At 35.7% G+C, this 72,089-nt stretch overlaps 1 protein-coding gene across 1 annotated transcript; it reads left to right on the forward strand.

Moving 5' to 3' along the window:
• The first annotated feature begins 38,737 nt into the window (after window positions 1-38,737).
• LOC140165123 (uncharacterized) lies at window positions 38,738-58,456 on the forward strand. The gene is made up of 5 exons (XM_072188556.1): window positions 38,738-38,833; window positions 46,686-47,013; window positions 49,293-49,490; window positions 53,419-54,932; window positions 57,394-58,456. Exons 2-4 carry the CDS (start codon window positions 46,738-46,740, stop codon window positions 54,673-54,675), a joined length of 1,731 nt encoding a protein of 576 aa, XP_072044657.1. The 5' UTR covers window positions 38,738-38,833; window positions 46,686-46,737; the 3' UTR covers window positions 54,676-54,932; window positions 57,394-58,456.
• The last annotated feature ends 13,633 nt before the right edge of the window (window positions 58,457-72,089 follow it).

Below are 72,089 nucleotides of genomic sequence, written 5' to 3' on the forward strand. Positions count from 1 at the left end.
ATTTGAAATTATACCTGACGGCTTTCCACATCTGCGTCATCCATACGTATTACCGGATATTCTAGACGTTAACGTAGTGGTTGCAAGATGAAGGGTTTTAAACAAATTCTGTAAATGTTATTCGCGAAAAGCTTTTAGCGATTTGTGTTGTTACTTCGAGTTACACATTAGTTGTTGTCGTTGTATAATTTAACGTAAATTTGTGTGGTAAGCTCGTGTAATCGACAAGATAGAGATTAAGACAAGGTGGAAATATCCACAAACAACAACTTAACGAAACAGGTTATTGGGCAAGGTTGCTGAATTTGAAGCGTCTCGACCATTCGTTAAGTAACAAATCAACACTCTGACCCTTATGTAGATAATTAATTTCAATGTAGTTTGGACGTGCACAAGAACTACGTATGTATGGCGGATAGGTTCAAAAGATGCCTAAGATAGTAAGATGTAATCTTGGACGTCTAAGAATTTCGTGATAGATTTAAATCAACGAATCACAGGGCCAGAAATCCCAAACGGCCAATCGTCTTAGGCGTATTCAATTATTAACAAATGAAATCTTAGACGCCTTAGATTTTTGGCTAAAAGGCTTAGGAAACCTTGAATGCAAATCGTTGGTTAAGAACCAGAAAGCCTTAACTCAAATGCAATTTAGAGAAAAACGAGTTTTAATATTTTGCGAACTAAATCTATTTATAACTAACAATGCAAGTGTCTAATTTATTCAAATTTGATCCTTTACGTGGAAGTTGTATACTTTTCACTGTAATAAATGTCCATTATAGTAAGAATAATGAAATTTAAGTTATTCTTAAGTAATCTGAGTTACGGCTTCTAACTTTCAATGTTGTCAATGGTGAATGGAATATGTTATTATTATCTTTATAATTCAAGCCAATGACCATTCAATTATCTATTATAGTTCTGTAACTACACTAAAAGGTACTTTAAGACGGATTAGTGTCAATTGTGTCCAGTACTTCAACATAATTATTAACCTCAAGTGGCATAAAGGATAAACTGTGTCATCTTTGGAATGTATATAGCAATATATAATTGAATACATGAATTCAAAACCCACCCAAGTCCTTGGGAAGTGATTTTGAGAAAAACACATGTGTATCATTTTAATTCCTTCAGTTAGATTTACCTGGTCAATATGGTAAGTTTTACGTGCAAATGAGCTGGTTAAACTGTATTAGGTATGACGATTAGCATTTCAGGGACTTCGTGGGGGTTCATTTTAAATGCTGGACGTGGGTGGTTTTTTGAATCATATTCAAAGACAACAATGTTGGAATTAGATTACCACTGGTAAGATAATACAAAATAAAGCACACAGGTATGTATAATGTTGATAAGCATACTGCCATGTAATATAAACCACACACTTTCTTTGATTGAACCCATTTTTCAAAAGTCACTCTCCAGCAATGAATGTGTACTTTTATACATACTGGATTTCAATCATTGTGTTTCAAGACTAAAATCCTGGACTTGGGTGGTTCTTTCATACATGCTATTTTTCACGTGCTCAATAGACACAGAGGATGAATTTGAGTTGTTCTTTCATACATATGACAGGCCTATGTATAGCAACAATTTCCCATGCTTAACTCAATTTGGCCAAAGTATGGACTTGGGTGGGTTTTGTATTCATATATTCAATTGCAGGCTAGGAAGACGTATCTCAGTGTTTGACCAAATTGAGTTCGGGCTATAAAGCCTCAACTCAGATTTGAGGCGATTAATTATCAGGTCCCGGGTACCAGTCGCAACGTTGTCTCCTCCAAATTGCCGAAACTTTAATGTTATGATGAAAACGATTAGATCGAAATGATGTCGAGAACAGCCCTTCAATTATTCTAGTAAGTGAATTATTCTAGTAAGTTGCATGTAAACTCTCAGACTTAATTTGACATAAATATCCACTGTGTTCTGCGGGCATGTGACTTCTACCTGAAATACCCCCTCATTAGCTTGCCAATCTATGATGCTGACTATAATTTAGAGAGACAAGAATACACGAAGTAATAAAAGCGGTCGTGGTTTACTTGAATGTCTATTATGAACTAGTAATTAAAGGACAACACATATAATAGAATGACTAAAAAGAAAAGGAAGAAATAATGAACACAGTAGAAATCCGCATATAGAATATCTATTTACTTTAATGGAAAAATGGTTCATACGTAAGTGCAATTCTTTAGAGTGCACCTGGTACCTCAATGGATGCAAAATGAACATGACATCGCCATAAAAACATGACATCACAGACAATTATGAGTGGTAGCATATCTGGAGTAAGTGGATAGAATGGATCGTGAAAGAGACATTGTGGGTAAAAGATGTATTGTTCAAAGAATGTGTATTACGAACTGCTTATTGAAAGACAACACCGACAACGGGAACAGATAATAAAATGGCTAAAAAAGAAAGGAATAATTAAAGAAAGCAGCAGAAATAACGCAAAGAAAAATAATTATTTAGTTTTATGGACAAATATGTCATTTTCTGCAATTCTTTAGAGTGTACCTGGTACCTCAATGGATGTAAAATGAACATGACATCGCCATAAAAACATGACATCACAGACAATTATGAGTGGTAGCATATCTGGAGTAAATGGATAGAATGGATCATGAAAGAGACATTGTGGGTAAAAGATGTATTATTCAAAGAATGTGTATTACGAACTGCTTATTGAAAGACAACACCGACAACGGGAACAGATAATAAAATGGCTAAAAAAGAAAGGAATAATTAAAGAAAGCAGCAGAAATAACGCAAAGAAAAATAATTATTTAGTTTTATGGACAAATATGTCATTTTCGGCAATTCTTTAGAGTGCACCTGGTACCTCGATGGATGTAAAATGAACATGACATCGCCATAAAAACATGACATCACAGACAATTACGAGTGGTAGCATATCTGGAGTAAATAGATAGAATAGATCATGAAAGAGACATAGTGACAAGCATTGCGTAGGTCTAAAGTGACATTTTGTAATTAAATTCCGCTGCAGTGATGGTACAATTTTATGTTATTTTTCTTCAAAATCAAAATGTGTTTTAATGGATGCAAAAGGTATGTCGTAGTTATCAGTGGTTCTGATGCTTATTCAATATTAGGTAAGTAAAGTAACATTTTCTTGCCAATGTTTGAAAGCGTTTATTGCTTATGAATGATTGTCTTATTGTTTGATGTGCATTTATGGGGTGGTGTGGGGTGTATGTTGGAGTTCGTCCGCAATTCCACTGAGTGTTGGGTTTGTGTGATGGGTGGGTTGTTAGGGATGTCTTTTTATTTTGCTTTGTCTTAATCCATCTATCTTTGACAATATTTATAAATACGTATTTATAAACACGCACGACATGGGATCGACATACCAAGACCAGCAAACGTGACCAAATCCTCTTTCCATTGAAAAAGATAGGAACTCTTTAAATGAAAATTAAGTATTAATTGAATAGCAAAATTATCACACTTCTGCGTATTCACCCTCATGAAAGTCAAGTAGTATGTGTCTGTTTGCACCAGAGTACTGTAGTTTGTCTACCAGGACCATGTCAATTTATGATTTATTCAAGAATCGGATGAATTTAAGTATGATGTTGGTTATTTTGTTTTGGGCAAGTTGGTCTATTGAGAATTACGTCAAGTATTTTGCAGTACAGAAGGCTTTCCTGTCGTGAGATTTCCTTTAAGTAACATTTTTGAGACAAATAAGTCGAAAGTCGCCGCATTCAAGGCTGTCATCATAATGTCTGAAATGTAAATGCATGGTATACTTTCAGAAGTCAAGGAAAGAGCAAACGTGTCAAAAAGGTACTGAAGAAACACGTTGATTGCCAAAATGATTATATTTGGTTTTCCCTAATCATATCCGAACCGCTTTGATCTTCTAGTTGCATACTAAGGCAGCAAATATCCACCAACTAGACTATAATAATACTGATTACTGATATATTTTCGGTTTTCCCTAAACGCTAACAAGTTATTTACCTTTTTTGTATCCGATGATAGTGCTACACAACTCAATCAACCAACATCTGTGCCGAAGGCTGATCTCGAACAATTAAGTATGTCTTATATTTAAATGAAGACGTATTAAAAGATCAAGTTTGCCAGGAAAATACAATCATTGTTGTTTACGTTATCTTACTGACATGTATCATTACAATGCTTAAGCATTTGGAATTAAGCACTATAGCATTGTATTTTACATCTGGAAATTTGCCTATTGCGCCTTACTTTAAACATGGGGTACGAATTGTGATATAGCTTTTTCAACAATTCTGCTGGCAGGTAAAGCGGCTATTAATGATTAGGCAACCTGCAAAATATGAAGCATGGCAATACAATGATATTTTAGGTGAGTTCTCTTTACTGTGATAATGGTTGTGTACAGGTAGCCCCCGTAAAAGTTAAATTATTTTCAAATAGCCCCCGTAATCAAAAAGTGTTTTGAGGCCTGCGGTACTCGTGATATAAGCAACCTCAACCACTTCTTAACATGCCCTTAAAATTGCAGCTCATGAGAAGTAATTGTACCCCAACTTGTAAAGTGAGGCGCAATTTTGAATCTCAAGAACTAATTCTTAATTCCATGACTGTATTCAGCCAAAACAATGCTTGCATTTTTTTGCGTTTGTTAAAGATGTTGTCAAAAAGAATATCAAAATATTCGATCTTCTCTGTAGATGAACCTGTTGTTTGAACTCTATATAGACATCGACAAGAAGATGGATTATAAGCGGTGGCAAAAACATGGTAGCTTTAATTGTAGTACCTGTCTCTATGGACCTAAGGACTTCTATTTTAACTGCAAAGAAATTGTGAAGTTGTTATCAAGGCTTTACTCAATCATCATCAGATTAAATGGAAATACTTTAACATTCAAGGCCTTGCCCCAAAGATATATATCTTAAGGGACACGTAATTGACATTTACACATTTTGTGAATTGTGAGAAACGTTGAACGTTTTCACGGGTGCTTTGGAAAAGATGGGATAAAGCACACGGTCCAGCTAGGTAAAAATCTGTCCTCATTGCTATATATTTGTTGATCCTATAATTTGTCAAGCATTCCGGATAATACAGAAGTGGCGCATTTTATGCCAAGAGTGAATAACATGTCGGATAAAGTTAATTGAAACCGCACTCATTTAGTTGTTTCTGTATAAACTTGTCTTTTGCTGAATAGCAAACTTGTCAATGTCCTTGATCACAAAAACAGAGAAATGTAATAAAGAAATAACGTGTCATCGTATCGCTTGAAACTTCTTGCCTCAACTGATCTACCATAAATCTAAAACACAATGAAGATTTCATGTTGGTTTCATTTCAGAGAGTCAACACAATTTTAACGGTATTTGGATCATGTATCAAGAACCTAAGACTGACATTAAAATGTCTATTGCTTTCAAAATGTACCTCAGTCCCGCGAGGCTTAAATCATATACTGCGGAAGACATCCAGACAATGGCACATTTTGAAAAATGAGCCACACTATTCAAACAAATATAAATTTTATTTGCACGCCTGGGTTTGAGGTATGTTGGATGAAATAACAAATTTATATACATTATTGTAAAAAAATATGCAAAGTAGCTGAAAGTTTATTACAGGCTTGGATACTGTCACAATGGGAGAAAATACAGACTACTCTAACAATTTTGCAGAATGCTTGTGCACATTCGGTGTGTGGGTCACTCCTTCTATGGAAATATGTAAGTTGCGTTCTAGTTCTGTAGGCTGTTAATATTGGGTTGTCACGTGATTGTTATCAATATGGGATAGCCTCGTACACAAATATCAAAAGACAAAATAATTCCGTTGTTTGAGAATCAGGTGCAGTTTAATTTTAGCACACATTATTTTTGCATTCAGATCTGGTCTTCGTTCTGTACAATATCAACTGCATTCGGTTCATATTTGAGAAACACGTGTACGTTAGGATATGCTTGGGAAAAAAGGATGACATTACTATCTTGCTTGTGATATTTCACAGGTTTGATAAGATTATACGCGTTGGGGCATGGGTGCCAATGGGAGTTGTGGGTGTGAGTAACAGGTGTAAATATGGGCGAACAACCTGGTCAGAATGCATTCTTCTTTTTATATTATCTTGCTGCTTTTCTTTCAGCACCATTATTCGTTCAGAGACAGAATTGCTTGACGTACAACAGAAAGATCAAGAGTGTTGATATTTTCTTTTCAAATGAATGATCTAGTCTCTTCGAATTCAGCAATCTTACCAAATAAGCTGTTGTTTAAGTTTTGTGAAGATTTTTACACGCTATCGTAATGTGTATTTTGTGTTTTAAAAGCTTACCACATATTGTTAAATTATACAACGGCAATAACTAAACATTATCAGTCACTATAATGCAACTCGAAGTAGCAACACAAATCGCTAAAAGCTTTTCGTTAATAACATTCACAGAACTGGTTTGAAACCCTTCATCTTGTAACTGTTGCGTTAACGTCTAGAATATCCGGCAATATGTATGGATGACGACATGACGTAGACGTGGATTGTACTGGCGTTAACTTATCTAATTGAGTGGTATAATAAAAGAGAAAAGAAATGTGAGGAGAAAATGTTTTCAAGTTCATGTTGATAGTTTGATGGATAATAAGCCGAATCGGTATTATAACTTCCGATTTTTGAGGACACTTTTAACTTCTGAAATATCGGGTAAATTGCTGTAATTATTATTCATTCATTAATGTTATCATTAATATATTTGAAATAATTACTTTATGATATGATCATGTTTTTAAACAATTTTTATTTTAGTAAAACATTTTAAATAATATTTTGTACACACAGAAAAACAATTTTTCCGATAGAGGGCAAAGTGTCCCAAAACTGCAAAATATGTCCCACAATGCATTGCAAATTACAATGCCGATTTGGCTTATGTGATTATTTTAGATTACATTTGAGATTATAATATTCTGTGAATATTTTATGGTTACATTTAGGGGCTCCGAGAACATCTTGGGTCTGTGTTTTTGTTAGGGGATATCCCATTTATTTAAGGTACGATATGTCAGAGAGAGAGAGATGAAACCCGTGGATGAGGTTTTTAATTTACAGTAGAATAGAACCAATTCAGGAACGAAGTTACTTAAAAAGTCTATAATATGAAGAACAAAATGTTATTTCCCATGAACGTTTCCACTACACATTAAGCGTTAATAGGTATCCTTTATATAAATCTAATAAGCTGGAAATAGATTAGAGCAAAGAGGGACATTCGATAGTTTTTAAGGATTTACCGACAATCGATTGATGATAAGGTTTGCAAAGTGCGGGCAATAACCTTTTTTTACTTGAAGGTATCACAAAGTCTTTCCAATCTCATTTTTAAGTGTATAACCAAATGTATTTTAAAAGCTGTGTTGATTTTATGGATTTTATAAATACCCCTGAGATCATTTTGAACAGAATAAACAATGAGTTGTACAAGATCAATTCTGAGAAAGGCATAGAGCCTCCAGCATACTTTCCTGCAGCTTGCCGCTGCGGCAAGCGGCAGGGCGTTTCAACCAATGACAAGCCTTGATTGTGTCCGTTTGTCTGCAATACGCGTGCGCCACGCCGCTCAGCGGCAAGCGGCAGGGTAGTATGAAACCAGCATAAGCCACCGACTAAGGGCAGATTTCCACATATTATCAGTATAGCAACAACTCTTCTTCCTATACCTTTGTACAGGAGCCAAACGTTGTTCTAAGTTGGTGATGAATCCACACTTTTCCAGTAGCGTTAAGCGTGAGCGCTTGATATTGTCACACCTAGAACTTGTGTATTTACATGTTGAATTCAGTTAGGGGGAACGGCTAAACATGGCCGCTTTTTTATTGCGGATATCAATAGAGATATTCAGTTAAGAATTTGCCAACGAATCGTTCCGTATCGTGGGATTTGCTTTAAGCAGCATTTTCCCAGCAAACACAAAACGTTTTCGACATCATTCGCAAAAGGTTATAAAAGGTTGTCAGAAAACGTTAAATGTCGGGTTATATAAAGGGTATATTAAGAGTATAAAACGTTTTCATAACCTTTTTCATAAACATTTTTTGATAATCTACTGCTCAGCAAACAAAAATGTTTTACAGAAAACGTTTAAATGTCGGGTTATATAAAGGGTATACAAACGTTTTAATAACATTCCAAAAACATTCTTGAAAACTTGATACAAAATATTCTAAACAGAATGTTATTTTGGGGTTGAAAAAATATTTTGCCAAAAATGTTTGCCCAAAATATTTGCAATAACGTTTTAAAAACGTTTTCATGACCTTTATATAACCCGACATTTAAATGTTATTAAAAGGTTTTGAAAAATACATTTTAAGAACATTTCTGTGTTTGCTGGGTTCAAATATTTTAACATAATGTTATTTAAGTATTGACAAAATATTTGGCAAAATGTTTGCAATAATAGTTTACAATGACATTTCGAAAAAATTTTAAAAATATTGTTGAGTGTGTTTTCATACAAAACGTTTTACAACGTTATCATGACCTTTATATAACCCGACATTTTAATGTTATTAAAACGTTTTTACCTAAACCAAAAGCCAAAATATAACTTATTTAAAACGTTTTTAAAACGTTTTTGTGTTTGCTGGGTTTAGACGAATAAGTGCTAAGTCGCCGCATCAGATTTAAGGTCATTCAAGGTTGTGATCATAATATCTGTTGTCTCAGCCAGTAAATGAATGAACTTCAGATGTCAAGGAAGGATGAAGGAACACGTTGCTTGCCAAAATAACTATTTGTCATTTGCTACTTTCCCAGAATCGAGTCGCTTTCTTCTTATATCGCATACTGATGCATGAAATATCCATCAAAGCAACGTTAGACTATGATAGACTATATTGAATACTTTCGTAACGTCAAAACCGGAACTTTTCGGTCTCCCTTAAACGCTAACAAGTTATTTACATTCTCCTTATCCGATCATAGTAAACACCTCAAAACTAACTCCCCTTAAATAATGGCCATTATTCAAAAACGGCCTATTGTATTACAAATCTGTAGAATGCGTTGGAAGCAGATTGACACCTCATTTGATACAATAGTCCAGAAAACAATAAAACACCGGTCAATTTAATGTAGTGAGGTCCAGATTTGAAAGTTGCACTTTAATACAACAATACAAAAACACGCAGATATCATTACACAGATTCCCTTCCATTATACTGAATACAAATCAATAGAATTTACTGCAACTTTCAAATCTTGGATTACATTGATTCAAATGTATGCTGTGACGTCAATATGTAGTCAATCGCTACCAATGAGGTGTCAAAATGCGTAGAAATAAATTCTGCTTCCAGCGCATTTTACAGATTTGTAATACATTCGCCCGTTTTTGAATAATGACCATTATTTAAGGGGGTTAGTTACTTTTTTTGAGATGTTTACTACGCAACTCAATCAGCGAAACTTTGTTGCCCAGGCTGATATTGACCTAGGAGAAGCACACAATTGTGAAGTGATCAAGCAAAATCAGTCGGATTTTCAGATATAGCCAAACAAAGACAATAATAATTATTTCGTTTGTTACCTATTGTTTTTGAAACTCTTCAACTGTTCATATCTTTGGAACTAAATGTTCAATTTTAAAGAGGTCTTCTGCAAAATGTAGCTTGCAAATGCTTTATACAATCATGTAAAAATAATGAAAATTGAATATGCTCGACTTCAGACTGATTTTGCTTGATCAGACCATAATTAAGCATGTCTCATATTTTAAATAACGAAGTCTTAATAAAGGGATAAGGTTTCTTGAAAAAAAAACACGATGAATGTTGTTACACGCTGTCATCATGTGCACTTAGATATGATTTTACCATTCCAACATTAATGTCCCAGACAATGTTCACGTACGAAGTTGTTTCAAAGATAACGTCAAAATGTCTGCTTTTTGTTTGAATTTTATTTTATTGTTTTCCAACGAACAAGCAAACAAAAAACCCGAACGCATCTGTTATTTGACCTCTCTTCATCGGCAAAGAGATGGATTATCAAGTGGTGGCAAGATATGGTAGCTTTGATTGGAGTGTCTCTCTACGGGCCTACAGGCTCCTGATATTAACTTCAAAGAAAATGAGAAGTTGTTATCCATGGCTTCAGAAATTCCATCTATAAATTACATTTAAGGCTACGACCTTGCCCCAGAGATACATATCTTAAGAAACAGAAAACACGTTGTTCCTTTTTACATTTCTTAATTGTGGGAAATGCTAACAGTTTTCAGGTGTGCTTTGGAAAAGATGTAATAAAGCCCAAGATACAGCTAGGTGAAGGTCTGTGGCGTGCAATTTATCTATTGATAATCTATTGATCCGTCAATGTCAATTTGTCACGTATCCTGGGTAATACAGAAATGACGCATTATTCACTTTATTTCAGTACAAGTATTTCAGTTTATGCCGTGTTTGAATGTTTCTTGACGAATTAACAACAAACAACTTCTTCATATCCTTGAAGATAGATTATATGATTTAAAACACACGAAAAATTGAACATAGTATATAATAAAAAAAAAACATGTAATCTCTTCGTATCGCTTGGAACTGCTCTGCCTCAACTAATCTACCATTTCATAAAACACAATACATGCAATATATATTTCAAGTCGGTCTCATTTTAGAGAGTCTACACAGTTCTGACGGCATATCATTCATGTTTACATATCCGTTCTCAAGAACCCAAGACTGACATAAAATGTCTATTGCTTATAAAAATGTATCTTAGCCCCGAGAGGCTTAAGTCTTATACTGCGGAAATACGGTATCCAGAGAAGAGCACATTGGAAGCAATAAGCTACACTCTTAAAACAAACATAATTTTATTTGCATGACCTTATATCACATCAGCAATTTGAATGTATTCAAATGATCATGAAAGTAATGGTATTCGTGAGGTATTTTTGATGTACTCTTGTATTTGGATTAAAAACAGAAATAGACTTCTGTGAATACACTGCATAGGTTTCAAAGCCAGGGAAAATAATAAATAGCAAGCTTGGATACTGTCATCTTCATCTTTGTGGACAGAATGGAAGAAAATATAGACTACTCTGACAAGTTTGCAAATGCTTGTGGCTACATACAGTGTGTGGATCTCTCCTGCTATAGAAATCTGTAAATTGCGTTCTAGTTCTGCAGGCTATTTAATGTTATGTCACGTGATCGTTATGAATATGGGATAACCTCGTGCATAGGTAGCGAATGACAAGTCGATTCCGCTCTAAAAGAAGCTAAAAGACTCATGCTTGGTTTAGCATACATGATTTTGGCATCCAGATTGGGTCTTAGTATCAACTGCACTCGGTTTATATAAATGAGAAACACACGTAGGCTATGTTAGGATATCCTTGAATAGGAAATATTAAATTACTATCTGGCTTGCTTTTGATATAACATAGGTTTGCTATGTGATCATGCGATGTCACAAGTCTGCGTGTGTTAAAGCAAAGACTGGTTAAAGGTACCGTAGGTGGGGGGGGGTGTTGGGGTGTGGGGGGGGGGGGGGGGGGTGCGGTTGGGGTGTGTGGGTGGGGATGTGTGTGGGATGCGTGTAGCTAGTGAATTCTATAGAAATGTAACTGAAAATAATTAATTCCATTCGAATTGATTGAAGTCATATTTAATGAGTCAAAATGATACTAATCGATGGTCCTACCCATGCTTCTCAAAGTCGAAATAAAGCTATAGACGGCAAATTCTTAGGGAAAAAATAATCTCTGGTGTATTCGGGCAATTGCTAACAACTCGGCCTCTTATCATGACGATTGTTTTATGGACTTAAAAGTCCTATAATTGTGTATTCTTATTCATGCTTAATTGCAATGTATTTAAATAATCCAAAAGAAATGTTATATTATCTTACGATTACCTCAATTGCAATACTTAAAAACCCACTAAGCCAACGGTCACATTTATGCTCATTCAAAAACTTACAACTGTATTATTTTAAAGAATTCAAAGAAATCCAGATTTAGGTCATGATGCAAATGTCATTCACAGCTTTCCGGTGTTCTAGTGTCTTTAAGTTACATCAATTATTAACGTGTGGGTGATCCGATAACTACAAATAATTCTTCATTTGTGAAAAAAGCTCCAGTTTCATTCCACTTCGGGCCATCACAATTTGAGCGTTGAAAGCTCGGAAGAGTTTTATAATGAGAATAAGGATTGAGCTTACACGTCTAGGTGATCAAATACGGCGGGTAAGTTGCAGCAGATTACGCGCTGTTGTAATCAACACCTGGAAACTCGATATAGACAATTTCTATTATTTTCAAGAAACAAAATCTGATTGTACTATAAACTTTTGCTCGCGCTGATGAAACCCTCAACGGACTTGCTCCGCGATATCGTAGCTTTATCACACATTATTGCTAAACAAAAAAAATTCATGCAGTCAAAATTTCAGCTACATTTCAGATTCCAATACTAGTCCAGCGATTAGAGCCTGCATTTGAAAACTAGAGCGACATATACGGTCTCAGGCCTTAGCCAGTTTTGTTTTTTATTTGCGGGGATGCAGAATTTCTTCTTGAGTACCTTTTCCCCGAAATGAGCACTTCACCCTTATAAATATTGACGGCAACTTTGAACAGCTTAACCCCATGAGAACTACCTGCCGATTGGCCAAAATGAATTTTGTGTCCAATTTTGAACCAATCAATGAGGGTATTAATAAGATCTTCTGCAAATGCAAGTTTGACCATAAATAGCTTATAGCTTCAAGTTATCGACAAATCAGAAATGCTGTTAGATGACCAGTTGTGTCCAGGGGGTCATGAAAAATTAGGTAAACATTGTACAAACTTTGTCCTACAATTTGGAAGCAGAGGGATCAGTAGTTTGCTTTTTAACGACACATATTCAATCTTTTAAAAGTAAACTCTGAAGTGCATGCACTTTATGTTTGTATTGTTATGTTTCAATAGGCAACTACTAAAGGCCCGGTCACACAGTGACGAATAGGGGTGAACGGCAAGCGACGTTAAGCTGCGAATTGCAATTTTGAATTTACCGCCACTCACCGTGAGCTGCCGTTAGTTGTCGCTGACGAATCCGTTAGCGACCGCAATTATTCGTCTCGTTCGTCGGCAAATTTTCAACATGTTGAAAATTTTGTGACGGCAAAAGAATCTGTTGTGATTCCGTTCAGATTTCGTAGGAGACCGCAACCCTCATTTCTTTGACGTTTCCATACCGTGCGCAGCCGTGTCTAGTTGTTTTGAGGTCGTCACAATTTCGTTGGTAGTCGTTGGTAAACGTCACTTCGATTTCAATAGACTACCCGGCACGATGCAATTTTAAAGTTCATATAAAAAGAAAATAATATCAATAATAATCAAAAATATTAATATTTCTGATTATTATTGATATTGTTATTGACATTGATGTTAATATTTTTGATTATTATTGATTTTCATATTTTGATTCCTATTGATATTTATATTAATTTTTTTGATTATTTTTGATATGTGTAATATTTTTTATTATTATTGATATTGATATTAATATCTTTGATTATAATAGGCCTAATTGATATTTATATTAATATCTTTGATTGTAATAATTGATATTGATGTTAATATTTTTGATTATTATTGATATTTATATTGTGTTTTTTTTATATTATTATTGATATGTATAATATTTTTGATTATTATTGATATTGATGGTAATATTTTTGATTATTATTGATAAAGATATTAATAGTTTTGATTATTATTGATATGTGTAATATTTTGGATTATTATTGATATCGATATTAATATTTTTGATTATTATTGATATATATATTAATAGTTAAGTTTAGATTATTATTGATAGTGATTTTACTATTTTTGATTATTATTGATATTTATATAATTTTTTATTATTATTATTGATATGTGTAATATTTTTGATTACTATTGATATTGATGTTGATATTTTTGATTATTATTGAAATAGATATTAATAGTTTGGATTATTATTGATATTGATTTTACTATTTTTGTTTATTATTGATATGTGTAATATTTTTGATTATTATTGATATTGATGTTAATAATCCTGATTATTATTGATATAGATATTAATAGTTTGGATTATTATTGATATTGATTTTACTATTTTTGATTATTGTTGATATTGATGTTAATATTTTTGATTATTATTGATATTGATATTTTTGAGTGGATGGGGATCATAACGTTGTGAAGAGTGGGAACGCCAAAGGGGACTATACGACCCGCACGAACACATGATTTGATGTCGGCTGCTGAGTCACGTCATCATCACCGCAATCCTTCGTCAGCTGCCGTTCCTTGCCGCAAGCAAATCCGCTGCCAGCCGTCTGACCTCGTTGCTTGTTGTCGGGCTCCGTCGAGACTTCGTCACTCATCGCCCAGACAACGTCCGGATTTGGTCGCTAGTTTCCTGCCGCAGCCTTTCGTCCCTTGCCGTCGTGTTGTCGCTAAAGGTCGTTCCCACTCGTCACCGAATCTTGTTTATCCTCTTTTTGTCGTCGCTTTGCCGTCAACATTTTGTGATTTTCACGTTCGTCACCTTTCGTTGCTTATCGTCCGTCATAGTGTGACCGGGCCTTAACAACGCATGTCAGAATGACTTCTGTCAATTTCAATATGTTAGGTATGCAGACACCTGATGGAGATAAATTCAGATCCAGTCTTTGTTCAGAGAGAGCGTGTTTGCGTTGATTATAGATAGCTTCGTTACATACGTCCATGCTACAATTGAATTGCTTGACCTACAACAGAAAGATCAAGAGTGTTGATATTTTCCTTCCACACGAATAATCGAGTAGCTGCGTATTCATCAATCTTACCAAATAACCTGTTATTTAAGTTGCTTGTTTGTTGTTTTTACACGCGCGCTATCGTAATCCCTGCACGGTATTGTCTTTTACATGAGCTTACGACATACGTTCAATTATACAACGAGAACTTCTGATATTATCAGTCACAATAATGTAACTCGAAGTAGCAACGCAAGTCGCTAAAAGCTTTTCGCGAATAACATTTACAGAACTGTTTTAAAACTCTTCATTTTGCAACCATTACTTTAACATCTATAATATCCGGATTGATGACGTAGATGTGGTAAACCACCAGGTATCATTTCAAATTGTATTCTCGTTAAATCTTCAAATCGAGCGGTTAAGCCATAGAAGAAATCCTAGACGAGTGCTAAATCTTTACCTGTCGGGACTGATGATGAAGAGGAGCTAAAAGTAAAAATAAAATAGGATAGAAATGTATGAATTTGAGATTATAATCTGATCTACTGGATTTACTTTTTATGAGTAGTCATGTTTCAAATCCTATCCGGGATTTCGCCAGAACATCAGTTGGCCTGATAATGCATCCTTGATATGAAGTGAAATATTACCGATCATAAAAAGTAAATCCAGTACATCCGATTTAAATCGCAAAGTCATAGTTGTTACTATCTGGATATGATGAATTATTATCTTCACAATCGGAGGATAGAAATATGAAAAAAGAAGAAAAAAATGCTTTCCTATTTATACTAATAGCTGGAAGGGTGTTATTCATTTATCCAATGATGTGGGAGTGAACAATATCTCATTTAAAAAAGCGCAGTGACTTAAAGTCAACTTGATTCAGTTGACTTAAAGCCATATTATAACATTTGCTGAGGAGGACGCCCTCAATATTTTTCAAAATGCTGTTTTTTACACGATTGTTAAGAGTACTTTAGTAAACTAACATACCCTGCAAAAATCAAGACTTTGATTGAAAGGCGCTGTAGTTTTGTTAAAATACGAGATTTTAAATAAATAAACAATCTAAATAAGACGGTATATTATTACGATGGAAATATTAGTACTGTACAGTACGAACATGGCGTGCGCGCTGTCGTGACATATCAAAAGAACTCACGTTCGAATGAGTCGAATGGCGACATATGAGCTGGTATCAAATTAAAAGAAGACAAATGCACGTGAATGGTACCTTTGATTGGACTATTTCTCCACGGACATACTATCTTCCGAGGGAGAGCGTGGCGCAATGGTTAGGGTACTTGCCTTTAGTGCATGAGGTCCCGGGTTCGATTCCCGGCGCTGGCGATTTGCTGGGATTTTGACTTGGAAAAAAAAGTCTGAAATTAATTGGCAACTTCTGTAGATTAAATTCAGACTTCCGCTCTCCCCATGGTTCATTTAGAATTGGGTAAATGAATGATGAAAGTACTCCGTCCTTCGGAGGGGACGTTAAGCCGTCGGTCCCGTGTACAGAGAGCTATACCTGTACATGTATCTCGCAGCCAGTTTCGAAAAGAGTAGGGTGTTAACCCCTGACTGTTCCTAACCCGTCCCGGTGTTCAAATGGACCCCAATGGAAATAAGCTTCAATAGAGGCTTTCTTGGGTTATCCAGGGTTGTCAAAACCCGAACAAATCAAATCAAAAAATCAAACTACAACGAAAATGAGAAGTTGTTATCCGTGGCTTTAGAAAGTTCATCACTAGATTAAATGGAAATGTCTTTACATTCAAGGCAAATACTTCAGGCTAACATCTTGGTGTACGGGGATGTGCCACGGCTTTGAGCTATATCTTTTCAGCGATTGTGTTATATTCATGGATGGGCTTTCAATGAAGACTTCCGTCCCCACCTGTATTTGGGCAGAGATACCCTTTAAAGAGCTTTAAAGCACCCACTGTGGGTAAATTTGGATGGTTTTTGTAAAAACAATTTGATGTAATGATATGTTGTAAAAACAGCAAAAAGTCTGCTTGGCACATTCCTGTAAAAATATTTTCAAAGAACACCTCCCCAGAACGGGATGCAGTTCATGAATGGATTCCAGTGAAGACTTCTGTCCCCATTTGAGTGTACAGTGAGCCAAAAAATCAAGGCACCAGTTTATGTTTACCCCTTGTATATCCTAAACAAAGACAGATATATCATAATTGGAACAAGCAACCAATAGCTGCATCTTTTAGCCCGAATTTAAGACCTCATTTGTTGAAATTGTTCAAGAAATAAAGATACAAAGATCCATAAAGCCAAGGAAAATGCCAATTTAAAAGTTTCAGTTTGCCCCTTTGCATGCCCTATTGATTTGTACACAAAGCGTTTACGAACAAGAGAACTAGCGCCGTGCTTTGTATTGATTAGCACATTAAAACTAACGTCGTGCTTTCATTGATTAGAACACAAAAGTGCAACTTTTGATTTCGTTTCTTCATTAGGTTTTAGATCACCGTTTCTTTAATTCTCAACCAATTTCAACAAATTAATAAGGTATTAAACCAGAGCTAAAGAGTTACCCTTTAAAGCACCCACTTTGGGCAAACTGTGGTGCTATATGGGTGGTTTTTGTAAAACATTAATGTAATGATATGTTGTAAAAACAGCAAAAAGTAGATATTGAGAAAGTCTGCTTGGCACATTGCTGTACAAACGCCTCTCCAGAACGGGATGCAGTTTCTTAAGAAAACACAATGAATGATGTTTAAATTATGTCATGCTGTTCATCATTATAAAATTTACATGATTTACTTTGCCAAATTTCCAAAACAATGTTCGCTTATAAAGTTTGTTAACATTGTGTCATAAATAACATCAAAACATCTGATTTCTTGTTTCACAGAACTTGCTGTTTGATATCTACGTCAGCAATTAAAGGGTTTAGAGTCTGTGACAAATACACGTGCATCGTACCTTTGATTGGACTATCTCTCCAAGGACTTACTATCTTCCGTTATTAACTACAAAGAAAATGAGAAGTTGTTATCCGTGGCTTTAGAAAGTTCATCACTGGATTAAATGGAAATGTCTTTACATTTAAGGCAAATACTTCAGGCTGATATCTTACCATTGAGATACACATCTTAGAAAGAGAGGACACGTAATTAGTTGACATTTACACATTTTCTTAATTGTGGGAAATGCTGAAAGTTTATGCTTGAAGACAGATCACAGGACTTTGACTACAAACCGAAACGTAATAATTTGTTGATCCCATAATTTATTTTTGGGCAATAAAGATATAGCGCATATTTTACTTATTTTAGTTTCTTATGAGCAACGTTTGAATGCCATTTCTAGTAAGATAATTGGAACTACACTCATAATTTTTTATTGTTGTCTCTATGTAAATTTGTCTCTTGATGAACAACATAAACAAACTTGTCAACGTTCTTGAAGACAGATATTATAGGACATTGATCACAAAAAATGAGCAACGCAAAACAACTTAAATCACAATATAGATTTCACATTGGTCTCATTTTAGAGAGTCAACGGAATAGCTACGGTATTTGATTCTTGGATATCTTGGATACTGTCATCTTCATCTTTATAGACAGAATGAAGAGAAAATGCAGACTACTCTGACAAGTTTACAAAAATGTATGCTTGTGGCTAAATTCAGTTTAAGGATCGCTCCTGCTGTAGAAATCTGTAAATTGAGTTCTAGTTCTGCAGGCTATAATAGTATGTCACGTGATTGGTATCAATGGGGAAGAGCCTCGTACACATGGTGCACAGGTAGCAAAGGACAAGATAATTCCACTGTTCGAGAATCATACTCGGTTTAGCTTATCCCACATTATCGTTGTATTCAGATGGGGTCTTCGTTCTGTAAATGTCAACTCGGTTCATATAAGAGAAACACATGTATGTTAGGATATCATGAGACAGACAAGATTAAATCATTGTCTTGATTGCTTTGATATAAGTTCTGTTGTTTTTGACGCACTCACTTCTGGTTTGTTACAGTGGGGGAGGGGGACTTTTGTTACAGGGAGGGAGGGGAGGGGAGGGAGGGAGGAAGTCAATGCGTGCCTCGTAAGGGGTGTCATTGTTATATAATGTTGGATATCAAAGAATTATTCAAAAATCTTTAAATTAAAATCTTATTGAAAAATAATTGATTGCATTTGTACTGATTAATGCCGGATTTTATGAATCGTAATGATACAAATGATGATCCGAACCAGTGGGATAGACCAGTTGAAATACAGCTTTATATCATGATTGACATGCATTGTCCTATTATGATAGACGATTGACAATATGGTCTTTTAAGACCATATTGTCAAAGTACTTTTCATATCGAAAAACAAGCAACACTTCAAACCTGCTTAAATTACGTATTCGAATTGATGCTTATTGCAGAGATTTACACACAATGTGTTTCAGATTTCCGAAATAAGAGTCAAATAATATTGCGATTTTCTGAATTGCAATCATTTAGAAACCCACTAAGCCAATTATCGTCTCGTTTATGCTCTTTCAGATAATGTTACATAGATTTGTCTTTTTTTCCAAGAAATTCAGATTTAGGTCATGCTGCAAATGTCACATTGCTTTACCGTGTTCTAGTGTCTTTAAGTTACATCGATTAATGTGTGGGTGATCCGATAACTACAAATTAATCTTCATCTGTGAAAAAATCCAGTTTCATCCCACTTCGAGCGATCACAATTTGAGCGTTGAAGGCTCAGAAGAGTTTTATAATGAGAATAAGGATTGGGCTTACACGTTGAGGTGTACATACGGCGGGTAAGTTCCCGACGATTAAACAATGTTCCATCAATCGTTGACACGCACAGTGTCATGATAAAATAAAATTGCATGAGACGATTGGTGTCAACCTGTGAACCTAGAAACGGATTAGATTGGAAATTGGATTTGCCGCCTAGCCCCACGCGCTGGGTCTTTCTTTCGTTTCGTTTTGTTTTGTTTCTTCTTCTTCTTCTATTCTTCTTTCTTTAGATGCCAAACAAAAATTCCAAAAAAAGGTTTGCAACAAAACGGTGGGCTAGAAATGCCATAAAAACAATCTCGCATAGCGCATAGCTCCGCCTAAAATAAATTGCAAAGCAATGTAGCTTCTTTATTCTGAGACAAATACAATGACCTTACAATCTCTCCAATTTCTTTGAGGTTTTTGCAGAAAACCACCTTTCATTAGGAAATCCAAAGACACCAATATCAATAAATATTTCCCAATGATCACGGAGATATTGTCATTTGGAAATAGGTGGCTACGGCAATTTCGGCTTTAGCAGCTTCAATAATTGCCCTTTACACCAAATTGGAACTACTTTGAAGTGGTTCGGGTTTAAATTTTCATTTGTTTGGATGATTTGACAGGGATTTACCCTAAAATAGTACTGCTACTAGCAATAAAATATCCTATTATATTTCATATTTTGGGCTTACAAAAATGAAGGAATTTATATCATTTCTAGAATTTCATAATCTATGGAAGTTGGAACTTCAAAAGAAGAAAAATAAGCTATCAACGACGAGTCTTTAAACTTTTAGTATTTACATATTTAAAATTGCGATTCAAATAGTGTTACCTAATATTTGATTAATAGTACTTTATCAATATTTAAAATAATGTCACATGTTTTGAACATTGGCATCGTGTAAGTGTGTTATTTATTTTCTTATTGCACCTTTGCAATTTTAAAGCTAAAATGTTATAAATCAAGCGTTCAAATCTGTCGTATAATCTGCCCTTGCAACCGACCATATGGGAATTCCTGCGATGAAGCATAAATACCACAATAATTATGCCTACTGGCGTGTGATGATTTGCAGCTTCTAGCATTTTTGTTTCAGTCAATAAGTATGCTAATTTGGTTGACAATGACACGACATAGGTAAACGTATCATTATCTGATCCACAATAACAAATTTGAATAACTGGGAAGAAAACGAGCAAGGTATCCCAGCAAACACAAAACGTTTTCGACATCATTCGCAAAAGGTTATAAAAGGTTGTCAGAAAACTTTTAAATGTCGGGTTATATAAAGGGTATATTAAGAGTATAAAACGTTTTCATAACCTTAAAAAACATTTTTGATAATCTACTGCTCAGCAAACAAAAATGTTTTACAGAAAACGTTTAAATGTGGGGTTATATAAAGTGTATAAAACGTTTTAATAACATTCCAAAAACATTCTTGAAAACTTGATACAAAACATTCTAAACAGAATGTTATTTTGGGAGTTGAAAAAATATTTTGCGAAAAATGTTTGCCCAAAATATTTGCAATAACGTTTTAAAAACGTTTTAATGACCTTTATATAACCCGACATTTAAATATTATTAAAAGGTTTTGGAAAAAACATTTTAAGAACATTTCTGTGTTTGCTGGGTTCATATATTTTAACATAATGTTATTTAAGTATTGACAAAATATTTGGCAAAAATGTTTGAAAAAATAGTTTAAAATAACATTTTTTGAAAACATTTAAAAAATATTGTAGTGTGTTTTCATACAAAACGTTTTAAAACGTTATCATGACCTTCATATAACCCGACATTTTAATGTTATTAAAACGTTTTAACCTAAACCAACAGCCAAAATATAACTTATTTAAAACGTTTTAAAAACGTTTTTGTGTTTGCTGGGTATACCAACTAGATATGGGGGAAAAGTAAATTACCGACTAGACGGTACGTAGTGGGGTCAAAGGCACAGAAGTAGGCAAAGTTTGATAGCCAAATGTTTCCAATTCCAAGGCCCATAGAAGTGTAAACCAGTAAAAACAACTGGGATCAATGGGAATACAAAAGTACACTGGAACAAGTGATGAACATAACCGTGACGATAAACCAAACAACAAATGTAGGCACAAAAACAGGCAAAGTTCGATGCCCAAAAAATGACTAATTCCAGAGCCCACAGAAGTGTCAGGAAAACAGTACAAACACATACTGGAACAACTGATGAAAACCATTGTGCACATAAGCAGACAAACTATTATCCACATATTAAAAAACAACTGACGATTCTAACAGATATACTGTTTAACAAAATATATAATCAAACAACACAAACTACATGCTGTTGTTTAAAAACAAATTCAAGTCAAAAACTGAAGTCAAATTTGAATAACTTAAAATTTGAACAACTTCAAACTATACATTATACACAAATGAAAAATAAGATGCTTTTGATACATTGATATATATGAGGAATAGCAAAGGTCCTAGCACCGTGCCCTGGGGAACGCCAGATAACACATCTGTCCTAGCCGAGTGTTCACCCCGACAACGACCCTCTGTTTACGGTGCTTAAGTAAGTTTGCTATCCATGTGTTTGCTATCCATGTGTGGATGTTATTGCGAATGCCATAGTGTTGTAATTTAAGGAGAAGGCGATTGTGTGGTACCGTATCAAATGCCTTGCTAAAATCCATAATTACAAGATCAGTTTGTTGTCTGTTATTTAGTGAAAGGGCCAGGTCATGGGTTGTTAATAAAAGTTGTGATTCGCATGAGTGGTTGCGTCTGAAGCCATGTTGTTTTGTGGTGAGAACAGGATGTTTATCAAAATGATGCATGATGTGTGAATGGATGACATGTTCTAAGACCTTGCAACATATGGCTGTGAGAGAGACGGGCCTATAGTTCGAGGCAGCTGTTCGGTCTCCTTTCTTGAAAATCGGGCTAATATTGGCACTAAGCCAATCAGATGGTAGTTCGCCAGACTCTAGGGATCTTTCATATGCCACGGCTATGAGCTATATCTTTTCAGCGATTGTGGTATATTCATGGATGGGCTTTCAATGAAGACTTCCGTCCCCAATTAGGTGTATTTGGGCAGAGATACCCTTTAAAGAGCTTTAAAGCACACACTGTGGGCACATTTGGATGGTTTTTGTAAAAAAAAATTGATGTAATGATAAATTATGTTGTAAAAACAGCAAAAAGTTCAAAAGTCTGCTTGGCACATTCCTGTACAAAGAACGCCTCCCCAGAACGGAATGCAGTTTCTTAAGAAAACACAATGAATGTTGTTTCAATTATGTCAAGCTGTTCATCATTATAAAATTTACATGATTTACTTTGCCAAATTGCCAAAACAATGTTCGCATACAAGGTTTGCAACATTGTGTCATAAATAACATCAAAACATCCGATTTCTGTTTCACAGAACTTGCTGTTTGATATCTACGTCAGCAATTGATTGGTACCTTTGATTGGACTATCTCTCCAAGGACTTACTATCTTCCGTTATTAACTACAAAGAAAATGAGAAGTTGTTATCCGTGGCTTTAGAAAGTTCATCACTAGATTAAATGGAAATGTCTTAACATTTAATTCAAATACTTCAGGCTAAGATTTTGCCATAGAGATACACATCTTAGAGAGAGAGAGAGGACGCGTAATTAGTTGACATTTACACATTTTCTTAATTGTGGGAAATGCTGAAAGTTTATGCTTGAAGACAGATCACAGGACTTTGACTACAAAGCGAAACGTAATAATTTGTTGATCCCATAATTTATTTTTGGGCAATAAAGATATAGCGCATATTTTACTTATTTTAGTTTCTTATGAGCAACGTTTGAATGCCATTTCTAGTAAGATAATTGGAACTACACTCATAATTTTTTATTGTTGTCTCTATGTAAATTTGTCTCTTGATGAACAACATAAACAAACTTGTCAACGTTCTTGAAGACAGATATTATAGGACATTGATCACAAAAAATGAGCAACGCAAAAAAAATTAAATCACAATATAGATTTCACATTGGTCTCATTTTAGAGAATCAACGGAATAGCTACGGTATTTGATTCTTGGATATCTTGGATACTGTCATCTTCATCTTTATGGACAGAATGAAGAGAAAATGCAGACTACTCTGACAAGTTTACAAAAATGTATGCTTGTGGCGAAATTCAGTTTAAGGATCGCTCCTGCTGTAGAAATCTGTAAATTGAGTTCTAGTTCTGCAGGCTATAATAGTATGTCACGTGATTGGTATCAATGGGGAAGAGCCTCGTACACATGGTGCACAGGTAGCAAAGGACAAGATAATTCCACTGTTCGAGAATCATACTCGGTTTAGCTTAAGCCCACATGATCGTTGTATTCAGATGGGGTCTTCGTTCTGTAAATGTCAACTCGGTTCATATAAGAGAAACACATGTATGTTAGGATATCATAAGACAGACAAGATTAAATCATTGTCTTGATTGCTTTGATATAAGTTCTGTTGTTTTTTGACGCACTCACTTCTGGTTTGTTACAGTGGGTGAGGGGGACTTTTGTTACAGGGAGGGAGGGGAGGGAGGGAGGAAGACAATGCGTGTCTCGTAAGGGGTGTCATTGTTATATAATGTTGGATATCAAAGAATTATTCAAAAATCTTTCAATTGAAATCTAATTGAAAAATAATTGATTGCATTTGTATTGATTGAAGTTGGATTTTATGAATCGTAATGATGCAAATGATGGTCCTAACCAATAAGATAGACCAGTCGAAATACAGCTTCATATCATAATTGACGACTGTTTTAGGGTCTTAAAAGTACTTTTCATATCAAAAACAAGCAACACTTCAAACCTGCTTAAATTACGTATTCGAATTAATGCTTTAGATTTACACACAATGTGTTTCAGACTTTCAAAATAAAAGTAAAATAATCTGCGATTTCCTGAATTGCAATAATCTAAAAATCCACTAAGCCAACAATTGTCTCGTTTATGCTCTTTCAGATAATGTTACAAACATTTGTCTTTTTTCCAAGAAATTCAGATTTAGGTCATGCTGCAAATGTCATTCATTGCTTTACCGTGTTCTAGTGTCTTTAAGGGATCCAAAATGAGCATTTATTGCGTTTCGACAGTATTTTTTGTGGGACATGAGAGCACCTCAGACCTATCAATTGCATTCTGAATACGAAGCATGTCTTTCTGATATCAAATAATTTTCATTTTTTTAAATCACAATATAATACAAATTTTATGACAAATTATAAAAATTGATATTTTTCAATTTTTGATATATAACAGTCCTCGAAATAAATTATATAAATCTAATGATTTATTCTTAAAAAGTGTATGTAGCTGGGAGGAAAAGTCGACAGTCAATTGAAAATTTTGACCTTTCATATTGAAGATATGGATTTTTTCCCAAAAAGACCTAATTTTTTTTTTTGGTGTTTTGGGAAAAAATCCATATCTTCAATACGAAAGGTCAAAATTTTCAATTGATCGTCGGCTTTTCATCCCACCTACACTTTACACTTTTAAGTATAAATCATCAGATTTATAAAGTTTACTTCAAGTACTGTTAAATATCAAAAATATCAATTTTAATGATTTGCCATAAAAATGTATTAAATTGCGAATTTCAAAAATCAAAATTATTTGATATCAGAATGACATTCTTCATATTCAGAATGCAATTCGATATGTCTGATGTGCTCTAATGTCCCAAAATAAATACTGTCCAAACGTTCATACCCCAGCCCTTAAGTTACATCGATTAATATTTGGGTGATCCGATAACTACAAATTAATCTTCATTGTGAAAAAAACAACTTCAGTTTCATCCCACTTCGAGCAGCACAATTTGAGCGTTAAAGGCTCGGAGGTGTTTTATAACGAGAATAAGGATTGGATTTACACGTTGAGGTGATTATACAGCAGGTAAGTTGCCGAAGATTAAACAATGTTCCATCAATCGTTGACACGTATAGTGTCATGATAAAATAAAATTACATGAGTCGATTGGTGTCAATCTGTGAACCTAGAAACGGATTGGATTGGAAATTGGATTTGCCGCTTAGCCCCACGCGCTGTGTCTTTTTTGTTTTGTGTTTTCTTCTTGTTTTTTTCTTCTTACTTTAGTTGCCAAACAAAAATTCAACAGATTTGCAACACAAATGTGGGCTAGAAATCCATAAAACAAAGGTAACTTCTTCATTCTGAGACAAACCTTTTATTTTCTATAGCCCTACATCTCCAATTTTTGATGAGGGTTTGCAGAAAATCACCCCGGGAAATCACCTTTTATTAGGAAATCACCTTTTCAAAGACACCAATATCAATAAATATGTCCCACTGTTCATGGAGATATTGTCATTTGGAAATAGGTGGCTACGGCCATTTCGGTCTTTGCAGCCTGAATTAATCCTTACACCAAATTGGAAGTACTTTAAAGTGGTTCGGGTTTAAATTTCAATTTCTTTGGGTGATTTAACAGGGATTTACTTTAAAATGATACCTCTACTGCTGCAATAAAATATCATATTATATTTCATATTTTGGGCTTACAAAAATAATGGAATTCATTTCATTTCTAGAATTTCATATAATCTATGGAACTCAAAAAGAAAAGAAGTAAGCTTTCAACAACGAGTCTTTAAACTTTTAGTATTTACATATTTAAAATTGCGGTTCAAATAGTGTTACCTAATATTTGCTTAATATTACTTTATCAATATTTGAAATAGTGTCACATGTTTTGAACATTGGTATCGTGTAAGTGTGTTATTTATTTTCATATTGCACCTTTGCATTTTTAAAGCTAAAATGTTATAAATCAAGCGTTCAAGTCTGTCGTATTATCTGCCCTTGCAACCGACCACATGGGAATTCCTGCGATGCAGCATAAATACCACAATAATTATGCCTACTGGCGTGTGATGATTTGCAGCTCCCAGCATTTTTGTTTCAGTCAATAAGTATGGTAATTTGGATGACAATGACACGACATAGGTAAACGTATCATTATCTGATCCACAATAACAAATTTGAATAACTGGGAAGAAAACGAGCAAGGTATACCAACTAGATATGGGGGGAAAGTAAATTACAGACTAGACGGTACGTAGTGGGGCAAAAAACAACTAATGTAGGCACAGAAGTAGGCAAAGTTTGATAGCCAAAAGTTTCCAATTCCAAGGCCCATAGAAGTGTTAAACCAGTAAAAACAACTGCGATCAATGGGAATACAAAAGTGCACTGGAACAAGTGATGAACATAACCGTGACGATAAACCACACAACAAATGTAGGCACAAAAACAGGCAAAGTTCGATGCCCAAAAAATGACTAATTCCAGAGCCCACAGAAGTGTCAGGAAAACAGTACAAACACATACTGGAACAACTGATGAAAATCACTGTGCACATAAGCAGACAAACTATTATCCAAATATTAAAAAAACAACTGACGTTTCTAGCAGATATATAATCAAACAACAAAAACTACATGCTGTTGAAACAAATTCATGTCAAAAACTGAAGTCAAATTTGAATAACTTAAAATTATACATTATACACAAATGACAAATAAGATGCTTTTGATACAACTAAGTTACCTGGTAGTCGTTCTAGAAATCCATTGTTGACTCCATCATTAAAAAATAATGAAAGGTATTCATACTTTCATATTTTGAAGTACATCAGTTTCTTCCCTCAGCGGAATTGCTCCGCATTACATGTGTACCATAAGCTACCATAGACTGACATTGTTCCTCATTCTGTTATTCATATATATTTAAGCTTTACATTATGTGTCGCTTTGACGCTCTTTTCAGGCTTCTGTCACTCGCAAGCTTGCCCGCCATTCTTAAGGGATCTGGAATGAGCGTTTTGAGCGTTTCGACAGTATTTTTTGTGGGACATGAGAGCACATCAGACATATCAAATTGCATTCTGAATACGAAGAATGTCTTTCTGATATCAAATAATTTTCATTTTTGGTAATTCACGATATAATACAAATTTTATGACAAATTATAAAAATTTGATATTTTTCATATTTTTGATCCTATATAACAGTCCTCGAAGTAAATTTTATAAATCTAATGATATATTCTTAAAGTGTATGTAGCTAGGAGGAAAAGCCGACGATCAATTGAAAATTTTGACCTTTCATATTGCAGATATGGATTTTTTCCCAAAAAGACCTATTTTTTTTGGTGTTTTGGGAAAAAAATCCATATCTTCAATACAAAAGGTCAATATTTTCAATTGATCGTCGGCTTTTCATCCCACCTACATACTCTTTAAGTATAAATCATCGGATTTATAAAGTTTACTTCGAGTACTGTTAAATATCAAAAATATAAATTTTAATCATTTGCCATAAAATGTGTATTACATTGCGAATTTCAAAAATCAAAATTATTTGATATCAGAAGGACATTCTTCGTATTCAGAATGCAATTCGATATGTCTGATGTGCTCTAATGTCCCACAATAAATACTGCCCAAACGTTCACACCCCATCCCTTAATAACATTGAAACTAAATAATCCAATAAGTACAATGCTCCAGCATTTTAAATTCTTAACCTTTTCCCTTTTGATATTAGGTGTTACCAATTTCAAGAATGATGAAAGCAAAATGCATCGAAGGAGAAGTATCTATATCACGTATGAGTCTCCAATCCCTACGGATTCTATAAATGTCATTGCATTACTTCTTTCTATTTATCTCAATGTTATAGATAGATTGATGGTTTCCCAGAAATTTAAAAATGATGAGTCGTGAAGTTAACACCGATAAGATTCATGGATCTGTTCCTGATATAGGAAAAGTATGAAGTGTTTTACAGTAATCCTTTTATTTCCTTTCATTTTGGCATCAAACATCACATAAAATATATTGTAATATCATAGCAAGAGCACCTACATTGAAAACCTTTTAAAGCCACACTTTGACGAAAAAAACAACAACACAGATTATGAAAATGAGAGTATAAACTGACCAATAGATACTAATTGTAGTTCCACTAACGCATAGCATAATGGATAGCCTAGGAAATATTAAGACAATTTGCAAGACTATCCATGTCTTCAAGGTAAAATAAACCTGCTTATGATTAACGTTTGGTCATTATCTAGCCTGCTGTCTGCTGTTTTCCTGGGAAACAATGAGTCCCATAGTGGTGCTAATGTGGTGTCCTGAAGACAGGTTTTCGAATAGGAGATCCTTGGGAATGTGACCATCTTCCAATCGACTTACATGGCCCAGCCATCGAAGGCGGCGTTTACATAGTAGCATATACATGGATGGGATGCCTGCCTTGGACAGGACTTCATTGTTGAAGACATCTCAGGTGAATTACTTGTAGCTTCCGATCACATGAAGAGTAGGCTGTCCATGATTTACTTCCATAGAGGAGCGTACTTAGTACACATACCTTTTAAACGACCATCCTTGTTGTATTGGTAAGCTACTTGTTCTCGAATACTTTCTTAGTTTAATAGCCCGGAGAGAGTGGAAGCCGCCGTGCCGATCCTTTTCTTGGGCTCGGCATCCAGAGATAAATTGTCTGTGCCAGTAGAACTTAGGTAGGTGAATTGGTGAACTATATACCTTCCGATGTTGATAAATGGTGGAGCTGTGGTACCCTGTCCCATGACTTCAATTTTCTTCAGGTGGCTAAAGAGGTCGCAGGCTGATGCGAAACGATCCATCAGTTAACATTTCAGGGTAGACAGCTATCGCGCATGTCTGTAATCCCTCATGCCCTCTGTGGATGACTTAAAGGCGTGCCTGAGTAGCAGTGTAAACAAGATGCCAAGCAATGTTGGTGTGATTACACAGCATTGCTTTACCCCACTCCTGACACCAAATTCATCAGGTGATATAATCACAGACAAGGCAAAACAGATGGAGAGATGGGTAGCACATTACGCAGAGCTGTATTCCAGGGAGAACATAGTTCAGAAGTCCGCCCTTGATGCTATCGAATGTCTTCCAGTGATATCCCATCTGTCTGGATGATCTTCCTACCATCGAAGGATTGGACAAAGTGTTAGGCAAGTTACCACCATGCAATGCTCTAAACTATTCCGCATTATTCATTCTTTCCATGATGGGATAATTTGTACTGTCCGGATCGATGGCTCAATCTCTGTAACGAAAGAACTATTTAAATAAATTTGCAAATATTTATTAATATTTATTAACTAGACACTCGTGTGAACACATAGGTGCAAATTTTTCTTGCAAATCTGTTGTTATTGCCCCCTCTCACACCAACCGACCATTTGCAAAACAAGAAGAAAAAACAAAGAATCCTCGAGTCAAGATTATTTTGTCCACGTTATGCCACACAGTGTCATCGCCCCGATATCTTCATGGCAGAAATCACCATGGTAAAATGAATCCACCGCCAAGCATGGCCATTTTGTTCCGACCTTTAAGACGCATAATGAGCCGAGGGACATCCCGACTAAGGCTACTGTCAATACCTCGGTAATTGACTTCTCTAGTGTGTAAGTGAGCTTGTATACGCCATGTGAGGGGGTGCTCACACTGGGGTGTGTGTGACCTCTGTGTGGGGGTGAACATGTATACGACATGTGAGTGAGTGCTCACATCAGAAAATCAGAATATTTTTGTCAGTTTATGAGTTCGAGACGCACGCTTCTTTCTCAAGACGCAAGCTAACGACTATCATATCCGTTGAACATATATGTTCAAGTGCAAGGAACATGTAGAAATTCTCGCCAAGCCAAAATAGTCTCATTTCCAATGTAGACCACCCCTTACATAATTATGTAGGTTTACTCAAGCAGGACACTGGACTGGAAGCATCTGATCTGGGAACGGCGATGCAGGGCGGGAGGATATGGAAAGCTATCATGGTTCGGTAAAACTACCCAAAATAAGCAAGTAAGTAAGCAACAATCGTAGTCCAAATTGTGACCTCAAGTTTTGGAGTAGGATCTTTGTAACCAACAACTTCAAGGGTCATTCTGTGAATGTACAGAAGGTTGAACACAGGTTTGAGATCCTAATGTGTATGATTTCAAATATGTGACCATCCACCACAACTGAGCCAGGATGTCGCCAGTGCCACTATTGAGATATGCTCCATTGAACTTAACAATAAACAATAGGAAACAAAGGATTTATTGACTGTTTTATTGATTTTCACTACTTAAATGTCAAGTACTATAGACATGATATACATCATTTTAAAGCTAATTTCAAGCAGAATATTTTGGTTGAATATCTCAAAAATGATGATTGGCGACTTCAGGGCTCAGTTGTGCTGGATGGTCACATATCAGCTCATCAGGTCTGTGTGAAATGTAAAGTTCTTTTGGCTTGGTTCAACACCATACGCCATTACAGAATGGAAGGCGTATGTAAGTTTTGTTTCTTTAATTGAAAGAAAGAGTAGGGAAATACTCGATCCTTACGGAAGTAAAAAAAAAGAGCGTAGGTTGTGACATAATTTGAATCCATTTTGAACATACAATAATTCGTGATTGCTTGCAGGTATCTGTTACATACGCTTCTATATAATACGTATATCAGGAAGGAGATTTGGCATTCTTGAATGTTTTGTTTTATCAAGGGATGGAAACATTTTAATAATATCGAAAAAACACTATACTACTTTACGGCAGTGAAATTCTGATAAAAAAGTTTAATTACGGTACACCATGACTAAATTATTTCATCTGATATTTGAAGATAAGTTATGTAAAGTCTCGTCATTACTAGTGTATTTTCCGTTTTTCAATTTTTTTTTCTTTAAAAAAGGAAAGAAAGAGAACTGGTAGTAATAAATGGCAAGGTCATCTTCGATATTAACCTTGGTCAAAGAGTTTGACTGCACTGGAATTTTTGTAAAAGGTCTTTTGGTTTTGAAAACCGAAGTCAAAATGTTTCAATTTCTTAAATGTGTTTACACTACTATACTGTGAAATTAAAAAGAAGATAACAATTCAAAACAATTTTAAAAAAATTTTATGTTGTCTATAGCTACAATGCAGATTTTGTATAAACCATGTGACAGATGCTGTATTCGACGCATGCAAATTAGGTTCAGGATTGTTACTCCCCATTCCAGAAAAATACAGTACTAAATTTTTGGAATTAAAAAAATATTATCCTGTTTTGCCAAATGAAGCATAGCTAAATCCTAATCCTTTAGTAAGTCCTAACTGGCAATAAAAGTCAAAATTCAATATTTGGTCAATTTGAGGTAAAATGGTCCAAAAACCTGCAATTTTGCATGTTTTCTTACAATTGTAGTGACAAAATTGTAAGACTTGGCACAAAGTCTAAGCATTCAGGTATAGGCTTAGAGGTAGCTCATAATTTTAATATCACAAGTTATTTTTGCTAATTGGTTATGAAAAAGATTGGAAAATGTGTTTTCCAAATATTAGAATGCATAACTTGAAATTAGTCTTCAAGTCTTTGGACCTGATTGTCACAGAATACGAAAAAGGTCGAAAACATCCTAAAAAAGCACATTTTTGGCCCTTATTTCCAAAAATTGTCCAAATATTAAAATTTGACTTTTATTGCCAGTTAGGACTACCTATGTTTCATTTGGCAAAACTGGATAATATTTTTTAATCCAAAAAATTAGTTCTGTATTTTTCTGGAATAGGGAGTAAAACAGTGCAAACATGGGTTACAATTTTGCCATCTCAAGAATTGTGAAAAGTACTTAGAAGAGTTGATGACATGAAATTGGATCAAGTTGTTTAAAGGAGGATTTCGTGATCCTAGCATCCTCTTTTTATGACATTTTCAGTAGATATCCACGAAAAAGCTTATTTCCAAAATTTCAGTTGATTCCGATTTTGCGTTTGCGAGTTATGCGTGATTTTGTGTATTACACTGCTCTATAGACAATGTGTTGTAATTTCGTTCTGGTGCACCAGAACGAAAATCAAATTTGGCGATATTTTTGCTAAACGAATTAATCTGCAAGAAATATTTGGTACATAAACATTATGTAGCCAGAGGTATCCAGTGGTGTAAAATCTCAACTTTTTTTGGGAAAAGTGGGGGGATGAGGCTATGGATCACGAAATGCCCCTTTAATAGACGAATACAGTGTTCTAGAAAAAATACACATTTGCATTTGAAGATATTTCTTTCGATCAATAATTCATATCATATTCATAAGTTGATGCTAAAATGTTAGCTTCGTGCGGAATTTAATTCTGTGTTATTTGGCGCTTTTTTAAAGTATGCACTAATAACATTACATTTCTCTATAAATAGCTATATGTTTATTACACTTAAGGGTATACGAGGTATTGTTGGTCGAAGCAGCCACAAAAATCGATTTTCATTATCTGAATCAATATATTATTGAAAAATAACACTTTGGTGTTTTGTAAAAGTTCATTCTACAAATCATATACTTTGAAAACTTGCTTAAGTTATCGTTGTTAATGAGTTATGTACGTTTTACAAAAGTGTTGTTGTTTCAGCCCTCTTTACAACATAACTCAAAAACCACAGGACTTAAAAGTATATCTGTGATATTTGAATTCTTCTACACGCTCGCTATGAATTGAGCAATGCAATTTTTGCTAAAGCTCACTACCATTCGCAAGATGCTGTGAACTACATTTTTGTTGCTGCTTCGACCAACAATACATCGTATACCCTTAAATCAAATGAAGTACAATGTTATTGTTCTTTTGCGAAATATTCTTGCTCTCTATTATAGTAATGATATGAATATCTAGAAAACTGGTCACAACGTGTGGCTAATCTTTCTTCGTTATTCCTGCTGATCTTATATATAGGCAATAAATTCACCTTTTCGGTTAATCCCATAAGCCTTTGCGAGTACACCTGAGACCTCGTCATTTGACGTCACGCCGATCACGCGCACATCGTTTATCGAACATCGTTACTGCGCATTGCAAGTCGGCGTGACGTCAAATGACGAATTCTCAGGTGTATTCGCAAAGGCTTATGGGATTTACCGAAAAGGTGAATTGATTGTTTTTGGACTCACTCTGCCATGTGTGTTAATTTATTTTGTCGCTGATGTAATACTTCTGGGAAATATTCTCGTATAAAGAGTTGGTAATTCTACCAGGAATGGCTTGTTAATGAGGTCTCGGATATGCGTAAAGGGAACATGGCATGCTTTAACCCAATTCTTTTAAATTCAAATAAAGACAAAACAGGAAAGCAACTAGCCTAAACTACCAAAGATTATACTCATTAACTGTCAATATGCTGCGCTGAGCTGTAAATACCCTGATCAGGTACATCTAAACCTCGCGAGACATAAGACATAACTAAGAGCCAGATTTCTCTTCATTTCTCGCGTTGAAACTCAAGAGCTGAGAGAATGTTCTAGTAGGATTTCTGCCTACAAGTTTCCTTTAATCACTAACGTAAAAACAATGTTTGCTATAAATATAGGTTTGTTCCTCTTGAGGCTCTTGATTAGTAGTTTAAGCAATAGCAAAGCGTAGGTGGGTAATGTACTGGAGCCCCAGGGTTTCAGGGGCCAAACGTTTAGGGAACATAATGTGATGTTGACATTATCTCGTCATGTATTTCTTTAATGGCAGACAAGTAGCCGTAGATCATTCTCTAAATTAAGAAACAGAGAAAATTTGGATAGATTTCAATCTAAAAGAGTGCCTTCAGAGATCGAATATTTATGAATATCACTAGACATAAAATGGCTGCCCATTATTTCAGTTACACAATGTGTTGCACAGACCTTTATTTATTGGCCCTCCCACGTACACCAACCGACCATTTCCAAGACAAGTGGAGAGAAAAAATCGTCGAGTCAAGATGTATTTTTCTATGATATACACTTGAGAAAAAACCGACCATCGACAGGCCTATTATATTGGAAATTGCAGCAGAAGACAATGATGTATTTTTCCTTGCCAGGTAATAATATTCTTAAGACTTTGATACAGAACCCCGTCGGTCATAATTTCCCACAAATTGTTTGTATCATTTTATGCTCTGAACAATGCAAGGCACTCACAACTTACGTAAATACTCTGCAGTTTGTCATTTCCTCATGATACGGCATAGAATCGTCTATCACAATATTTCATCACAATTCCAAAATCTCTCCCAAAATGTCAGATATAATAAAACACCCTAAAATCTCTTAAAATACCCTAGAATCGTTATCCAAAGAAAATGGTTAAATTCTATTTTGAATGCGAGATCATAATAGGAATATTGAATATTTCTTGACTTTCTCCTTGTAGCTATAAATATCAAATTCGATTTCCCGTTGGTTTATTGACTTTTAACAAAGTATTTACTTTATATATACCCAGGGATATCAGAGAAACAATCCTGATATAATATACCACGCTACGATTACATGGAGTTGTTATGTTAGTGGTTCAAGACAGGCTTCAGGCAAGATGCTATACACAAAACATCACCAGGGATTACTCACTTTAGGTTAAATACCACTAATTATGTATTACACGGGTTTCAATGGGAAAATGGCTAATTTCGGGTGGAATTTTCTCATATTCAGAACTCTCACAGTTAAATGCCACTAATATCAGGTGAAACTATATGATTTAGATGCCAAATGAACAAAAACTCAACATAGGTTGACCTGAGACTTTTCTTGTTTTAACGCACTGAACCGTAAACACCTTAAAATGGCAGTGCGCCCTCGAAGCTGAAAGTTACAATATGGTAGGGCGAATATTTACTAAAAACCGAAGCCGTGCGTATGAATTTTGGTACTATTACAACAACGTCATATAATGAGAGAAAATATACCATTTTGAAGCATCAAACCTTAAAAAGTACTTTTTTGGCTATATAACTTGATCAATTTCAGCGATTTTAATGCAGTCTTTTTAGATGCCATTCAAACAAATAGTTACTCGTCGTATTTCCATGTATCGCCCAGGCCTATTAGTGGTATGTAACAACACCATATATTAAATTTGCCATTTAACTTTTCAATCTTCTAGGATAGTTCCTTGCCGTTCTAAAGTGTCCGATTTTTACCAAGTCGTTGCTATTTTGATATTATGTAAACAGCTAAAAGCGTTTACATAATGGTGGCACAACATTATAGTTATGGTGAATGTGCACCCCTCACGTGAGTGCATGTAGGGTTTTAAACAGTGTTCAAAACTCCGTATTTTAAGGTGATAAGAACGATAAAATTCACGCGCCGCTGTTTCAATGTAGGTCTATGTCATGTTGGCATTACATTATTGCATCTGCTCCGTATTGGTCAAAAATATGGCAATGGATGGAGGGAGAATCCTCCACCGAATATCTGTGAGCACAGTAAGAAATAATATGAAGAGAAACTTGTAGAATGACGAGAGGAATCCGTCCAAAATTTGAACAATTTCATTTTTACGATACGGAGAAGTCGGCTCTATGGAGTCTTCTCTGTATTTTTAATAAATAAAATGCCCCATTCCTATCAAAACAACTTTATATTGCTGACAATAGTAATGTATTTGCGATCCGACTGTCAGTCAGATGATTACGCTGCCCAATTGGACTGAGGTTATATAAAACTAGATTTCGCGGTTCTCGGGTTGGGTGGTTCTTGTGACTATCTCTAATTACCCAACACCCGTTACCCATATAGGCCTACTTGCCCTGACCTTTTAAACTACTAACAGGCCTCTGCACGTGTGCCGTTTTGGAATCCGACGAGATGCACCTGCACGATTAACCACCATAGACATACCGTTTGTCTGGGTTAACCACACTGTAATGCTTTCCGATGCTCGCACTGCGCCCGTCCGTATACTCCGCGCACTACGCGATAGCGCGAACGCGATACGCACCGCGAGCACGCGTTAGCGAGCCACTCGCACGCGATAGCGCGCGGACAGAGGGACGGACGGACGGACGGACGGACGGACGGACACGCCATGATTAGTATTATGATAACATGTGATGTATTGCTTAAATAACACGCGTCACTGATAGTATGATTAAATCTTACCATTGTGTGATGACAATGTTACGTCCAGGTCCATCCAGGTCAAACGCCGAGAGGAAGGCGTAGGTTATTCCGTAGTCAACGGCGTTGCCTTTCTCCAATGAATTACTTTTCAAACTTCCCACGCAGTACACATCTTGAATTGTGTTCTACTATTGATAAGAATTTGATCAGATACAAAATACGAAAGGAGTAATAAAGATGAAACAGATAATAAGGAGGCCTTTCATCTTGTTTGTAAAGGTCATTGATGGCTGTTGCCTCTTTTACGAACAGTGTCAGAAGAAACGTAGAAGTAATGGTTGTATGTCCCTTTACACTTTTGTGGATGGCGCTGTTCATTTTTGCACGTTTTCAAAAGCGCTCGATAGAAGGCACATATGCTAACTATCGAGTGGTTACGGTAGCTCAAAAGCCCTCGTCCAGTAATCATGGCCCAAATTGTGACCTCAAGGTTTTGATAAGGAACTTTGTAGCCTACAACCTCAAAATCATTAGGTGAATGCACAAACATATAGCGCAGTGATTTATAGTGCGCTACGCACAGGCACAACGCCTAGACGTTGATCCACAAGCCTCAGCACACTTTACAGGTTGTCGCTGACCACTACAGCCCCACATCATTCCATAAACCATTTAACAACAAATCAGGGACTTTGCTGCTTCAAGAGCGCACACCCTAGACATTCCACAAATAACCATCGCAACCAGGATCAGCTCCCCGAGTTTCGTACGCGTTACAACGAGACAATTAGCAGTAAGTTCCTTGTTCAGGGGAATTTCAAGCTAACTCAATTTCCCACGTGAGCATACTATAGGCACCGCCAGGGTAGAACCCGCAACCTCTCGCACCATAGTCGAACGCCTTAACGATTGAGCTAACAAACATATAGCAGTTAAAGAACTGTGTCCTGACAGATGAGCATGTTTTGAGTTCTTAGTGTGTAAGATTACAAATATCAGACTTTCCGCTCTCCAGGTCTGTGTGAAATGTAGAAGAAAAAACATCAAGTTGAATTGTTTTGGGCTAGCTCAAGAACCGAATCGCGGTGGACATACAGAACAGAATAGAATGCAAATTAAAAAGATAGTAATATTGTAAAATGATGACAATCCACTCTGTCATAGAATGCCGACAGTTATCAATCTAATAGAATGTTTCACTCTTTGAGAGTAAATGTTTACTTCCTTTTCACTCTTTTAAAAGCATATTTTTCCTCCAAAAAGAGTTAGACACAGTCACTCATTTGTCACTTTTTCCATTTCATTATGTTCACTTTAAAGGATCAATCTCTGTACGCACTCCTTTAGATTAGACCTATTTTACTTAATTCAGAGAATGATCTCCGGCTACCAATCACATATACAGCCTGTCTCTAAAACAAATTGTGCAAGTAAAAAGCGCCTTCTTTGGCAATTAGAAAATACCGTTGTGACATGATGCTAGTTACATCAACGTCAAGGGCGTAATCTTAGCTCTTAAATGCCGTATGTTCTGTTCGATAAATCTGATGATATGGATTTTTTTTACAAAACACCAAAAAAATTAGGTCTTTTTGGGAAAAAAATCGACATCTTCAATATGAAAGGTCAAAATTTTCAATTGATCGTCGGCTGTTCCTCCCAGCTACATACACTTTAAGAATATATCATTTAGATTTATCAAATTTACTTCGAGGACTGTTATATATCAAAAATGTGAAAAATATCAAATTTTAATAATTTGTCATAAAATTTGTATTATATCGTGAATTTCAAAAAATTAAAATTATTTGATAGAAAGACATTCTGCATAAATTATTCAGAATGCAATTCGATATGTCTGATGTGCTCTCATGTCCCACAAAAAATACTGTCGAAACGCTTAAAACGCTCATTCCAGATCCCTTAAGCCTGTGGCGCAACCTTGAACACTATTGTCTTTGAGCAATATTATATTAGAGCTAAGGTAAATATTAGAAAACAACTAAATATTCGTTAAATATCCGAACATAATTCCCAGGGTATAAGTTGGTGACATCATGTACATCATCATTAACATCCACATTTGATGATTTATCTATTTGAAACATCTGTCCAACGACGCAAAAATATATGGATAGCATAGTGGAATTGATATTGTCACGTCACTAGCACCACGTAACAGAGGGCAGCAAGTTGAAGCGTGTCTCAAGTCTCAAGTAGTGGGTTTTTTAGCGGGTTCGCCGTCGGACAAGTTTAGAACTGTCAAGCTTTCTTGAGATCTCAAGTGATCACGTCGGTTTTCTATTAATCACATTAGGTAAGTGTCATTGTGCTTTATAGAACAGTGTTTTTTTTAAAAATACAATAGGAAATCAGTTTCCCAGGAAAGTGAAAATTGAGATTATCATAGGTGATGAATTTCATAAAGAAACATTGTTACATTTCCATAAAATAAAATTCCACAAAATGTTTCGGATGGTTCGCCATCATATGGCCAAAAAAGAAAATCGTCTGGTTGGCCTCGATTTCTCTGTAGAAGACAGGGTCGGTCGGATTATTTTTTAGCATGAAACTCGATTTAAATTCAGTGGCGTATTGTGGCCGCTCCTACCCCGGGGGGGGGAGGGGCAAAAGTAAATGTAAATATTGCCGCCCCTTGCAGCAACAACCCCCAAAAGGTTGACCCAATTTTTTTCAGCCAGGATGGCTCTCGAAAATCTTAAAGAAAAAATTAAATATTGTTTTGTTTAAGAGCTAATGCCTGTTTTTATGGATTTTTGAAGATCGCTCATTAATCAGTAAATATAGGCCTATTGAAATAAAGGGACCTACCACCATTTAGCTGAAATACTAATCTGTCTTAGCATGTAAATTATTTCCGTCGACAACGAATGAAACATTTGAGGAAAACTAGTTGAAACAAAACATTATCAAAGATATTTTTAGGGAGTAATTTTCCAAACCACAATAGCTCTAAGCCATTGTGTGTGTCCAAGACCATACTATTTTTGTATACGCGGTACAGTGGAATGGCTGTTCCTTTTACCATTTGTCCTCCCATGTTAATCCAGATAACAAAATTTAAAGTCTCATTGCAAATGAATTTTTATTTTTACTTTTCGGATTTGGCTTTGAGCAATGGTGACACATACCATGTTTACACCATGTTTACAGAAAAAAAATGAAAAATCTATTCCAGACATCGTCAAAATGTCAAACTTTGTATGTTTTGTATTATATTTAAGTAATTAACTGCAGTTTCTTTATTCAACATCATAACAAGTTCATACTTGACAAATTTATAGTGAATGAATAGACTTTCATTAAATATTGAAAAAACCCAAAATTATTCATGCCTAATTTACATAATAATATCATGAATACATAATTAACTGTAATTAGCTAATTTGCATAATTACTTTGTGTGTATTTTTTGTTATCAATTGAAATAACTTGGTATACATATGTGTACAAAAAAACGCACCCTGATATCATATACGGTTTTCTATTGGCATCAATTTTGCATATTAATTATCTGAAATTAGTAATTTTTTCACCTTTAATTTGTCAGCAGATTGGCTGAAATTCCTAAAATATTATATTTGGTTAATTTATTATAATTATTCAATGATAGATTTTTTAATTTTGTTTTTTAACGAAGTTAGGAAAGATAGGCATTTAACCTGTGATACTTAAATTAACGCTGCTTTTTCAAGCAGCGTTAATTGCGTCTAAATATACCTTCAAAATCTCGAAATGTGCCAATGTTGTCATTATAGCCATTTGTGTCAGGTTTTAATTCCATTTACAGGCTGAACGCTAGTCAGTCGATGCCTATTGTTCAACAAGCAATGACAAGACCCACTCAGTCACTTAGTTAGGCGCTTAAAACGGTCGAATTCGGTGTTGAAATAAGCAAATTATTTAGTTACACCTTTTCACGCAATGATTAATTTTCTCGGTCAAATGAAATTTTCATTTTTTCGGTAAATGTCAGAAGAAAACTATAATGCTTGGTACTGTATATTTTTTTCAAACCGTGGTGTTAAACTTTGGTGTGAAATTTAGGCTTCTAGTTTAAGATTTTTGATTTTCACAGGCTTCATTTTGCCCCGCGAGCTTTTTCTGGGGTTAACGTTTTTGCTTTTCAAAGTAACATAATTCGCTGACGAAAGATATTTCACAACTTTCTAAAGCACATCATAATGGGCTATATGTCATAGTTTTGTCAGAATTTCGGTTTTGATTGCACCATTTTTCAATTCCGACTACCAATTTTGTCAAAATCAACTCGCGAGTGTACCCATGGATGGATGATTTTGCAAGCCACAATAGAAATATCGATTATTTCTGCTGGTTATATTAGAAATGAAGTGAAATTAAAACGGATATTCTGACAAAACTATAATATATAGACCCATACGATGTGCCATACAGAGGTGGGAAATATCTTTCTTAGGCGAATTATATTAGTTTGAAACGCTAAAACATGAACTCCGCAAAAAGCTCGCGGGCGAAACTAAGGTCTATAAAAATCAAAAATCTTACAGTAAAAGACACAATTTCATGCCTAATTTTAACACCAGGATTTTTTTTAATGTATATCCAAGCACTATGTTTTTAACTGACATTACTGAAGGAAAAAAATATTGCTTTATTTTGACCGAGAAAATTAATTTCAAAGCAAAAAGGTGTATTTCTGAATTACGCTGATTTCAACATGTATTGATCGACTTTTTGCGCGACTATGCATAACAAATGAAGCTGTGACCAGGGTTCAGAGTGTTTACGAGCATCTTAAAATTGACACTACATTCACAATGCATTGACCGATTTCAATTCCGTGGGTTTTTTTTTTTTTTGGGGGGTTATGCTTTAAAGGTCAGGTCTATTGAAAAACAAGTTTATCTCTATTCGCAGAGTATAATTATTACATTACAAATTGAAAAAAGAGAAATTGTGTGGGTAAATTCGGGCTCGTACGTGTTCTTCCCCCGTTTGAAGCGAAACTAATTTTCTCTGTAGAAGACAGGGTCGGTCGGATTATTTTTTAGCATGAAACTCGATTTAAATTCAGTGGCGTATTGTGGCCGCTCCTACCCCGGGGGAGGGGCAAAATTAAATGTAAATATTGCCGCCCTTGAAGCAACAACCCCAAAAGGTTGACCCAATTTTTTTCAGCCAGGATGGCTCTCGAAAATCTTAAAGAAAAAATTAAATATTGTTTTGTTTAAGAGCTAATGCCTGTTTTATGGATTTTTGAAGATCGCTCATTAATCAGTAAATATAGGTCTATTGAAATAAAGGGACCTACCACCATTTAGCTGAAATACTAATCTGTCTTAGCATGTAAATTATTTCCGTCGACAACGAATGAAACATTTGAGGAAAACTAGTTGAAACAAAACATTATCAAAGATATTTTTAGGAGTAATTTTCCAAACCACAATAGCTCTAAGCCATTGTGTGTGTCCAAGCCATACTATTTTTGTATACGCGGTACAGTGGAATGGCTGTTCCTTTTACCACTTGTCCTCCCATGTTAATCCAGATAACAAAATTTAAAGTCTCATTGCAAATGAATTTTTATTTTTACTTTTCGGATTTGGCGTTGAGCAATGGTGACACATACCATGTTTACACCATGTTTACAGAAAAAAAAATGAAAAATCTATTCCAGACATCGTCAAAATGTCAAACTTTGTATGTTTTGTATTATATTTAAGTAATTAACTGCAGTTTCTTTATTCAATATCATAACAAGTTCATACTTGACAAATTTATGGTGAATGAATAGACTTTCATTAAATATTGAAAAAACCCAAAATTATTCATGCCTAATTTACATAATAATATCATGAATACATAATTAACTGTAATTAGCTAATTTGCATAATTACTTTGTGTGTATTTTTTGTTATCAATTGAAATAACTTGGTATACATATGTGTACAAAAAAAAACGCACCCTGATATCATATACGGTTTTCTATTGGCATCAATTTTGCATATTAATTAGCTGAAATTAGTAATTTTTTCACCTTTAATTTGTCTGCAGATTGGCTGAAATAGCTAAAATATTATATTTGGTTAATTTATTATAATTATTCAATGATAGATTTTTAATTTTGTTTTTTAACGAAGTTAGGAAAGATAGGCATTTAACCTGTGATACTTAAATTAACGCTGCTTTTTCAAGCAGCGTTAATTGCGTCTAAATATACCTTCAAAATCTCGAAATGTGCCAATGTTGTCATTATAGCCATTTGTGTCAGGTTTTAATTCCATTTACAGGCTGAACGCTAGTCAGTCGATGCCTATTGTTCAACAAGCAATGACAAGACCCACTCAGTCACTTAGTTAGGCGCTTAAAACGGTCGAATTCGGTGTTGAAATAAGCAAATTATTTAGATACACCTTTTCACGCAATGATTAATTTTCTCGGTCAAATGAAATTTTCATTTTTTCGGTAAATGTCAGAAGAAAACTATAATGCTTGGTACTGTATATTTTTTTCAAACCGTGGTGTTAAACTTTGGTGTGAAATTTAGGCTTCTAGTTTAAGATTTTTGATTTTCACAGGCTTCATTTTGCCCCGCGAGCTTTTTCTGGGGTTAACGTTTTTGCTTTTCAAAGTAACATAATTCGCTGACGAAAGATATTTCACAACTTTCTAAAGCACATCATAATGGGCTATATGTCATAGTTTTGTCAGAATTTCGGTTTTGATTGCACCATTTTTCAATTCCGACTACCAATTTTGTCAAAATCAACTCGCGAGTGTACCCATGGATGGATGATTTTGCAAGCCACAATAGAAATATCGATTATTTCTGCTGGTTATATTAGAAATGAAGTGAAATTAAAACGGATATTCTGACAAAACTATAATATATAGACCCATACGATGTGCCATACATAGGTGGGAAATATCTTTCTTAGGCGAATTATATTAGTTTGAAACGCTAAAACATGAACTCCGCAAAAAGCTCGCGGGCGAAACTAAGGTCTATAAAAATCAAAAATCTTACAGTAAAAGACACAATTTCATGCCTAATTTTAACACCAGGATTTTTTTAAATGTATGTCCAAGCACTATGTTTTTAACTGACATTACTGAAGGAAAAAAATATTGCTTTATTTTGACCGAGAAAATTAATTTCAAAGCAAAAAGGTGTATTTCTGAATTACGCTGATTTCAACATGTATTGATCGACTTTTTGCGCGACTATGCATAACAAAAGAAGCTGTGACCAGGGTTCAGAGTGTTTACGAGCATCTTAAAATTGACACTACATTCACAATGCATTGACCGATTTCAAGTCCGTGGTTGTTTTTTTTTTGGGGGGGTTATGCTTTAAAGGTCAGGTCTATTGAAAACAAGTTTATCTCTATTCGCAGAGAATAATTATTACATTACAAGTTGAAAAAAAAGAGAAATTGTGTGGGTAAATTCGGGCTCGTACGTGTTCTTCCCCCGTTTGAAGCGAAACTAATTTTCAAGGCAGCGGGCTATGACGAAAGGAAATGAAGGGACACTATATCATGCTCTCATTTACTTGTGTGACAAGTTTGACATTAGCAACAATGAGTTTTACCATAACAATGCTGCAAAACAATATGCAGACTATTGTTCTCATTTCGGAAACAGTATTGTTACTATGTGTTTGCTTTGTAATATTTCATCCAACTGAATATCGCACGGGGAAATCAGATACATGAGTTTGTGGACTTAACACGGTTTATATGCTAGTTTCAGATTGATCACGATGAAATTCTAAGCTCAAATTATTTATTTATTTTAGGCCTAATATTTCACATGATATTGATATACATATGAATTGTAATATCACAATATTTACTAATATATAAAATAAAAAAAGAAGCGGCTGATTTTATCCATATGTTTAAAAACCATTAAATTTGTAATACTTAATTTTGAGGTTTTTTTTTCTGTGAACAACAACAGTATACGTTCTGTCCATTGAGAGCGTTTATAGTCCCTTTTCTCAAAGCGGGCACATCTCATTTCTAGGCCAAATCTGTTTCGTTCGAAGGAACTCACCGCTTAAGTTGGTTTTTGCGGAATATCAATTTTAAACGTCTTATTTTCTCAAAAAAGGAGTCATTTTCATTGTCCTTATAATATTAGCTTGCCAATGATATGATGTTGTTTTTGCAATAGACCTGCCTTTTAATAAAGCTCATTCACGTAGAACCATTAAATAGCGTGCTTCTGTTGCGTAATAAATTCCACCTGGCATACATTGTGTTAAAATGACTTTAATCACGTATTTAACGATAAAAACATGTTGTTTCCGTTGTCATCACTATCTTGCTAATTAGATAATTCTATTGAACCTAAACAGTTAACAATCAGAAAAAATAGTTAAATTCAGAAAATGGATTTGGTCACAATGCATTAAAGCGTGTCGGTGGAAGACACAAATAAGTTAGCCAGGATCAACTATAAGTATTGTCGAAAGTCGACAAACCTACAGTACGAAGTAAAACATTAGCCAAACGTGACAAAAGACACTGTCGAGCCAGACGATGCTATAAAGACTCAGTGAGTCTGATTTTGTTCACTGTGACTCCTACAATAACCCCTAATACGTTTATAAGGTCCAAACGAGGAAGAGCTATAACATTGAATTGCGTTATCTGTTGACTTAATGTAAAAAAGTATTTTTAGGGGGAAGTGTTAGCTTTCGTTCGATAAAAAAAATCTGATAGGATAAAGGGAACACTTGAGGTTTTGGCAAAAACCAATCACAGATGTCTATTTTCCACTAGATCTCACACAGCTCTTATGATGCTATGCACCCAACCGTGTAGTATAACACAGACTGCGTGGGAGCATGTGTGGCCGAGTGGATAAGGCGCCCGACTCATAATCCATAGGTTGTGAGTTCGAGCCCCGCTCGTGCCAACGTGTTGTGTCCTTGGGCAAGGCACTTTATCCTCATTGCTTACTGGGGGATGGGGTTGGGTTGGATTGAATGTTTGTATAGTTGTTTGTTTCAATGTTGCAATATTGGCGCTGATTAAGCTGCTGCCTGCAAATTGCATTGTGTCTGTTTAGGTGTGTTTAATGTACAATTCTAGCAATTTGACCTGCGGGTCACCATTAAGAGTTTGAAATAAAACCTTCCTTTTTTTCCTTTTTTTTTACTAGACTCGCTGTGCTGGAAATATCTGTGTACTCGGGTGTATCGAGGTGGAAACTGTGCGTAGATGCATTTATAAAAGAATCTTTTCTGTAGTCAAACCTTTTCAGTTGTGTTTTTGACATGTTCCAGTAATATTGAGCATGTTGATGATTCTTTTTACCACTTTTAAACTGTATACTCTTAAGTTTGACCCCATAGTTTACTTTAGTTGAATCTTCATTAAACTATGTGGTCAACGAATGACCTTTCCGAAATATCGAAACGCATAGCCGGACATACATATGACTTTGACCTCGGCTTGATTTTGTTCATGCTCCCATGATCATGGAGAATTACTTTTACCAAGTTTAAGCCAAATCGAGCGAAGTATAAAATTTAGCCCTTGGATGACCTTTGACCTCACATTACCTCGATTTAATTGTTTTCATGGTCCCCTCATATGAAGGATTGCACCCACAAAGTTTAAGCGCAATCGAGCGCAATTTAACCCGTAGATGATCTTTGACCTCGATTGACCTCGATTTTGATAAGCACATATATTCCCTTGATATCAAGGATTCCACCCATCAAGTTTGACCAAATTTTGACCTATGACCTCGGATGAACTTTCAGAAATATCGGATTGATACGTCGAAGCGCGCCGAACGCATAGCTGGACACAGACACCAAACACACAGAGCTCATTATTTTTATAGTACTAGGGCACCTAGCTTTAAGGGCACCTATAGCAGTAAGAGCACCAGCTGCATGATAGTGATACATTTGACTTTTTGACATATTCCCGTCATGTTGAACGTTATTTTAACCAAGTTTTAGCCTAATAGGGCATACTTTAACTTTAATAATAATAATAATAATAATAATAATAATAATAATAATAATAATAATAATAATAATAATAATAATAATAATAAAACAGAATGTGTTCAACTAAAATTCAATAAGCAACATCAAATCCTAAGATAAACTGAAAGATTATGCATTTTCCATCTTACAGAGTCTGATACAACAACTATTGCCTTCCCTGAGACGATAGTTAGAGCGTTATCATGGTTTTGGAGAGGAAGTTGCTCCCTGTGCTGGTCCTGGGCGTTGTTTGCTTCATACTATTTGTTATATTTGGTAACATGGATAAACAAATAGCAACAGTACCGATCAAGAATTATCTAAGTGTTCGTTTTGATAAGTTGAGGGAGTTGAGATTAAATTTGAGTTACCATGGCTACGTGAAGAGACCAATAGCACCGGTACCGATCGCGAATTATCAAAGTGTTCATTTTGATAAGTTGAGGGAGTTGAGATTTAATTTGAGTTCAGTTGTACCAGTAAGTCACTATTAATATCTACACTTACAAATAAAACAAAGCATCTACAAAATAATGTAGATGATGCTTAAGTTTTACATGAGAAGTACAGCTTTTTTAATCAGTATGATACATGTAAATGGCTGTATTAAAGTAACATCAGTAGTGTTCCCAATTTACTAAGATTGTAGTTTGTTTGTTTTTTTGGTTTTTTAAAAATTATTATTGGGTGATTTTTGTGTTAGCCTCTAGTTTTCATACATTAGTGGAACCAATATTTGTTGGCATCCTTACACCTCAAACGATAAAACTAGAATTGTTTCCATTTTTTTCTATGCCCCTATACTTCCCACTAGGGGTCAAAGGTCATAATGGGGCCAAAAGTTAATATCTGTTCTATCATGCTGTAATATACCTCACATTGTTCCTCTAATTGCCAGGAATAAAAAGGTCAGTTGTCACATTGGACTAGGATGCTTAGTTCAGGACTTCTAGAGTAAATATATGGTGAAATGACAAATAGCTCATGCACATAGGTCAAATTTTCAAAATGCACCGATTCAATGTGGATACAATCGGCAAACCAAATAGGACAATAATTTATTTGAGAAATTTATAATCTCAGAATCGGATGAAATTATGGAACAAATGTTATGGTTGTACATATCTCTATTGGACTTTGGCAGCATGAACTCTAAAGGGGACAATGCAATACAAAAAAATGCACTTAAATTGTGAATTAAGTTTCGATGAAATCGAACCATTGTTTAAATTTTGACGTCTATGTATGAAATTTTGACATTTGACCTTAAAACTTCTGAACTAAGCACCGAGGAAAAATATGACAATTGATTTTTTTATTCCGTGTGATAAAAGGAATAATTTGAGATACATTACAACATGCTGGGACTATTTTTAGTTTTGCTCCCTGTGGAAACCATAGGGGGCATAGATAAATTGGAACCAATCAAATTTTATCATTTCAGGTTAAAGGATGCCAAAAAATATTGGTTCTACTAAGGTAGGAATATAAAATCCCAAACCCATAGCGCCTTGTACTATTTTTAGTCAGCTTCCAAAAGTATATAAACGTATCTATACCATGTCTACGGGTAATTAAATAAGCTGATACCGTGTTTGAAGTTGGTATGCAGATATGTGTATATGTCAGTGTATGTCAGTCATCTGCGAAGTTTTTTAAATCAGGAACTTGGTAATTTATTATGAATGAGCAATTGTACCTGAAATAATCAGAATGTAAGAATACTGCATTATGCAAATCAGTTTATCGTGAAAAATATTGCAGTAATACGACTTTTCAAGTCATATTCTAACATTTGCTGAGGAGGACGCCCTCAATATTTGTCCACATTCTGCTCTTTACATAAATGTCATCATGCAGTTATTGTTAACTACATGTATGCACACAACACAGGGGCACTCACAATAGGCAATTGAATCCTACTGGTAGCCCTGTGTTGTAGATATAGGAGATGAACTAGTTAACGTCATATATGAAAAAGTATAAAAGCTATGATTTTAGTATGATTTCAATTACTTATTCTTTTCAAAATATCTGAATTTTCAACCCGGTACAAGCTTTAATAACGGGGAACCATACATTTGTATGAAAAAGAAATATACCATCTATATCCAAACTCCCGTGTTATTCCAATGCACATTTTGCTTCACCGGGCCGCCCTGGCTTGGTCACATTTGCAAGAGGTGTGTCACGAAACCGTAAAAGGTACAAATTTAGTACTTTCTGTCAATCAAGTATGGTTTATTCTCTACAGGTCAATTATTTAAATCATTAGCATAGTCCTTATAATAACGGTGGACCGACTTGATGAGTAAATGACAGCAAACCAGTGAACAATACCCCAAAACTCAGTCAGTGGAGCTCCGCCCGTACATGTCAATAGTGTCATTATCGATTGGATTAGTCGACCGTAGCGGACAATTCGATCGCTCATTGGATTAATATTATCACGTGGTAATAAATTTGCGTTGGACAATCGATTACTATAATGGTTTTGTACTGCATATCTCGGTTTAATCTTCACTAAGCGGGTTTATGGCTGGAAAGCTCACGGTGAATTTGCCGTGGACATAAGTGCACTATGTACCGCACTTAAATAAACATAAACATTGATGTTTAAACATAAATCGTGAAAGACTTAAGCAATTGCAATATTGCTATTTTCTAAAATACAAAAATTATCAAAATCCCCTAAAATAAAATTTTCTTAGAAAATAAAACACAATCTTTCCAATTTGTCATATCTTATCTTTTATAGAGCGTTTCAACGAACCAACCTGACCATCAGTGCAATTTGCTACGTTTTGACCCATCTACCAAGCCAGACAAAGATGTAAAATGCAAACGCCTGAAGCCATTGAAAGATTCTTGTAAGATTGCAGCTGATTTATTTTTCTCCGAACCCACAGAGACCTGTTCTTACCAAAAAACCTATAACATATGTGCTATTATTAAGGTGAGCAGTGTATATGATTTGTGCTCTTTATTGTTACAATTTAAAAAGCTGGGAAAGGGTGACAAAAGTAGCATAATTCGCTATTTAATATTGTATTTTCCTCTCTCTCTCCCTACCTCACAGGCCCCTTTTCCAATCATTGTTGTGTACTATTATTCAATCTCTCATTGTGCCTAACCCTATCCCTCTTAGTCTTCGGTTCTTTAAACATTTATAGTCTCACATCAGTATCTCACATCAAGGGAGCACAGGGAGTGGAACAGGCTCCGCAACAAAATCGAGAAGTTGTGGGTTCGAGCCCCTGCGACACCATCGTGATGTGCCCTTGAGTAAGGCACTTATCTCGATTACTCTTCTCCACCTAGGTGTATAAATGGATACCTGCATTCTGAAATGCTGGGAAGGTACCTGACTTGCTGTGGAGGAGGTGTGGCGATACCCCACCGCAACATTTCACGGTGCAGTCAGGCCTAATCGCTAACGAAAGCGATATATGTGCGTCATGTAAAAAACTGCAGGTTCGACTCCTTTACCCTTTTTCAGTATATCTCATTACTACACGTTTGTTTGTTTGTTTGTTTGTTTGTTTGTTTGTTTGTTTGTTTGTTTGTTTGTTTAATGGCTAAAATGTTCTTATAAAATCTAAAAAGGATTTAAATATCTTATAGTAAAGAGGGGAACAATATTTTCTTTTTGGACCAAAACTTTACTTTTCCACCCTATATATAATTCATGGAAGCCCCTGTTAAAAGTCGATGACTTTGATAATGAAATATCCTTGTAATGTCAGCAAACAATGTTAAGTCTCATATACCTCCGATTGTGTACAATCTAGGTTTTGTTCTGGTTTTTTTTTCGAATTGGAATTTTGCAGAGTGTAACACTTTTTAGGACCAATACGGCCATTATTTATTTGCATAATTAATAATGATGGCTCGTATCGCTTGTCTTTTGGCAATTGCATATTTGCATGCTTTTCGGTATACATGTACTTGACAACATTCCAGCATTCATCCAGCTTTTAAAAAAATCCGTGATTAGTTGTTTAGTTATCAAAACTTCCTTCACCCAATGGAATTTGGGGTGCTGCACAGAAAATTGGTGAAAGGGTCTGTCACACTTGAACGGACTGGGTAAACGTACTTCGCCGTATACAAACATATTTTATCCGGTGGCAAAACCACCAGTCCGGCAGAAGATTCGGTGGGATGTGGGGTCCGATTTCCGTTCGTTTCTCTATGCGTTTTGGTCGGTAATAACCCTGCAGGCGTCTTATGTCCGATCGTTCAACGTCCGACAAATGACCGGCGAATCCGTCCCCCGAAGGGGCACTTCAATTTGAAATGGATATAGGTGTAGGGCTGGCGCTTTCGCACTAAGGGGCATTCGGTGAGAGCAACATGTAAAAAATATGGGGTCATTGGGTGAGAGCATGATTTTTGGCATTCGGTGAGAGCAAAATGTAAAAAATATGGGGTCATTGGGTGAGAACATGACCTTTTTTTTTAAATGGAATCTTTGGGTGAGAACCAAAACAGCGCCACAAAAACCTCGAAAATCGAATTTCTAGTTCTAAATGGCTTCAAATTTCTTTATTTTTTCAAAATAAGTAACAAAATCAGTGATAAATGAAAGTTGCTGTTCAAATTGAACTTATAAGGGTCTTTGGGTGACAGATCAAATGGAAAAATAGGGGGTCTTCGGGTGACAGAGCGCGGAGCGAGCATGTGTTCGTAAAAAAATATGGGGTCTTTGGGTGACAGCGATGCTGAAAAGGGGGTCTTAACAGCCCTACATACGCATCACCTCCAAAGTTGGAGTGCCCCCCCGGGATCCGTCCCATGTGGCACCATCAGGGACGTCGATGCTGTAGAAAAGTGGGGAGTGTCTGAGAGGTTTTAAAAATGAAGGCCCGATTGAAGCCATTCGTGGACCATTTTGGCGCTATTATCAGGTACAATTTTAGTTTGAAAAAGCCGAAAATTGGTGAAATGAATGCCTAATTCAAGCCATTGAAAAGTTGTCACTATTATTGTATAAATGATTGTTTTAAATACTACTAAGAGTTGGGGGAGGGGAAAGGACGACTTGTTTATCCAGACACAGGGGTCAGTGGTTATGTGCAAAATTCATTAATGAAGGCCAATTGAAGCCATTTGGGGGACGGTTTTTACACTATTATTGTGTAAATGTGAAAATGGTGAAAATAAAGGCCCAATTAAAGCCATTCGTGGAGCATTTTTCATTATTACTGTTATCATTCCTTTAAACGGAAAATGTACAGGTGTCCAGAATACAGAAGCGAAAACGGCCACTTTTTTTTATCTATACGTAGGGCTGTCTAAGGGGGGATGTTCTCCCGTCAGTAGTTATTATTATTATTATTGTGTAAACTTTTAGTTGGAAAATGTGTGAAAATGAGGACCCAATTGTCATTTGAAGCCATTAAATGTGAAAATAAAGGCCCAATTAAAGCCATTCGTGGAGCATTTTTCATTATTACTGTTATCATTGCTTTAAACGGAAAGTGTACAGGTGTCCAGAATACAGAAGCGAAAGCGGCCACTTTTATACGTAGGGCAGTCTAAGGGAGGCTCTTTCCCGTCAGTAATTATTAGTATTATTGTGTAAAATTTTAGTTGGAAAAGGTGTGAAAATGAGGACCCAATTGCCATTTGAAGCCATTTTAGTTGGAAAAAAATTGGAAAATTTATCAAATTTAATGTACAATTGAACATTTTGGTGCATTACTTTTACACTATTATTGGTTTAAACAAAAACAAAAGGGCCCGAACTCAATATTTGCAAATTTTGAAATGTTTCACTGGTCACTGACACTTTAATAAGACATCAGACACGCAACTGCAGATAAAACATGGATGGATTGATTTTAAAGTCCGTAATAATACTGAATTTGGTGACAAAATGTCACGAGCCCTGCATATCGACGGTCCGGCAGTAATTTTCACAGGCTTTTTTTTTTCAAGAACCCACATTTAAGCACTGCCCAAAATAATCACAGGCCTATTCGTAGGCTTACTATAATGACCTGGGAATACTCAATTACGTTCAATGTAAATCCTTCCCCTCCCCTTTTTTCTCCCCTTCTCCCGGGCCCTTCTCTTCTCTTTTCTCTCCTTTCTCTTTTCCCTTTTCTCCATTTTTTCTTGTCTGTCACTAAAACTGGGGACATTTAATATTGTGTCCCGCACCCTTCAGGAAGTACCCCCTTCCCACCATGATCGACGCCCATGTTCACCAGTAATACATCCGGCGCCAGCACCAGCGAAACCTCCCGAAGACCTGCAGCATATAAACGAATACGAACACACATCGGACCGAACATGTGTATTCGGCAAACTCCGTTTCAAGTTTTGTGCATGCACAAAACCTGTCGACGGACTTAACGAACATCACCTAACACGAAACGCATTTGGTGGATGAAAGCAGGACATAAAAAGAACATAAGACGGACATTGACGAACAACAACGAATTTACTAAAATGCCATCCGTTTCTTGTATCCGGCGATGTGTGACAGGCGTATCAAGTTTTGTCCATGCACAAAACTTGACAACGGACTTAACGAACATCACCTAACACGAAACGCATTTTAGCGGATGATAACAGGATATAAAACGAACATTGACGAATAACAACGGATTTACTAAAATTATATTTTTATTATTGCCTAAGTTGGGGTAAAATATAAATCTTAGGTACAGGTTAAGAGATAATAATAATAATCATCGATTTTTGCTATTTACTTTGACAGTAGCAGCAAATGATAGGGTTAGTTTAGGGTTAGAATAAGGGTTATACTATAGCTAGGGTATGTCATAGGGTTAGGGTTAGGATTAGCTTACACGAAATAATTACATGAATGATCGACCAATTAAAAAGTTTTATTAATTTTCTTCCAATCACAGGATGCAAAAGACACGCCATTAGTCAAATGTTCTCCTTCGATGTGTAAGAGTTCCATTGTCTTAGGTGTCATCAATTGGAACCGAGGGATTGTAGCATGGAATAAGATTTTTAATGCCACTAACTTGGAGGCCCAAATCCAGAGCCTTGTGGAACAGCCACCAGAGAACCCAAATTTTGGGTTTTGTTTCATCAAGTGCATTGTCGTGGAAAAGCAAAAAGTTGTGATTGGCAAAAAAGAGGAGGAGAATTACGTTCAAAAGAATGTGTCGCAGCTGTTACTACTCCCACCACAGATAGCCATGTCTAACATGTCGAGCTCAAAAATACATAATGGAGTCAACATTAATCTGATTTGGTTGGATTCAGTTTCTCATAGCCATTTTATGCGTTCTATGCCGGCTACAATTAAATCGTTAAAACATATTCAGAGACAAGAGTCTGGTTATGTGTTTAGCTACAACTTATACCAATCTCTGTTTTCTCATACTAGGCCAAATGCGAGAGCGCTGTTCTCAGGTGAAGTAAGTGAACGACGGGGGAGCATCAAAAGTGAACTGTTACTGGGAAGATATAAAAGAGGGGGCTATGAGACGTATTGGTCAAACGATTTGTGTTGGAAACAACCATGGGGTCTTGCAACGAATCTTGGGACTGGTGCGAATTGGAAACAGATTAAAGACGCTCTCCCAAAAGCTGGTATTGATAGAATTGATATGACCTTATCTACTTGCGAAGTTCTTAATGGTAGTTTCTATTTTAATATCAACAAGGCAATATGCTACAACGGAAAATACCACGAATTTTACATCCTATCGTATTTAGCTGAATTACAAAAACAGTTACAGAAAAGAGGTAAGCCATATTTTCACTATACGGAGACGAACGTCGCGCACGAAGGTACCGGTCGGAGGGTACAGACTTTAGATGAAGACCTTGCCCATTACTTTCGCTCATTATCAACACAGGAAAATACGTTAACAGTATTACTTGGGGATCATGGAAATAATTATGGACGATTATTCTCAAAAACAGGTGAAGCTAATATTGAAACGTACCATCCAGTGTTAATAATACATGCCTCAAAGAATATGCCTCAAATAATTGGAGAAGATAAAATGAAGGCATTGTTTATGAACCAGGATCGGCTCGTCAGTATACTTGATCTTCATTACGCTCTCCATACACTAGCTCCAGGGGCAGCATTAACGTGGCTACGGAGCATGCTCAGTATAATGTTGAACGGATGGGATTGTTAGCACCAATTGATGTCAATAGAACATGTAATTCAATCCCAAGGGTTCAACCTAATGTATGTATATGTGAAAACTATAATACTAAATATATTGTTAATGATACAAGGCAGGCGATGGTGGCAGAATTTGCTTTAGGAGAGATAAACAATGCAATACAAGGTCAGTTCCGAGCTACACATCGTGATGCGGCGACTGGGTTTGGTTCATGCCAGAGACTGCTAGGAACATGGTTTGGAAATGTGCGTGAAACATCTGAGACGGTAAGAAAACCCATGTGAATTAAACTACACTACTCAAAAAAAATTAAGTATAAGCCTTTTGCCATTGAAAATGTTAACCCTATGTGAAACCTTATTGACATTCATGATTGTGTATCTTCATGTTTGGTTAAGCATCAAACAATATAATTTGTACAATTATTTAATCTTGCGTTTCAGAGTCTTAGTCAGCTGGACTCTTGGAACATGTATTGTTTCCCATAAAAAGCTCATTATCAAGTTTTACCAAATGAGCTTTGGTTTTCTGCAAATTATAGCTAAAACTATGGGGCTCTCACAGTGTAAACACTGAATGATGGTTGAAAACGCATTTTGAAATAGCTTGAAATATCACCACATTCCTTGGAAACCACATTTATGCGACACCCTGTATAAGAAGATGCCATTTGCATACTCGCCAGATTCATTGATAAAGAAGTCAGGAGCCAAGTGTCTGAGCTGCCAGTCCACATAAGCTTTGGCAACGGTACATATGGCTTTACGATTGTTTCAGTCAGAGCGGCACCATATTTGGTCTTCTAACATAAAGACCAGTACTGCGAAGACGTTTGCGGGTTGTGACCCTACCAACCATTTGAAACGCCCTGGCAACTTCAACTTCAGTCATCTGTCTTTGAACAGCATCACATGTTTCTACCACTTGGATTAATGTGCAAGGTGATAAACGATGGTCGGTGAGGTTGTGTAAAAGACATGTAATACACATCACCATTTTTGTTTCTTATCCCCCCAGTCTTTTGTTTCAGAATCCAGCTGACTGGGACTCTCAAACGCATAAATGAGTAATGTTATCAACTTGTATTGATAATAAATAAATAAATTAATTAATTAATTTATGTATTTATTTATTTATTTATTTATTTATTTACTTATTTATTTATTTATTTATTAAATAATTAAATAATTAATTAATTCATTAGTTAACTTGGTAACAATTAATGTCGTTATTCATGTCTACTGATTGAGGGTCATTCAACATTATTTTCAACGCTTGTATAAAAGTAAAACATAGTTGTCCCATTGTTCCAACTTGTCAAATATCTGCCTGACTGTTAGTAAGCAAATGCTTCTGGACTAACACACACTTTTCCCAAAGATAAAAACACATACAACGTTTTAGTACAATTGGTGTTATTTAAAAAACAACTAACAATTAATAGTTGTCCCAAAATACAAACACATACAATACTTGTGCAAGCTGGTGTTAGTTAATAAATGTTTCAGGACTAACACTTAGTTATCCCAAAAATACAAGAACGTTCGACACTTGTTCGTTAATAATCATTGTCCAAAATTGCAGCTATATTATATAGTATAGTATATTTATTAAAACACATTGCAGCCCAATGGCTGAATTACATGGATTTTATAATTTGATTTAAATAGTATAAAAACATCAAATAACATTTTAAAGACACAGTGTAAAAACATCAAATTACATTTAGAATAATTGCACACGAGAAACATTTAAATATATATAAAAAAACATCAAATATTGCACATTAGAAATACATGTAATTAATAATACCAAACAAAAATGAGACCATGGGGGATTATACAGAACAGACCAGCTGTTTTAAAAGGGGCTAAATTTGGAAAGGGGGGATACATAATGAGCAGACCAGCTGTTTGCAAGAAATTGGATTTAAATATTTGAAAAACAAAATATAGATAAAAATGAAAATGAGATAGCTATCACAGACAAAATTGCACTGAGCAGACCAGCTGCTAAAAAGTTTGAATACCTGATAACAGGGTGGGGGGTCAACCAAATTAACACCAGATAATATTCAAAAACAAGATAATATTCAAAAACCTGGCAGCAAAATGAGTTGAAAAAATACAATAATACAATTGCACTCAAAAACACCAAATTATTTGTTTAAAAGGTCAGCCATGTATGGCATGGGGCTATCCTGGAATCTTTTTGTTTTGCACTTGAAGTTCTTGAATTTTCTCATATTTCTAAGGGTCATGACAGACCTATACTCAGCCGGCGGAAACCAGGTGGAGAACCTCTCAGACTTTATAAAAACTTTACGGTTGGCTGACTGTGTACGTTGATCCGAAGTTGGAAAACCAACCATAGTTTAGGGTTGGTAAAACAATGCCTGGCGATGTTTTACTGACAGCGACCATGTCGACTATACCCAATGTTGGACCAATTTCTTGCTATCCGTGTTGTTATAAAGCAGATTCTTATACGCAACGCATAGATTGTATAAAATAGTTCAACAACGGATACATGTGTTACGTGAATACAGACAAACACTTTGGGACCAAATTAAAGTCAAATCGTAATCGTTTGATGTTAGTTGAAAAGTTTGTAGCAACGCATTAAAATGTTTGAACTGAAAATTGTTATGTTCTTACAAACATATCCGTTGCATTGTTTCATCCGCATTGAATAATATATTTGCTTTCATTCTTGTATGATATGTAGGGCGCGGTAACCACCCAGCTAGATATTCACGTACCTACTGGCAAGAACGCGAGTCAAGACGAAGATGTGTTCTCTGTTACCGTACTTATTTCCAAAACCCACAATATGAGTCTACTCAACTACCACCGCATATCCAGATACGGTCCATACGAAGCATGCGTAGATGAAGGCGTTGACATCAAACTTTGCATTTGCTCCTTGATTCGACCAATCAGCAGGCCAGATTACATGTCCATCCCATCGTGGCATTCAAGGTTGCCAGATGTGTTTCAGCACAACAGTACAACGAAAGCGTTGGATAACAGCAGCTGTCTTTACATATTTGAAAGGAGAACACAATCGGGTATGACCTTGGAGGCCTCATCGGAGTGCTCAAATAAACCCTTTTCATTGGAAGTGGATGCAGGTACTCTTGAAAATATATCCACTTCGGTGCCGTTGCCGTGTCGTGTAATGGTGAACCCTGGTGATATGGTCTTCCTTTTAGTGTTTATTCAAAAAAATCACAAAGCCGGATGGAATGTGGAATATACTGTTAAATATGAATAAATACTTGGAAACAAACAGTCAGTCATAAAAGATTTAGTCACCATTTTGCTATTGTAGTAAATAAATACAGTTATCAGCTTTTAAATATTCTGATGTACTTTATTGTTAATTGCTCCTCGTGTTAACCTGTATCTCACATAAAAGAATATCGCGATCTCTGGTTGCACGGTTCTTGTGATCATTATATTCACAGGATAATGTGAGTTGCTTGTTGGAAAAATTTAAAAATTTGACTCCTATATGACTTTTGACCATGGAATGACATCCATTTGATTTTTTAAATCAGGTTTATTTCCATCTACTTTGAACCCAATTGGAGCAATTCTAAAAACTTGACATGGGATGACCTACACTTGATTTTTCAAATTCCACTTCTCAAATTTACTTCCACCAAATGGATTTGCAAAATATTTTGTCAACACCTAAGTTTTTATATTATTTTTGAAAACCCATATTTTCCCTGAGCCACCGCTAGATTTATTTAAAGGTGTGATCCGGGGCCCGCCAGTGGGGTCTAGGGGAAGCGTGGCCAGCGCCCTCATAAGCTCCTGGAAATTATAATGTATAAATTACCCAGATAAGCTGTTTTCCAACTTTGACGGACGGATTTACAGTTTGAAAAAGGATGTCAACTTTGTAGACATACCAACTGCGCGTTCCAATACAGGTTGTATACAGGAAGTTTGGAAAGGTGACCTCCACGAGGTTGTCTTCATGTACTTTTGAATGGGATACCAATAGTTAGCGTACCCAATTGTTGGACCAATTTTCTTTCCAAGTTTGTGAGTGCATAACTTCTTCATAACATATGTTGTATAATAAACTATAGGTAAGTTTAAAGTAATTGTTAATTAAATTTCTCACAAAAATGCCTATCCGTGGGTGTGTGTGTGTGGGGGGGGGGTGTATGTATACTGTATGCGCTAGTAATAACATTATTTCAATTCTCAATGAATTGCTAATACTTAAATAAAATGAATCAAAGAGGTACTGTCAATATGCTGCGCTGAGATTTAAATACTCTTTAGCGGTACATCCAAACCTCGTGAGACATAGGACATGACTGAAAGCTACATTTCTCTTTATTACTTGGTGGAACTCAAGAGGTGAGATGATGTTCTAGTAGGATTTGTGCCTGCAAGTTTCCTTCAGGCAATTAGTAACATTAAAAAGTTGTTTGCTATAAATTTAAGTTTGTTCCTCTTGGGGCTCTTGATCAGTAGTTTAAGCAATAGCAAGGCGTAGGTGGGTAATGTACTTGAGCCTCGGGGTTCCAGCGGCCAAACGTTTATGTAAAATAATGTGTTATTGACAAAATAACTCTTTAAGATGTATGTCGTTTATGGCGGAGAGGTATATGTGACGTGACTCGTAGCCGGAGATCATTCTCTGAATTAAGTAAAATAATTAATTTTTATTTATTCTAATCTAAAGGAGTGCGTACAGAGATTGATTCTTTAGAGGGAGCATGCTGAAATAATAAAAAAGTGAAAATATGCTTTTAGAAGAGTGAAAAGGAAGAAAAAAATAAAAAAGACTGAAACATTTTACTGGATTGATAATTGTTGGCATTCTATGAAAGAGTGGGTTTCCATTATTTCACAGTATTACTATATTACTAAGAGTTGCATCATTAGATGATTATTAAGGCGAGTAGGAGCGGTGCCTGAGTTAGTGCTATTTGTGCTCAAATATTGAGAAAAATAAACCCCACACTCACAGGGAAAGGTATGGGTTCAATAAGTGAGATACCATCATAATTGTGTTTCCCCATGTGCTTGATTTTTCTTGGGCGAGGAAACAGCGGAAACTTTCGGTTTGGCCTATTATTTGTCTTAACTCAACAAGTACAATACATATGGAACATGCAATTTCCTATTAGATCAATGTATTGATAATAAACTTTATTATTTAAGCAAATATTATCTAAGGAAAAATATGACCTTAAGGCTCCGATATGCCTTAAGGGATGGCTTCAAACCCCAAACGCTGGTCGAACGCCGGTGGCAGAATCGGTGTTTTGATGAGATTTCTATTGTTCGGCACTATAGAATGCGGTTAAACTGCTGGATCTGCAAGGGTGTCGGTGGGCCACCTGCGATTGGGTTTTGAAGCCGTCCCTAAGTCCATCAACTGACTAATCCCACAGGAAGATACTCTTCTATGTTTGCAAAATGATTTATCAGACAAATTATATAGTTTGATAATCTTTTTATATTTTAAAACTTGTAACCAATTCTTACAGTCGATGCTTCCTTGTCCCTGCCATTCGTCGCCTCCTGTACCGCTGTGTCGTCATCTTCGTAGGAGAGTCTAAATGTATATACGAATGTGCCTCACGGGTGTCTGTGTTGCATGCCTTAATGTAAAAATCGATTCATATGAGTTAATATTGGCTGTCAATAACATCTTCACTTGTCGGCCATCTTCGGCAAGTGTGGTCGTCAACATTTGTCTTTATATGAAAAAAAAAAAATTAAGAAAAAAAAAAAAGACTTATGTTTGTTGCCTATGTCGTATAATATTTTGCTTTCAGCTTTAATATTTTGTTGAAACTAAACTGGGCTCATTTCGCATTTTAGATTTCATATTTTTTCGATATCACTGTGCTGAGATTCGAATAGAACAGAAGCCTGAATTGTCACATAATTTTAAACATCCAAAGCTCGAGTTTCTTAAGAACCCTTGCGGATATGATAGTATTACTTTGTCTATACCTTTGCCATCGATTCTAATATATACTTATATAAATATATATTATACAGAGGGCTAATTTAGGTAAGATGCCATCGTTTATTATGCGCTAGATTCATGTTGAGTCGCATATTCAAAGGTTATGTTATGATTCCCCTCAATTGTTATGTTATGATTCCCCTCTACAAATTCAAAAATAGTAAAGAGCAGACTCATTTATTTATCGCATTGCACAAATACATCAAATACCTCTCTCATCAAAGGCAAAGACCTTAACCAGTGTGCCACGCTGGTAATATTTTTTTAAATAAATTCCAGTTTACTTCAACAAGTATCAATACTATAACAGACACGTGCATTTCAATTTCAACTAGTGGCAAATGGTGGTCATAGACCACAAACCTAGCTGGGGCATGTTGGTGTTGTGGAGGTATCTGACCCCTACAAAATGTTCCAAAAATGCTCCCCTGGTCACGGGGTTTGTTTTCACCGAGTTTGAGTCCCGTACTCCTAACAGATGTCCAAAAAATTCAATTCTAAGATTTGACCCCAGATGACCTTTGACCTGACCTATGCATGATGTTCCATAATGTTCCCCTGGTCTTGAGGTTTGTTGTCACCATGTTTGAGCCCCGTACCTCTTACAGATATCCAGAAAATGAAATTCTACGATTTGACCCCAGATGACCTTTGACATGACCCTTGCACAGTGTTCCAAAATGTTCCCCAGGTCAGTAAGTTTGTTGTTGTGGAGTTTGAGCACCGTACCCCTAACAGATGTCCAGAAAATGCATTTAGAAAATTTGACCTCTACATGACCTTTGACCTGACCCCTGCAAAATGTTCCCCTGGTCATGAGATTTGTTGTCACTGAGTTTGAGCCCCATACCCCTTGCAGATATCCAGAAAATGAAGTTATAAAGATTTGACCCCAGATAACCTTTGACCTGACCCCTGCAAAGTGTTCCAACGTGTTCCCCTGATCATTCAAGTTGTTATCACCAAGTTTGAGCCCCGTACCCCTTACAGATGTCCAGGAAATGCATTTCTAAAATTTGACCTCTGCATGACCTTTGACCTGACCCCCGCAAAATGTTCCCCTGGTCATGAGATTTATTGTATCAAGTTTGAGCCCCATACTCCTTACAGATGTCCAGATAATGCAATTGTAAGATTTTACCCCTTAATGACCTTTGACCCCAATTATGTGTGCAAGGTATGGGCACTGGGTAAAGCCGATGCACATGTGTAAGTGACGTCATTGTGCTATGTAATATGTGGCAGAAGAAGCATTTTGAAGATATTTGGTTATATACCGAAAATGCCCTTTAATGACCTTTGATCCCAATTCTGTTTGCACCATATGGGCACATGGATATAGGCGATACATATGTGCAAGTTACGTAATTGTAGGGTGTAACATGTAGGAGGAGAAGCATTTTGAAGTTTGTTGCCAGAAGAAGAAGAAAGAAAGAAGAATCGGAGAGCATTACAGTACCTAGCTGGGGTGTAAACCCCAGCTAGGTAAAAAATACAATCAAATTTCTTTTCAGCTTCAATGTAGAAATGACCAAATTTATAGCGTATTTTGACGACTGCACTGGGTATCCACGCGGAGATGCCTGTCTTGTCCTTTGAAATGTGATAACCTCTTCATAATTATACAACAAGATAATGCAGTACTATGTGGCTGCATATCCCTACCTAAATCTAATTGCATTCTCATGAGAGTACAATGTAATGCCGTTTCCCAGTTGCTCATTATTTGCAAGTTATAGTTTTAGTGCGTGTACAATGAGCTGCGCTCGGGGCTGCGCTCCACTGGCGGCACATATCTTTTATAAATTTACGACTATTTTTGTGTGCCGAATAAAAATGCAGTTGCGCAAAATCAATGAAAATCAAAACCACTTTCTTTGCAGTAATTAACAGAACACCTTCCAGAATTGTTTAAATCACCAAGAGGAATTGTTCCTAAGTTCTCCTTATTTTACACCACTGGATTTCCTCTTGTGGAGATATCTGAAATCAAAGGTTTTCATAAGTCCTCCTGTAGACGCATAATTGCACAAGTTGACATCCGCATGCAGAACATACCTCTCATGTGATGCGGTACGTGTGAAGGCCATGTTCAGGAGAGTTGACATGGCATGCATTATGGAAGACCAAGAACTTCAATTATTGTAAAGAAAGTGGTGAAACATGTGATTTTTACGTTGTGTTGATTTTAATTGACTTTGCGCAACTGCAGTTTTACTCGGCTTCCAAAAATAGCCACTGAGTCCTTATCGGTGGTCACACGCCAGTGATTTTACAGTTGTGAGAGGACAAAATATTAGTTCAGCTATAAACTACTGTCTGTTCAATTAGCTTAGATTCTTGAATTTTAAGATATTTGAAAAAATAAAAAATTGTGGTCAAAGTCATCAAAGAAAAGTGTTAGCACAGCCTTAGACCTAACGTGATTTATACTTTTCAAATTCTAAAGTTCAATTTAAAACCCCATTTCTTTTCAATTTTGGTCTTTTCCGCGATATTTTTATAAAAAGCCGTAGAACGTCGGGTACCATAAACTTTTTTTTTTTTTTTTATTTACAGCAATAGGGACGAATGTCACAATGCGCATGTATTTATTCGACCATCCGCATCAGGAAGTATTGTCCAGCAAAATATTTGCCAGTATGCCTAATTTGTGTTGAAACCCTACTGTCGAAACATTACGTTATTATTTATGGGAACTAAGGTTTTCTAAAATAGGCCCAGCTTATATAAATACATTCCTTGTGTATTTATTTATTTATTTATTTATTTATTTATTTATTTATTTATTTATTTATTTATTTATTTATTTATTTATTTATTTATTTATTTATTTATTTATTTATTTATTTATTTTTTATTTTTTATTTTTTTATTGTGCGAATGGGTCTGAGAATGGGTCTGAGAAGGTGTAGGCCTATTATAAAACTACACATTTATTTTCAATTTGTTATTTCGTTTTGTTTGTTGAATACAAACTGAAAAAACTGTGAAACAAAAGAACTTTTATACAAGAAAATATTATTTAAAACAATCAGGTTACAGAAAACATTTCTTGTAAAGTTACTGTATCTGAAAATGTCAAGCGAATGCTGATATTCTTGGGAAGGAATGGTGGTATTAAACAAAACTCAATTTACATTGTAAACCGGTTGAAATGAGAACGAAATCCATAATTTTAATGTCCTTGTTTAGGAAAAGAATGCTCAGAATAATGTTATGCAAAAACGTACTCGTGCCATATAATTTCGTGTAACAAAAACCGGTGGACCATCATCACCTATAGAACCTATCCAATAACCGGAACGGTACAGCTCTACTTCCCGTACTTTGCCTACATTCGACCTTGAATGATTTTTGAGTTGACACATTCATGAAAATAACTATAGATACTTGACAAGACCATTAGTAGCCCAGTTCTGAACCTTTTCATTGATCATTCATAACAATAGGTATCTGATGGATCAGTGAAGATAAGAAGGGATTATAATATATCCGTAACCTTGATATTATAGTACATCTCGAGGAAAAAGTGCAATGGACATGTTTTCATTTTATGAAAATTGAGTATTTAACCCAAAAATGAAAATGGAACAATTTATTGGAAATCTGTTTTAACAGATTTTTTGACATCTTTTTTGCACTGTATTATACCTAAATTAAGAAATTTGATAAATATTCAAAGAAAATATAGGTCATCCAAAAATTGTGATTTTTACACATTTTGGGGCAAAAAAGGAAAAATAAGCAAAAATATCAAAATCTGTCTTACAGTTTCATTCATCAAGTCATAACAAACGGCCTACATGGTTAATTTCTAATAAAATATTGAAATTGTGAAAAATATAGGTATTTATTGATTTTCATGTTTTTTCTTGCAAATATGCTAATAATATGCAAATTATGAAATTGCAAAATAAAGTTTCTACATAGCATACATCTTTCAAGTATGATGTTCAAAATGACAGACATCAAAAAGAGATTCGATGAAATGTAAAGGTGTAGTAACAATTTTGGAATGGACTGTCTGGTTAGGCAAAGTATGGTAAGTTGAGCTGTATAACAATTGAAATGACAGGACAGATTCGTGGACAGATTGTTTTGCTAAATTGGATAGGGTCTATGCCCTAAGTTGAGAATGGACCGTCCCACTCGATTTGTAAAAGGTCGCGAACCCTTTCGGTGGACCCAAGTAACTGCCCAAAATGAGGCAAAATTGAAAGGAAATGGGGTTTTAAATTGAACTTGGGAATTTGAAAAGTATAAATCACGTTAGGTCTAAGGCTGTGCTAACACTTTTCTTTGATGACTTTGGCCACAAGTTTTAATTTTTTCAAATATCTTAAAAATTCAAGAATCTAAGCTAATTGAACAGACAGTAGAGCATTTTGACCAAATTCTTCATACGTTTTAATCTAGCGGCATGTTTCAAACTGTTTACTTTATTTTGATACACCCTGTATATGCATAGATAGAACAGTAACACGCTAAATGGACTGGTTTAAAGTGTTACTACATTATAGCTCATGATGAAATGAAAGGGGAATAACCGATCAGGAAACTACACGGACTACAAAAAATCCACACTTCCTGTTATATGGTTTATTTATGAAACTGTTGCTAGTGACATCTGATCTCTTTCCTGAAATCAACCCCTGGTCATACATGTATGCATTAGTTAGGGGAAAAAGTTCACTTTGGTGACCACTCTCTGGCTAGTAAGGTTTGACGATTGATTCGACTTCTATGGACCATTTAGAAAAAAATAGCCACCATGTCCCTCGCGAAAATCCGGCATTTTTCGCTAGAGGCCAAAATCAAAATGGCGGCCAACCCCATTTTGAAAATTTAAGTTTTGAACCAGAGCACCTATAATCATGCACAAAGACACTTTTTCGGATATGTCGAGTACAAGGATTCCGATTCTGACATTAGTTTGACATTACGGCATCATTTTCACCCAGAAATCCAAGATGGTGGCCGGCACCATCTTGGAAAATTTAGTTTTGAACAAGAGGACCTTAAATCGTGTACAAAGACACTTTTTTGGATAAGTCGACCACAAGGATTTCAAATTTGACATTACTTTGACATTACGAACTCATATTTACCCAGAAATCCAAGATGGTGGCCGCCGGCCATCTTGAAAAAAAATAAGTTTTGAACCAGATTACCTAAAATCGTGTACAAAGACACTTTTTCCGGTAAGTCGACCCCAAGAAATCCGAATCTGACATTAATTTGACGTTACAAAATAATTTTTGCCCAGAAATCCAAGATGGCCCCCATTTGGTAGAGCGTAAATGTGATTTTTGAATGAGAGCAGAAGCATAAGTGTGTCATTTCCGCCTTATCTGGGGTTCATGTCTCTTATATGGGGTTTCAACTGCCTTATCTTGGGTTTACATCCCTTATCTAGGGATAAGGCGCCTTATCTGTGGTTTAGACGGCATTATCCTGGGTTTACGTTCCTTACCTGTGGCTAAGATGCCTTAACCTTAGCATATCGCAGTCTAAACCCAGATAAGGCATATAAACCCCAGATGATGCGCCGTAACCCCAGATAAGCGACGTAGACCCCAGATAAAGCAGTCTAAACCCCAAATAAGGCGCCTTAACCCTAAATAAGGAACATAACCTCAGAAAAGGCATCTAAACCCCACATAAGGTGCCTTAACTCTAGATAAGGGTTGTTAACCCCAGATAAAGGTCGTAAACCTCAGATAAGGCATCTAAACCCAAGATAAGGCGCCTTAACCCCAGATAAGAGACGTAAACTAGATATGGCAGTCTAAACCCCAGATAAAGGGTTTACTTCTCTTATATTAGGTTTATGTTCCTTATTTATGGTTAAGGCGCCTTGTTTGGGGTTGGGACTGGTTTATCTGAGGTGTACGTCCCTTATCTGGGGTTACGGCGCCTTATCGGTGGTTTAAACTGTCATATCTGAGTTTACGTCTCTTATCTGGGGTTAAGGCGCCTTATCTTGGGTTTAGATGTCTTATCTGAGGGTTACGACCCTTATCTGGGGTTAACGACCCGTATCTAGAGTTTGGGCACCTTATGTGGGGTTTAGATGCCTTATCTTAGGTTTATGTTCCTCATTTAGGGTTAAAGCGCCTTATTGGGGGTTGGACTGCGTTATCGACGGTCTACGTCTCTTATCTGGGGTTACGGCGCATTATCTGGGGTTTAGATGCCTTATCTGGGTTTAGACTGCGATATGCTAATGTTAAGGCATCTTAGCCACAAATAAGGAACGTAAACCCAGGATAAGGCCGTCTAAACCACAGGTAAGGCGCCTTATCCCTAGATAAGGAATGTAAACCCAAGATAAGGCAGTTTAAACCCCATATAAGGGACATGAACCCCAGATAAGGCGGAAATGACACATTTATGCTTCTGCTCTCATTCAAAAATCACATTTACGCTCTACCAAATGGGGCCATCTTGGATTTCTGGGCAAAAATTATTTTGTAACGTCAAATTAATGTCAGATTCGGATTTCTTGGGGTCGATTTACCGGAAAAAGTGTCTTTGTACACGATTTTAGGTAATCTGGTTCAAAACTTTTTTTTTCAAGATGGCGCCGGCGGCCACCATCTTGGATTTCTGGGTAAATATGAGTTCGTAATGTCAAAGTAATGTCAAATTTGAAATCCTTGTGGTCGACTTATCCAAAAAAGTGTCTTTGTACACGATTTAAGGTCCTCTTGTTCAAAACTAAATTTTTCAAGATGGTGCCGGCCACCATCTTGGATTTCTGGGTGAAAATGATGCCGTAATGTCAAACTAATGTCAGAATCGGAATCCTTGTACTCGACATATCCGAAAAAGTGTCTTTGTGCATGATTATAGGTGCTCTGGTTCAAAACTTAAATTTTCAAAATGGTGGTGGCCGCCATTTTGGATTTTGGCCTCTAGCGAAAAATGCCGGGATTTTCGCGAGGGACATGGTGGCTATTTTTTTCTAAATGGTCCATAGAAGTCGAATCAATCGTCAAACCTTACTAGCCAGAGAGTGGTCACCAAAGTGAACTTTTTCCCCAAACTACATAGCTAACACAGGAAGTGTTACTACATTATAGCCCATGAAGAAATGAGAATGGAATAGCTGATGAAATCAATGAAAACTACAGACCATGACACAAAGTAATAAGTAGTAACATTGTCTTATGACAGAAAGTAAGAGTAGCAATCTTGTAATGTCTCATGACAGAAAGTAGATGCTGCCTGTGTCTGCTCATGTGTCGATACTATAACTTGACGGTGTACTTGTTTTTATTGTGAACACAGGACTTCCATAATAATGTGAACAACATTATATGAATTTTAGTTCTCTCCGCATTTCCCTATCAGTTAGCAACAAAGCTGTGATCCCAGCAAACACAAAACGTTTTCGACATCATTCGCAAAAGGTTATAAAAGGTTGTCAGAAAACATTTAAATGTCGGGTTATATAAAGGGTACATTAATGGTATAAAACGTTTTCATAACATTAAATAACATTTGTTGGTAATTTACTGCACAGCAAACACAAATGTTTTACAGAAAACATTTAAATGTCGGGTTATATAAAGGGTATAAAAACGTTTTAATAACATTCCAAAAACATTTTTGAAAACTTGGTACAAATCATTCTAAACAGAATGTTATTTTGGGGTTGAAAGAATATTTTGCAAAAATGTTTGCCCAAAATATTTACAATAACGTTTTTAAATGTTTTCACGACCTTTATATAACCCGACATTTAAATGTTATTAAAACGTTTTGTAAAAAACATTTTAAGAACATTTCTGGGCAAATATTTTAACATAATGTTGTTTAAGTGTTTACAAAATATTTGGCCAAAAATGTTTGCAAAAATAGTTTACAATGACATTTCGAAAACATTTTAAAAATATTGTTGTAGTGTGTTTTCATACAAAACGTTTTAAAACGATTTCATGACCTTTATATAACCCGACATTTTAATGTTATTAAAACGTTTTACCTAAACCAAAACCCAAAATATAACTTATTTAAAACGTTTGCTGGGATTATACTACAATACATCAGCGTACTCTTATTGTGTCACAGACTGGTACTGACTTCAGCATTCCCTTTCCATTCACCATGTTACCCATCAGGAAGTGTCGCGTGTAAAGTCTACAACCATACAAGACTGGATTGTGTCAACAGAAACCTAGTGTGCATACCATTATTACCAAATAATGCTTCTCTGCAGGTGATTGAATTGTATTCCAACCAACTTACTGTTATTCCTGATGATGCATTTGAAGGGCTCAACAACTTACTTGATCTGGACTTATCTTCAAACAATATCTCTTACATCTACGACAATAGCTTCAAAGGGCTGTATCAAATGTTACTGCTTGACTTATCACAAAATTATCTGAAAAACTTGACCGGTACTCCATTTAGAGATCTTGTTTCGCTGATGATACTTGATCTTAAAGGCAATCCAATCACCAGACTTACCTCTTCTGTACTTGCAGCACTGATAAACTTGGAAGACCTCAGCATTGATTTTGGAAGCTTTAACAATGTAACAAACACCCCTTTTATTAACCTCACGTCTCTGCATAGTCTTTCGTTGGGAACATCATTTATATGGTCTGGTTGTAGTGCCAGTGCCACTGGTGAGCTCTTCACTGGACTAGGTAAATTAGAAACTTTAAACTTGGACTATGGAGAATGTGTCAATCTTGACTTCTGTCCACTGATCTCACTGCAGACATTCATTGTTACAGGTACTGATTCTGCCCTGAACATAACCAATGAATGTTTTACAAAAATTCCTTTGAAACATGTTGAAGTTTACTCTGTTGAACAGTACTCTCTCTATGCGTACCTACATCACCTCACAAGTCTTTATATTGCAACATCCACAGATGTTAATGAAATCATCACACATTTAAACTTGCTAAATTCACCACTTCGTAGCTTATCTCTTGACTCATTGGATACTTTCAACCTAAATTCCACAACATTTGAAGGCTTAGCAAAATGGAATACTACTTTGAAAATACTTGACATCTTTGCTGCTGAATTTTGTATTGAAGGTTCTCCTTTCAAGTGGTTTCCCAATCTGCATGTGCTACGGATAACTGGGTATAGCGGAGATCCTCAAACTGTTAAGATGTTCTCACCAAATGCCTTTGATGGCTTAGAAAACTTACGTGAATTACAATTATCTTATTTATGTTTCAATGTATTTGCATCAGGTGCACTACACATATTTGGCGCATACAATTCTCTCAAGGTTCTGAACCTGGCTTACAATGATATACAAGGTTATATCACAGCAGCTTTGTGTGATCAGATCACTTGAGAAATTGGATTTATCATACAATAACATTTATTCTTTGCCACTATGTAACCCATTTTTGAAAACATTACTTATTAATACGGCAGCGTTATCATCAAATCAAACACACATCTAGAAGAGATTTGTCAAAATGCACCTAATCTGAATATCTTGGATGGCTCATCTCGGAAAATTTTTCTTGGTACATGTACATGTCCAAAACTTACGACCCTTTCTCTCAATGAAATCGTGCCTTACGATATTGCATTTGCTGAAGTTATTATACCTAATTTACAAATACTTCATTTGGCCAACATTCACATAGGCTCAGAGTATACTCAACACATGATAAAAGTAGTCCTGAATATATTTAAATCACAAAATCTGCAATTTCTCGACTTGCATTCAAATCCAATATCTGCTATTGACAAAGAAGAAGCTAGATTATTGGCCAACCTGACATGGCTGGATTTAAGTAATAATCAACTTGTATCACTTAGTACTCTACATAATCTGAATCATATGCACACATTACTATTGAGTGGGAATAAAATTACAGTTGTACCAGCGTCATTTCTTTCTCAATTAAACCACCCAAAACTTCAAACGTTAGAGCTTCAAAATAATCCGCTACTATGTGATTGCAGTGTTATGGCCTTGAGGAAGTGGTTACTAACTGATCAAGTTGTTAGTCTTCATGACAGTCCTATTAATCATCTCCTTATTGATGACTCTTATTATATTTGCCATTTGCCAGACTCAAAATATGGATTAAGTGTAACTGAGATTGACTTGGACTGCAAACCAAAATTGTGGATGTATATTTGTATAGGCATAGCATGTTTCATTGTTATAGTCATTACAACTATAATAGTGGTTAGGTATCGATGGCATATTCAATATATACGCTTCCTTCTGTTCAACAGAAGACCATATCAAAACTACCTTATTAATAATAATGATGATGATGTTGTTGGGGATGATGAGGATGAGGATGGTGTACCGCGATATGACGCTTATGTAATATATCATATCCAAGATGAAGATTGGGTAGATGGTGAACTTCTAGCGAACATCGAGGAAGGTGAAGAACCATTCAGGCTTTGTCTTAAAACCAGAGACATACGCGCAGGCAGACTCATCTTCAATGAATTGTCACTTCACATACAAAGAAGTCGCAAAGTTATTGCAATACTTTCGCCTCATTTTATTGACAACAATTGGTGTCACTTTGAACTAAATATGGCACATCGCAGGGTTCTAGAAGAGAATCCTAATGTCCTGATCTTTATACTTCTGGAAGACCTTCCTCAAAGGAGATTAACTCTATTGCTCAGACAATTATTTTGCAGAGTTGAGTGCCTTAGATGGCCTGCAGATGGACATGGACAATACTTATTCTGGCGATGTCTTAAAGAAGAACTCAAAAGGCCTGTGCCATTAGATCGACGCTTTCAAGTTTAAAACAGGCATTTCATATTTATGACATACTACACTGGAGATTCATGAGTTTTTGAATGTGCACCAAATAACTATTAATACTACACATTACATTATATACTCTTATAAAGCTATGAAAAAAGATGCTCATGTCTTAATAAGGTATATTGCTGATAGCATTCCATAGGCAAAGGTGATGCATGCTGAGAGAGAAAAGGGCTCAAATTGGCCATCGCGGGTGATGAATTCAATAACTTTTGAGCCCCTTTCATTCCCATTTGCATGCATCATGTTTGCTTATAATGATCCATCCAGGCCAAGAAAGGCAATTTTGAAAACTAAGTTATCATCAACATCAACTGAAATATAGTGCAATGATATTACTATTGCTTTTAAATTACCAATATTCTGATGTAATAATTGTTAATTGCTCCCCATTGCCACCATGTTGAATCTGATCACACACACAAATAATTTCGCGATCTCTGGTTACACGGTTCTTGTGATCATTATTCACAAGATGATGTAGGTTGCTTGTTGTAAAAATTTAAAAATTTGACTGCTACATGACTTTTGACCATAGAATGACCTCAGTTTGATTTTTAACATCGGGTTTATTCCCATCAACTTTGAACCCAATCGGAGCAATTCCAAAAACTTGACC

This window comes from Amphiura filiformis, chromosome 11 (assembly GCF_039555335.1).
Source record: "Amphiura filiformis chromosome 11, Afil_fr2py, whole genome shotgun sequence".
In the NCBI taxonomy this organism is placed as follows: domain Eukaryota; kingdom Metazoa; phylum Echinodermata; class Ophiuroidea; order Amphilepidida; family Amphiuridae; genus Amphiura; species Amphiura filiformis.

Bases quoted from the DNA above. Each gene is read 5' to 3' on its own strand.
- LOC140165123 (XM_072188556.1), top strand. From the start codon at position 46,738: ATGGTTTTGGAGAGGAAGTTGCTCCCTGTGCTGGTCCTGGGCGTTGTT. The intron at 47,014-49,292 runs GTAAGTCACTAT...TATCTTTTATAG, and splicing joins ATTTGAGTTCAGTTGTACCA to AGCGTTTCAACGAACCAACC. The intron at 49,491-53,418 runs GTGAGCAGTGTA...TTCCAATCACAG, and splicing joins ACATATGTGCTATTATTAAG to GATGCAAAAGACACGCCATT.